We start from the raw sequence: 72,089 nt of genomic DNA, 5'->3' as shown, positions 1-72,089 counted from the left end.
TTCCTCCCCATAAAGTCCAGAGCAGCAAAAACACACATGGGGAAAAAATTGCAATGCAGATACAGACTCAGAAATCATTTTATTTATCTATTGATTGATTGAACATATTTGCATCCCACCTTTCTCCCAAGTTGGGATTCAAGGTGTCTTGCAACATTTTAAAAACTATAATTAAAAGAATTAATGAACTACTAGTTAAAAACAGTAGCTGAATCATAGCTATCAACTTTCAGATTTGAAAATAAGGGATCAGCAGCCTAGAAAATAAGGGATCAGCAGCCTCACCTGTCCCAGGGACAGTCTATGGGATATCTAACAATCTGGGATAGCAGTGGGAAGCAGCTGGAAACGGCGCTGGAATAAAGGAATTTCCCGCAAAAAAGGGGAAGGTTGACAGCTAAGGCTGAAATGCAATAAAAACGCATTTAGAAGATAAAAATACCAATTGCCCTGATAAATGCTCAGTGGGCAGCATTGTCTGCACCTAGTTTTCAAAGGCCTGCCTGAAGAAGCCTGCCAGGGGAGAGATAACAAGGAAGGAGCCAGTCTCAGCTCCCTTGGGAGGGAATTCCAAAATATGGGAGCAGCCACAGAAGAGGTTCTCTCTCCTGTCACTTCCAATTGTCTGTATATATGGAATTGCATTTATTTTCGATGTTTTTTATGGTGAAATCACTTCAGGATATTATCTTGGAAATGATCCATAAATTGCATCCATCAAATAAATAAATAAATAGTCCAATGACATCTGAGAGGCCACAGGGTTCTCATCCCGCTTATACAGGAATTCAGGGTCCACCCTACCATTAGCATTAGGTTGGCAGCTGCATGTTGGAGGTCAGAGTTATTTGTGCCACAAAGCTTTCACTGTGCCCCTTAAACTGGCCTGCTTCCCCTCAGCTGTATCAAAAGCCTCAGTCCTATCACCAGTGTTGAAGGAAGATTCAGCTTTTGTACATAGAATGGGGTGGTAGTGTTAGCAAAGTCCCTTCATAAAACAGATGGGAGTCCAGAGAGAAAAGAAATCCTGATATCCCTTCACAGAGCAAAAATGAACAAAAGCAGTATGTAATCTGAGGGGAAAGGAACCGAGAGGTTTTGTCTGTGTACATAACAGTAAGGCATTCAACCAAACATACAGAGGGAAAACTTCCTCAGAACTACACAGCCAACCAGAGCACATGTTACCTCAGTGAGGCTCATACCACTTTGACTGGTTGCTAGGCAACACCTCCACCACCGCCTCTCTTGGTGACACTGAAAACACAGTTAACCCTTAAGTTATACAGCGAATAATATCTGCAATTGAGGTGCTATTTTGTCCTTTGCCTCAAGCAGAAAAAGGTCTTGGTTTGGCCCTTCATGGGTTAATCTTATTCAGACAATTACATTTCATATTAATTGATATTGCAGAGGTTAACAGGGTTCACCCACCCAGAAAAGCCAAGAAAAATTGTTCTCATCCTTTAGTCTAAATACTTTTAGGTTCAGTAATCTCAGAAGCTTGAGGGTCCTGAAAGATCGCAAAAACAGCTCAACTCAACAACTGCGTGGTTTAGTGAAACTTAAATGGTGCAGTCCAATGTGCACAGATGGCTTCTTGGTGATGCATTCCGTCAAACATATTTTGATGTTCTTGAAATTATGGGTTTGAATTAATTGGGGTCTGATTAATAATGCACTAGCCAGCGACAAGGCCCCATAGCAGAATTTCACAGCAACATCCTCTCCCAACACCCTTTCCTTCTGCAGCAAAAGCAAATCTTCTTTCCCTGTTTCTCCCCATCATCATTACACAAATTACAGGCAGACACTGTTAAAGGAAAGGAAAAGAAAGGAGTTCCTTTCATTTCTCCATCCTCTGGAGGCTACATGGGAATAGGTATGTGCCAACTGTTAGCGTTCCTCCCACCTCCACAAAATACACTTGGAGACACTGGCATATGAGCAGAAATATTTTACACTTAGCTAATGATTCAGTGCTTAGATAATGATCGGCTTTAAGAATACTGCCACTTAATTTGGATGCCTCAAAGGGCTGGGGAAGTTCTGCATTCAAAGGAACCCTAAAACGGAACAACCAGGAAGGGGGAGGAGGGATGGATTCTGTGTTTAGAACGGTGGGCGGAGGGGCATGGCAGTGAGAAGAAAGTAGGCCTTGCACAAGGCTGCTCAGCTCCCCTAGATGAATAACAGCCAACTTCTAATCAGCAATTTATTAAGTTGTTGCAATATTTATAACAAAAACGAGGCAGGCTAATAGAAAGGGAGAAACACAACCCAAACGGGAGCAAATGTTTTTTGAAAACGCATTCAATATCACGCTGTTACAAATGTTCCATTTCTGCTTGCCTGGGGGAAAGATCTCCCCTATTCTCCCTCTTTGTGTGCTTTCCTGGGGTTCTCCTGACCACCAATTTGGGGGGTACAGGGGAGAGGAGAGGAGAGGAGAGGAGAGGAGAGGAGAGACACCCCCCAAATTATGCTACCGGAAATCCTTGCAGAGATTTCCGCAAGTGGGACCAGTTAGTTGAATCCGGCCCAACGGGTTGTCATCAACTAACTGTTACTCAGAGTAGACTGACTGACCGATTAATAACTTAGGCCCCTTGATTTCAGTGGTTCTACCCATGAGTAAGGGATGCAGGTGGCGCTGTGGGTTAAACCACAGAGCCTAGGACTTGCCGATCAGAAGGTCGATGGTTCGAATCCCCGTGACGGGGTGAGCTCCCATTGCTCAGTCCCAGCTCCTGCCCACCTAGCAGTTCGAAAGCACGTCAAAGTGCAAGTAGATAAATAGGTACCGCTCTGGTAGGAAGGTAAACTGCGTTTCTGTGCGCTGCTCTGATTCACCAGAAGTGGCTTAGTCATGCTGGCCACATGACCTGAAAGCTATACGCCGGCTCCCTCGGCCAATAAAGCAAGATGAGCGCTGCAACCCCAGAGTCGGTCACGACTGGACCTAATGGTCAGGGGTCCCTTTACCTTTACCTTACCCATGAGTAAATGCAAGTTACATACAACCCTATCATAGCTTTTTAAGTTGGACGTACATTTTGGGAGCAATTCTGTTGTGTCTCAGGAAGTTGGAATAGAGCAAGCGTCCTTATACTGAGTTAGACCATTGGTCCATCTGCCTCAGCACTGCCTACTTTGACTGGCAGCAACTCTTCAGCTGTCTCTCTTAGTTCTACCTAGCGTGCTGGCGTCTGAGCCTGGAACCTTCTGCATGCAAAGCATATGCTCTACCATTGAACAATGAACTCTTCCCCTAATTTGTGGCTATCTGTCATGGATGCTTTAGCTGAGATTCCTGCATTGCAGGGGGGTTGGACTAGATGACCCTTGGGATCACTTCCAACTCTACAATTCTGTGATTCTATTATTAATAGGAGAAAGTGGGCCAAATCTTCCCCTGTAATCATCATCATCATCTGGCTGGGTTTCCCCATCCACTCTGGGCGGCTCCCAACAGAATATTAAAAACACAATAAAACATCAAACATTAAAAACTTCCCTAAACAGGGCTGCCTTCAGATGTCAGATAGTTGTTTATTTCCTTGACATCTGATGGGAGAGCATAGCTGTCAACTTTTCCCTTTTCTTGCAAGGAATCCTATTCAGAATAAGGGAATTTCCCTTTTAAAAAGGGAAATGTTGACAGCTATGTGGGAGAGCGTTCCACAGGGCAGGGGCCACCACCATGAAGGCCCTCTGTGTGGTTCCCTGTAACCCCACTTCCTGCAATGAGGGAACCACCAGAAGGCCCTCGGAGCTGGACCTCAGTGTCCGGGCTGAGCAATGGGAGTGGAGACGCTCCTTCAGGTATACTGGATCGAGGCCATTTAGGGCTTTAAAGGTCAGCACCAACACTCTGAATTGTGCTCAGAAATGTACTGGGAGCCAATGTAGGTCTGGTGTTATATGGTCTTGGCGGCCACTCCCAGTCATCAGTCTAGCTGCCACATTCTGGATTAATTTTAGTTTCCGGGTCACCTTCAAAGGTAGCCCCACATTGCAGTAGTCCAAGCGGGAGATAACTAGAGCATGCACCACTCTGGCGAGACAGTCTGTGGGCAGGTAGGTCTCTTCCAGCGTACCAGATGCAACCCTCACATGCCCTTTTGACAGGTGAACAGTCATGACATCAGATCAAACCATTTCCCTTGCCTGCACAGTTTGCACAGCATATGCACAGCATATATCATAGAATTGTAGAATTGTAGAGTTGGAAGGGAGCATGAGAGTCATCTAGTCCAACCCCCTCTGCAATGCAGGAATCTTTTACCCAATGTGGGCTCAAACCCAGAACCTTGCGAGTTTCCTGCTCTATACATAACGTGGCTAGAGAACGGCACTGCAAAATTCAGAGAAGTGAAAATTTCGAAGGACAACTTCGGGTTCTTTCAGGAAGTGTGAATGAGGTAGGTTTGCCTTGAAAAGGGAACTGAATTTAGTTCCTGTCTCCTCCCTAGATTCCTCTATCCCTGTTGGAAGCTAGCCACTATCTCTATCTATAATTATATTTACTTCCTAGCCGTTCATTTCAGCCTTCCTAGGAAGTTCAGTAAAATCTGTCCCTGGTTTCTTTTATGTAAAATGCCCGCGATTTAATCTTTGGACATTCATAGGAAACAGAGATGCCTATAAAAGTGCTGCTATCCAGGCTGTACTGTGGCTCCTGCCATATGCTCACAGCTGGCAATGGCATGAAGTATTATTCCTAATGGCCCTTATTCATCAAAATCTCCAAGTACCAGGGACCTAGCCATGAAGGCTCAGCAGGTCTGCACAGCTCGGCTGGCACCAGCCTCATTCACATTCCTTCCAGAACTTGTCCCTCTCGCTGTAGAGTCAAAAGATACACTCCTGTAATACAAGATTGGTATGATAAATAAATAACTGGCATAGCAGCTGAGGAACAGCGCATGAACGGTGAAAATATGTGAGTCATTTTAATTACCTCCAGAATTAAAATTAAATTCAGATACCTCTGGTTTGTGGATGATGTTGTTAGTGACCAGAAGCAGCTGCTGAGCTCATATAACACTGATCTTAAACGCTCTACATTGGCTCCCAGTACGTTTCAGAGCACAATTCAAAGTGTTGGTGCTGACCATTAAAGCCCTAAATGGCCTCAGTCCCGAAGGAGCGTCTCCACCCCCATCGTTCTGCCCGAACACTGAAGTCCAGCTCCAAGGGCCTTCTGGTGATTCCCTCACCTTTAGAAGTGAGGTTGCAGGGAACCAGGCAGAGGGCCTTCTCAGTAGTTGCACCCGCCCTTTGGAATGCCCTCCCATCAGATGTCGAGGAAATAAACAACTATCTGACTTTCAGAAGACATCTGAAGACAACCCTGTTTAGGGAAGTTTTTAATGACTGATGTTTTAATGTGTTTTTTATCTTTTGTTGGAAGCCATCCAGAGTGGCTGGGGGAAACCAGTCAGATGGGAGGCAGATAAATAATGTTGTTGTTCTTGTTTCTTGCCCATCCTTCAAAATAAGAGCCCAGAGTAAAAATGCAGTAGGTGAGTATTCAACCAAGGCTGCATTCTAAGCATACATTCAAAGCACTATGGTGCCACTTTAAAACAGTTCTAGCTTCTCCCCAAGAATCCTGGGTGCTGTAGTTTGTTAAGGGTTGAAACTCTTTGGTCCGACATAAAACTGACATGAGCCTAGGATGCTGACAGATCTTGAAGGAAGATCTTTCACTTGGGACTCAGTGAAGGAGATCACAATTTATAAAGGTTGATCACTAAAATGTAGCGTTTTGGTTTTTTATAATAAAAAAGCATCTCAAAGCAAAACTGTCACAAGAGATAAGTGTTTGCCTCTTATTTAATTGCAAGGCTGAACTTTATCAGGATTGTAAATATTGGGAAGAGCAACAAAAACCATGACACTAAGCAGATGGTGGAGGCATTTAACCAAGATCCCATAGTTGGAGTTGGGTAATGTGGCAGCATTAATCTGGAATGACTGGCAACATTTGACTTTTCCCTAACAGATGTGTTCCATGAGTACTCTTTGAGCTGGTGTAAAGAGCTCCTGACCTTATTGCCGTATTATTCAAGCGCCATTCAGAGCAAGATGACATTTGGGGTGTCTCTCTGACAAACTCATACCCTATTTGTGATGTGATATTCATGCATGCCAAAATGTGGCCAGATTTCCCAAATCAATGCATTAATGATACCAGGACAAATATTGACCTGGTTCATCCAAAGACATGGTGCTTTTGCCTAGATGAATGGCACCCCCTTAGATGAGTCCTTGGATGGGTTCATGGCAAGTTTATTTGTTGTTTCTCCTATAAGACTCATTGCACCTGAATTATCCCCCTGGAGGCACCTTGGCAGATGTTTCTTCTCTATCTTTACAACAGGGATGGGGAACCTGTGGCCCTCCAGATGTTGTTGGACTACAACTCCCATCCATTGGATACACTTCAGTGCTGTAGCTTAATGGTCACTTCTTTATGATGAACAGTAGAATTCCTGGAAGGGATGGTGCTGTGGGTTAAACCACAGAGCCTAGGACTTGCCGATCAGAAGGTCGAATCCCCACGACGGGGTGAGCTCCTGTTGCTTGGTCCCTGCTCCTGCCAACCTAGCAGTTCGAAAGCACGTCAAAGTGCAAGTAGATAAATAGGTACCGCTCCGGCGGGAAGGTACACAGCGTTTCCGTGTGCTGCTCTGGCTCACCAGAAGCGGCTTAGTCATGCTGGCCACTTGACCCGGAAGCTGTACGCCAGCTCCCTCGGCCAGCAAAGCGAGATGAGCGCCGCAACCCCAGAGCCGGTCACGACTGGACCTAATGGTCAGGGGTCCCTTTACCTTTACCTTTAGAATTCCTGGAAAACACATTTCAGCCTAGTTGTGAATGGCTGGATATCAAAAAATGAGGACAATCACATCTGAAAAGGACTGGGCCTTCCCTCAGGTCTCTAGGCCAGCTCCAGGGCTTGTCATTCTGGTGCCCTCCAGATGTCATTGGACTCTGGCATGCCAACTACAAGGGGTTGAGGGGTCTTTGTTCCCCTCAATATCTGGGGGCAAGGGACCAGGCCCCTTGAACGTTGAAGGCGTGGAACTGTCATGGAATTCTACTCAATATTGACCCACAGCAGATTCCAATGTATAGAGTAAAAACTGAAAACACATTGCAGGATTCCCAAAAAATAGACCAGAGGCAATTATATTTCATCCAGCAGAGCTTTACTGCTACTGAAGGCAAATGAGCATAATGGTCACAAATCCAATACATTCAGGATTAGAACTGTCCATAAGAAATCCAGTTACAGCAGACTTAACCTAAACTCGCAATATCTTATAATAAGTCTAAACTTTAACACTAAGCATACTATGAACAGAACACCACACCAGAAGGAAGAGAGATAGAAAGATAAACCTGGCCTTACTTTTATAGTCAGCATGACCTTGACAGAAGAGATGAGAGAACCAGTTTAAGCCAGCTGTACTCAGCTTCTCTGAAGGAATAACCCAAACATCATGAACCTTCTGCTTGTTTCTTTCATGCAGAGAAGCTTCCAGAACCCTCTTGAATTAATTAGAATTGGGAAGATCTCTACACATCAGATCAATGCTTTCTGCTCTAAGAAATGCAAACTGACAGGAACACATCCAAGAATCAATCCAGGGATTTGTCCCGTATCCTGTTCTTCTCACAGTGACCAACTAGAAACCTGTGTGAAGCCCACAATCAGGAGCTGAGTGCAACAGTGTCCTCTCCACTTATGATTCCCAGAAACTAATATTCAGAGGCGGACCATTGTTGGAGTATAAGGCATAGCCATTGTGGCTAGGAGCCACTAACAGCTGTATCCTCCATGACTTACCTAGCAAATATCAGATAATTCATCCCATTTCCTTGGATTAAATACAGAGTAGATCGGTGGAAGGGAAGATAGTGAGTTCACCTAACACCACTGAGTCATCTTCAGTTTGAAAGAATTTCTAATATACTTCTTTCTGAATCGCTGGAAGCCATTTTGACGTTCTCTCTAGTCTGGGATGTTTATTTATTGTGAGGAAGAAAGTGCCACAGAAAGTACAAATATTCCAGCGTGTGATCTTTGACACAACTCCAAATAACACACGGAAGAGTCTTGTCTAATTTGCTGGCGCGGCGTGAAGAAAGAAATGGTGAGAAGCAATTAACAAAAAAAATGTATGATTGCTTGCACTCCTGTGGATCACAAGCTAATACCCCCAAACATTATTTCACTCTCTCCCGTTTTTATTTGTTAACTCTCCTTTAAAATAAATTTGATAAGCTGCAGTCCAGAGCTGGTGAGTTATGAAAATGGAACTTTCACTGCCATTGTCGTCCCAAAGGACTGTTCCTTTATTGCCTTTGTAGTTCAGATTCTGGGCCTACGACGTTGTTTAAAACTGTAGATCATGCACAAAAAAAGTAATAACTTCTAAGTAAAGTGTGCTGCTTTTCAATAATTTAACAGGGCTGAGCAGCCTTTGTTTTTTAATATTGGAGCAAAGGCCCATTAGAAACCTTGGAGTTATGCCCTCTCCAGCCATTATTCCCTTGCTGTGTCTTGTTATGGTCGTGCTAAACTACAAGACGTGAAGTTATATTACTAACATGCTTCCTAAACTACCTGCCACAGAGCAGATATACCAACACAGAGACAGAGTGTTTAGAACTTTATGGTCTTCTTGTGATGGTAAGACGAGCTAATGGGAAGAAAAATGGCCATTAGCTAAGCTATGCAGTTAGAAATAATCAAATAATCAAACAACCCCCGGAGTGGAAATTTTGCTTTAGAATATGAAGACACGTATACTCAATCCAGCTGCGCCTCAACAGAGAACAGCTTTCTAGGAAAAGTTCTTTGTAAAAGGGCGAGAACACTACTCTGGAACCTCAGCAGTTCATGAAATTTCCTGTACCATTGGGATTTTGAACAAGTAACAGTATACAGACTAGTTTGTCCCTTCACTCAAAAAATGTGTAGAAGCTACTGCTATGGATGCAAGCTGTAGAACTTAAACAAAGCTTATGTATGAGTGGTACAGAGAACTGGGAAAGCAGCAGGCGACAGAGCTAGGAAGTTTCTCTAATTTGTTAAAAAGCAGGTGTGTAAAAATATGGAAACTGGAGAAAGAGTTCAGAGTAATCTTGGACGGCATGTAGGAGAGATCAGGTGTTACTTCTTCTTCTTCTTCTTTTTCAAAGGCACTTTTCTAGTTCAAAGTGACTTTGGTTTTGCCAGAGGGGAAATACCAAGGAGTATAATTGGAATATTTTTTTCTTCCTAGGTTTTCCATGCTAGGTTTCAGAAATGCAGGACAGACTTTTAAAACTGCATAGACAAGATAAAGGCGGGCGCGGAAGATAAGAAATTGCTTTGAAAGGAGAAATCCTGTCCCAATGTAGATGACACTGTAGCAGAGACACTTTGCTGATATGACACAGTCTGTTGGATGCTTCTTTGAGGGCAGAAAGCAAGTCAAAGATCACCTTGAGTTTTTCCATAGAGCAGCCCTCCCTAGCCTAGTGCCATCCATATTTTGGACTGCAACTCACATCAGCCCAGAAATGAGAGGATCTCTATAATTTGTCAAAAGGGAAACAAAATTATCCAATAGTTTCATCTATATGCGTAACCATTAGTAGTGACCATAGGACACAGGTTGTTCTTATTTTCTCAGAGTTTTTGTTTTGTTTTTTAATAAATCAAAAATAAAAACTGCCATTACAAATGGCGGCAGCGGCAGTGACTGTGTTGATAGCCTCCACAATGCCCTGACACCCAGAATCATTCTTGGGCATTGCAGGAGAGAAATGGGGGTCACTGCCCAAACAGTAATAATAATAAATGGTAGAGAATATTCAAAGAAATTTCTGCAACATGGATGACTTTTTCTAGGAGTGATAGTGAGAAAAAGAGACATTGTGAGCAGGATTATTTTTCCCAGAAAATGTTTTTGTTGTTGTTATATGTTTGTTTGTTTGTTTGTTTAATTTTTTCCCCATAAACAAAATTACATTTGTTACTCAATAATTATATTCCAATTCAAGAAAACTAGTGACTTTCCTCTCACCCATCATCGAAGTTTATAACCCAAATTGCAAACAATTAGGTCATAAGGTTCCGTCTGATCCAATTTCGTGCTCTCTAACGCATTCCTTAATATGTTCTGCTATTTTCTTACACTTCAAACCCCACTGTGGGAAATATTTTTTATATATATAGGTTAGGAAAGGATTTCTTTAAAAGATTCTAAATATTATCAGTGCCGTCAATTTTGCCAGCTCTGCGTATTCCGAGATTTTCATCAGCCATTCTTCCTTTGAGGGAGTCCTCTCCGCCTTCCATTTTTGTGCATATAGAATCAGAAAATGCATTCAGAGACATTTCAGCTCATCTCTTTAAAAACAAAAAAAACCAGCATGTTGGAAGCACAGCTACAACAGGCAGCGAATCCAAGGAACCTCCATGTCAGGTCTCCAAATGCCAGCAGTTGTAGCTGCTCCTATGGTAACCAGCTTTAACTGAACTCTCCACTTTCTTTTCTCTCTCCGTCTAAATTCTACTTGCCTACAACTGCTTCTCATACTCAGACACCTACACAACACTCACCATAGACCCCAACAGACCCTGACTACTTGTTAACTGTGATCACATTGGCAAGACTCAGAACATTATTTTTCATCAGCTCTGTTACATGGGATATTTGTGCTTACAATTTCTTTTTTTCCTTTTTTAAATTTTATTCATTTTTCTTTTTCATTCATTCCATACATCTCATATCCATAACATTTACTATGCTTTCCTTCCTCCCTCCCCTCCTAGGCTCCCCCCAACTTCCACTTCTGGTTTGTTTCTCCTTTCACCCACCTTGCTACCTCCTAAAAGTAAAAATACTAATAATATATTTATACAATAACATCAAATCTAAAAACATAAAAATAAAAATGAGCACACCATATTACTTCTCTATCTTCAACACATTTTCTAATACTAATGATGCGAATGTTTATTTAAATCCTGCCATGAAGTCTATAGACTTTCTTTGTTTCTGCAAGTATAATATAAATGGTTCCCATTCTTTCTCAAAGTCACTGTTGTCTTTTTCTCTTAGTCTGTCTGTCATTTTTGCCAGTTCTGCATAGTTCATCAACTTCTCTTCTTTAGTTGGTATTTCTCCAGTCTTCCAGTTTTGCGCAATCAACAGTCTCACAGCTGTAGTGGCATACATAAATAAAGTCCTCTTTTCTTTCTTTATGTCTTGACCTAAAATACCTAATAAAAAGGCTTCTGGGGTTTTTTTTTTACAAAAGTTGTTTTCAACATTTTCTTCAACTCATTATATATCATTTCCCAATAAGCTTTTACCTTTTTGCAATCCCACCACATATGACAAAAAGTACCTTCTGCTTCACACCTCCAACACTCTTTCTTTTCATTTTTATACATTTTTGCGAATTTAACGGGTGATATATACCATCTATACATCATTTTCATATAATTCTCTCTCAGTAATATGCAATCTGTAAACTTTGAGTTTACTTTCCACAATTTTATCCAGTCCTCAAATTGTATGTTATGGCCTATGTCTTGTGCCCTTTTAATCATTACCGATTTTACTTCTTCGTCCTTAGTTTCAATTTCTTAACCATCCCAGTGCCTTGAAGATGGAGGAGACTAACCCCACTGCCCACTTGTCGACTTGCTCAAGTGTGAGAATATGCAAAGCCATGGCAGAATATTTGAACCATGCTGAAGAGACAGCAGAACTTCCAACCCCACCAGATTATTCTGCTGTTGTTCCAGCTGAGGTTGTTTCCTTTTTTCTCGGCTGTAACATCGACAGCCGCTGGAGCTGTCAGAAAAGGGTGGGGGGAAGCAATTAATAATTTTTGCCCCCTTTGCTTTATGCACACAATTTTTTCCTTTCATGAAAACAAAGCTTTGGATGCAGGGACACAGATTACAGCTCACCTTGAAAAATAATAAGAGAAAGAAATGGCAGTAATGGGTCCCCCCCGCCCTTTCTCCTTAACATTCTTGCAATTGTTAGGAATGACAACTTACTGGAAGGCTCTCAGCACACAACACTTGGCAATAATACACATCACTGTCAAGATATGCAGAACAGAGAAAAAGAAAAGGTAAAACTAACTTTAGCAGTACTTTCAGATTTTATATTATCACAATGCTTGGTTTTTTAAATTTATACTTATATATCTAATGTAGAAAATGCCTCGTTGAATTCAATGGGACTCACTTCTGAGTAGACATGGCCAGAATTGTGTTGATAATGAGTCAACTTGGGGCATAGCCCCTCATTTTCTCTCTTTCTACTTTCATTAGCATTTGGTAACATTGCCAAACTCCATTTAGTTATTTATTTGGCAGCCCAAATTCTTGTTTGCTTTTCCTTTTTTAAAAATTGCAGACAGTATTATTATTATTATTATTATTATTATTATTATTATTATTATTATTAAATAAATATAATCTGAGTATTCAGTTGAAATAGGTAGGAATGGACTTGTTATCAGCCATGTATAAAATCAGCACAGACCAAACTGCAATTGATTTGTCCACTTTGCTTAGAAAACTGTGGGGGAAAATTTCTTGGAACATATCATTCATCAGCGTTAAAAGTATGATGATGGTGGGGAAAAGTGGGGAAACGGCAGCTTGGAATGTATTGTTATCATCCAGTACAAAAAGTTGTTGCTTCTCCTTGACCTCTTGACACTTATTGATACCACTGACCACTGGTTTCCTCCTGGAGAGTGTAGATTGGGAGTTGGAGGCAGGTTAATATGGTGATTCCATTGCTTCCTGTGGAAGAAGTCATCAGGGGATAGAGCATGGAATCTCCCATACGTGGGTGAAATCCCATTGTATTTCTCCAGGCCATCTTATTCTGTTGAGGGATGAACCATTGCCTGGAGGCAGAAATGGGATGGATGCAGTCCAGCAAACGGAAACTGAATCCAAGCATGTTAGAGGCATTGTGGATTGGAGATGCTTACATCCAGGAATTGGATAGATAGCCTGTTCCACACAGGTTTGCACTCCCCTTGAGTGTGTGATGGCCTGGGACTTGGGCTCGGACTCGGAACCAGAGGAGACTCAGTCTGCACCGGATCCTTTGCCTCTGGCATCACCTGAACCAAGCCTGGGACCTGACCCTGAAGAGTTCCAGTCTGCACAGGTTCCCCTGCAACAAACACCAGCTGGGCCGAGTCAGGGGCCTGAGCCTGCCCTGGCTCCAGATGCGGGGATTACCTTGTTGCCTTCAGTTGGGCAATCACTTACAGCTTCTCTACTACCGGTTTGGTCAGGGGAAGCTGAGGCAGCCCCTGGGTCTAGTAACCCACCGACGTCTCCTGAGCTGCAGAGACGAAGGTCTGAGAGAAGGAGAGACCTGAGTATTCGCTGGAGGAGTGCTTGCCTTCGGGCAAAACAGGGAGGGGAGTCGCCGGGGGATCAGGACCGACCACTAACCCGACAAAGATAAAAGGCTGCCGGACCCCACCTCAGGTTGCGGGAGCCACATTGCTGTATGCTAGATCCTGCCTGAGTTCCTGTACCTGTCCTTGCCTGGTTTCCTGCCTTGGCCCTGATGGACTGACACCCAGTGGAACCTTTGGATTCTGGACCAGTCCTGGACCGCGTTTCAAGGGTTACCCGGGCCCAGCACAGAGTGCACCAGTGTACCCAGCATTGTCACCAAAGCTGAAGTGGTGCCAATGGCAAAGAGCACCTATTACCAGCCACAACAGCTGCACTAGCTACAATATAGCCATTGCTGGATAGAAACTGCCTGGCCACAGTTGCCCATACTGCTGTGATTATTTGCATTCTACATAGCAATGTGTTTGAAGGCAGTTTGGAAGCTTCAACTGGTGATGAATCTGGCTGGGAAGTTGGTAACTGAGCACCAGTCCTGAAGGATCTGCAGTGGTTGCCTGTACAGTTCCAAGCCCAATTCAAGGTTGATGTTGACCTGTAAAGGCCCGAATGACTTGAGCCCAAAATAGCCAAAGGGATACCGACCTGCACATGCATTAAGATCAACAGGGAAGGCCCTGCCCATGGTCCCATCACCCAGTGATGCACACAAGACAATGACATAGGATAGGGCCTTCTTTGTGGTGGTGCCACATCAGAGTAAGGACTTCCCCTCTGAAGTGCATCTGGAACTGTTCACCTTTTACCAGCAAATGAAGATGCACCTCTCTGCAGTGGGCATTTGGCAAGGAGTGAGCAACTACACACTGAACCTCAACATCAAAACAAATGAAGATCATGGCCACTGGTCCCATCACCTCCTGGCAAATAGAAGGGGAAGAAATGGAGGCAGTGAGAGATTTTACTTTCTTGGGCTCCATGATCACTGCAGATGGTGACAGCAGCCACGAAATTAAAAGACGCCTGCTTCTTGGGAGAAAAGCAATGACAAACCTAGACAGCATCTGAAAAAACAGAGACATCACCTTGCCAACAAAGGTCCGTATAGTTAAAGCTATGGTTTTCCAAGTAGTGATGTATGGAAGTGAGAGCTGGACCATAAAGAAGGCTGATTGCCGAAGAATTGATGCTTTTGAATTATGGTGCTGGAGGAGACTCTTGAGAGTCCCATGGACTGCAAGAAGAACAAACCTATCAATTCTTAAGGAAATAAGTGCTGAGAGCTCACTGGAAGGACAGATCCTGAAGCTGAGGCTCCAATACTTTGGCCACCTCATGAGAAGAGAAGACTCCCTGGAAAAGACCCTGATGTTGGGAAAGATGGAGGGTACAAGGAGAAGGGGACGACAGAGGACGAGATGGTTGGACAATGTTCTCAAAGCAACCAGCATGAGTTTGACCAAACTGGGGGAGGCAGTGGAAGACAGGAGTGCCTGGTGTGCTCTGATCCATGGGGTCACGAAGAGTCGGACATGACTAAACGACTAAACAACAACAACAGAGCAACGACACAATTGTTTTGTTACAATCACTCGCTGCTTATTCGCAATTTTTGTGAACCTTTAGTTGATGTTTTATATCTTGCCCGTAATTGTTCCATTGTAATTCTGCTTCTCCTTCCCCTTCATACAGAGCATCTGGCTTCTACTGGTGTCCAAGAAGAGATTTGCCAGGCAGGCTGATGGTACAAACCTCTCTCCTCCTCCTCCTCTGCTCAACTATAGAATGGCTGGCTGTTGATGGAGTCCAAGAATGCCAGGATGATTTATTAGACCAGGTATCTCTTCTCGGTGTTTTCCTCCATCAGTGACAGGCCTGTCTGGCCTTCTCAAGCTAACAGGGAGATGGCAGGCAGCTTGTTCATCATCCTTTGGCAGGGCACATCTAATCTTTAGAGAGTTCTCCTTTGCTCTCACGCATGACTTTACATGCAATAGCCCCTCTTTGCCATCACCTTTGTTCCCCAGGGACCTTGAAGGACCTGGGTGCCTGTTACCTTTGCCACCTTCCATCAAATGGCTTCTTGCAGCATTCTCTTCCCCCCGTCACACAGGCAAAGTCCTTGTATGAGCTACCTGTGCAAACAGGTGAAGATGCACCTCGTTCTGTGCGGGTAATTGTATGCTGACTGACAGAAGGAGCAGATATATGAGCAGTAATGAAGCCCTTTGGGAAGGGAGAATGAAATTGCAGGTACGTCAAGGAGAGGAGAGGAGCCTGCACAGTTTAAAAACTTTTATTTGGGGCGTGATCCAAAAGCATTGTTAAGCTGGAAGGAGCGCCTTCCATTAACATCAGCTGAACTCTGCAATTGTAGTCCTAGATTCATAACCGTTTGCAATATACATATAATTTGTATTTTAATGCCTATGGGCTCACTGCCAATGCGAATGAGCTCAATATGACCTGAAGTTCGAGCAAAGACTTGTCAATAAGAAGAACAGTGCCCTTTGTTGAATTCTGAAAATCGTTCGAAGTAAACAAGCCAGGATTTTTAGAAGTTTAATCCATGCAAAGAGCTCAACCGATATCGAAACTACGCTCAGATAGAGATGAAAGGATCCGGAAGAATGTCTGAATTCAGTTAAAGATTACTAAAGCTTTGGGGAGGGGGTGCATATGGAAATCTGACTCCTACAAAGTCTGCTTGGTGTCTGATTAGTAATTGGTATTCGGATCAGAGTGGTTTGTGTTCTCAGCTACTTTTGAACAAGGCTGAATCCGAGAAGGAAACTTATTTCACTGCCGGCTCTGAAGAAATATGGCAAATTTGTTGTATGTATGGATTTCAACATGTGATGACTTAGGAAGGCAAACTTCTTTTCTGCAGCTTTTGCAGTATAGAAGTTGCAAAGTTCATCATCTTGCCCTCCAAGCTCTCCCTCGATGGGGCTTCCGTCTTTGGCCACCAAAACTTTGCAACGAAGTTCTCCGGTGTCTTTCTCTTGTGGGGCTTGAAGCCTTCAAAGACTGGTTGAGGGAGGCCTTCTCTTTAGATGCGAGGAATCATATTGCTGGAAAGGACCTCAAAGGAACCCACGGCCACAGCAGCTCTGACAGAGCCCACTTCTGCTTCCAGTCAGCCACATTGCAAGGCAGAAAGTTGCTCCCAATGCTTTGCTGAAATGCCCTTAATTTGCAGCTGATGGTTTGAATCATACCTTCTTCAGCAACAGTGAATAAATTTGGTCCAACATCAGTGGGCCAGCCAGTCATATCACCTCTTAAACAACTCTTCAGGCTAAAAGTCTTCAACTTTTCTTCCAGGTCACTAGCCATAAGAGCACAAGAAGATCCTGCTGGTTCCTCTAGTCCAGAATCCTGTTCTCACAGTGGCCAACCAGATGCCTGTGGGAAGACCCAAAGCAGGGCATGAGTGCAAGAGCATTATCCCCCCCTGCAGTTCCCAGCACCTGGTATTCAGAAGGATACTGCCTCCAACAGCGTACCCTCCAATGCAAAGTGGTCCCTAAATGGGAAACCTTATTCTGAGGCCTCATGCCCACATGAGTCATGTGAGATTGCAGGGCCCTCCTCCCAAAAAAGCATTTCTTTCAGGGTGAGAGTGCAGCCCAAAGTCGCAGCAGGCATTTTTGTTGGAGTGTTGTGGGTATCAAGGAGGTAACTGAGAATGCTGAGTCAGCAGCATGTGATGACTAAGCATTGTGAGACATGGGAAATTGCCTAATTGACCCATTGCCAGCTCATGTAAAGAGTCATGGCTGACTTTGCACTTCAGTCGGTAGGGGTTTGAAGAGGTGATGGCTTCTCCCCTGGTAGGAGTGTGAAGAGGTGATGGCTTCTCCCCTGAACGTAATTCCACCTGTATGCTGTGGATCCTGAATGTAACAAGACTGCAACTAAATAAAGCCCCCTTACTGTGAGGCTCTTGTACATCGCAACAATTTTAGCCCCCGCACCCTTGCAAAATAAAAATAAAAATGGAGATGTCCTTTTTTCCCCAGGACAGTTGACAGCTATGTGACACTGGAGGCAGAACACCACCATCAGAGCAAATAGCCCTTTTTGATAGCCTTTTTCTCCATGAACTTGCCTGCCTCTTTCTTCCCTTAACTTTTAAAATCCTTGCGAGATGCTTAAGCTGTCATTGTATGGGGGGGGGGAGATGGCTGCCCCTATGAAGATGGCCATATTTCCCCCCTGTACAATTCTCCAGGAATTGTTAAGCCATACAGTCGCTTCCTGGAAGGATTTCAAACGGGTTTTGGTTTTTGTCATACAGCTCCTCTAAGCCACGTAAAACCTGAGTTAGTGCAATACAAACTCAGGCACAATTTGGTCCATGGATTATGCAGCTTAGGGTTCCAGATCAGGGGTTCCAGATCCATGCATTAGGTACTACACAGGACTTCTGTTTTGCTGTTTTAGCTCACCGAAAAACAAAACCTTCAGGTAGAAAGCTGAAATATGGTTGTTTTAATTTAAAGTGACCTTCCCCAGACAATGAGAGAGAGAGAGAGAGAGAGAGAGAGAGAGAGAGAGAGAGAGAGAGAGAGAGAGAGAGAGATGTTTTACAGGCATTTGACACAGGCTTTTATATCCCACAATTTCAAATGGCACAAATCCTCACTTCAGAAGTAATAAAATCTGTTCACCTGAGGCAAACTTAAGCAGTTCCTCACCGAACAAGTGATTCTTAAGTTCTTAGATTCAAATCAAGGTGGCCTTCACCTTGTCAGAACACTCCCCAAGACTACACCACAGATCAGCTACTATTAAAAGACATCATTCCCCCCACCCCCTGAATAAAATCCAGAAATAAAAAATGAAAGGCAATTGTGCTGTGCTGCTGCCACAGGCAAGCCCCATTGAAATGAATGGGAAGTTCACAAGGGAACATTCAGGCCCAATTCTACTTGGGACCAGCTGAACAGTAGTCCATGTTTTTCATGAACATTGGGGCTTTCTTTTCTCTTTTTTTCTGTGACTGCTATGGGCTTGTTTACCTATTCGGGAAGCAGTGTAATGATTCTGAATTCCCTTCATTACTTCCAGCAACATCATCATGATTTGCTGTGCAACGCTAGGATGTCATCTTGAATGATAGGAGATGACTGATCCAAAAAAGTACCTGTCTTCAATTGCCCGCAGTGACGTTAGCACACAACCAAATATTATTTATTGGCTGCGTAGAGTTGCGAATCGCAGCCCAGCGATCCTGTTGATGCCAGAAGCTGATTTTGGGTGGCAACGCAGCTGCTGACATGACTGAGGGGCAATAGTCCCAAAAAGATCCCAGCAGCCACTGCACAGCCCAGCAAGATCTCAGAGAGGAGAGTGGTGGCAGCCTCATTTAAAAGGACAGTCCGCCCTCTTGTCTGGCCTCCTCCCTCCTTCAGCCAAGTATGGAAAAAGCTTTCCTAAGCCCTGCCTCCCTCAGTTTAGAGGCTCCCACAGAGGCTTGGCATAATCACTGGTTAACCAGGCAACCCAAACAAAACCGGCCTCTGGTTTCTCTCAGAGAGCCAGTGTGGTGTAGTGGTTAAGAGTGATAGACTTGTAATCTGGGGAACCGGGTTCGCGTCTCCGCTCTTCCACATGCAGCTGCTGGGTGACCTTGGGCCAGTCACACTTCTCTGAAGTCTCTCAGCCCCACTCACCTCACAGAGTGTTTGTTGTGGGGGAGGAAGGGAAAGGAGAATGTTAGCCGTTTTTAGACTCCTTCGGGTAGTGATAAAGCGGGATATCAAATCCAAACTCTTCTTCTTCTTCTCAGTGGGTAGCAAGTTTTTGTTAAGCATCTCATATACATGGTCACAACTTGGTGGAAATGGCATTGGGTAAAGACATACTGTTGGGGACGCAGGTGGCGCTGTGGTCTAAACCACAGGGCCTAGAGCTTGCCGATCAGAAGGTCAGTGGTTCGAATACCTGCAACGGGGTGAGCTCTCGTTGCTTGGTCCCTGCTCCTGCCAACCTAGCAGTTCGAAAGCACGTCAGGTGCAAGTAGATGAATAGGTACCACTCCAGCAGGAAGGTAAACGGCATTTCGGTGCACTGCTCTGGTTCGCCAGAAGCGGCTTAATCATGCTGGCCACATGACCCGGAAGCTGTCTGTGAACAAATGCCAGCTCCCTCGGCCTATAGAGCGAGATGAGCACCACAACCCCAGAGTCATCTGTGACTGGACCTAATGGTCAGGGATACCTTTACCTTTTAAGACATATTGTAGGTATAAAGCGGGAGGAGAACCTTAAGAGGTCCTGAAAAGTCCCCACCCTACCTTGAGTGGGCCAAGCTGACCAGCGGCTATCTCAAGTTGCCAGTGGTTCAAGTCACATGGTTTTGCACCATGCTGGGTCCTCATCATGGTGCCCTGGAAGGTGCACAGGCATGAAGTCAGGACTTGAGGTTGGAATGTATTTGGTTATAATGCCACACCAGACTCAACTCTGTATGTTCATAAAAAAACAACCTGCGGCCAGTTTTCACACATATTATTTATTAATCAGAACGTCAAATCACAACCTAAAGAGACATTCCTGTTTCTGGATTCTGACAGCTCCATCTCACCCTATCTGCTTTTCCACATTTAGTTTGACTTTCCTACCATGCTCCCACTTTCTGGTGGGATAGTTTGCTATGAAACATGTATCACATTGACAAACATGTAAACAGAGATATTTTTTCGAAGGTATGAAATTACCAGTGTGTGTAGATGCAGCCTAAATTTTAAGCATCCTATATAGCTCAGAAAATAAATCTAGAGGCCACAATTCATCAGAAATTTGGGTTCACGAACTCTTCGATTACATGTTTTTAGATATGTTATAAGCCACCCAGTGTGGCTAGGGAAACCCAGCCAGATGGGTGGGATATAAATAATAAAATTATTATTATCAGTGCTTTTTTCTGGGGGGATGCAGGGGTACGCATACCCCCAAACATTTTGTGAATCTTTGTACTTTTGTCCATTTACTGCATTTATTTTCTTGATTTGAAGTATAAAATGGTGATTTTCTTGAGTCAAAATGAGAGTGCCCCTAAATGTGGGGGGGGGGGGGTTTTGGGGGGGAGCACTGATTATAATTATTATGCATCCCTTGGTCTTTGACTCCACACCTAGCCATGATGGGTGCCACCAGGGCAACTGCTGCTCAATGTCATCCTAGTCATCATGTGCCCCCTGGTTGGCTGGAATCATCCACATGACTAAATAGGGCTGCCACCCATCCTGTATAATACGGGATCAACCTATATTTCAATGTAAAATGCTACATCCTATATTGATTCAATCCTTGACGCAGTTTGTCCTGTATTTCCACTCTGCTACACACACTCTCTCTGTGTTAGGGTTAAGTTAGGGTTCCTCTCCAAATGCCCTCCCCGGGTCCAGTTCCCTGCAGCTTTGGCTGGGTTTAGGTGGTTGAAGTGTAGGTGGGTTCCCACGAGGCAAGACACAGTGATAACAGCAATAACCTTTATTGAACTAACAGAACTGGACAACAGGGGCAAAGCAACTGCTTATATACATTTCTGGAGGCCCAGACCACTCCCACTCCCAACGTGATTGGCTGTCTAAACTTCCAAGCTGCAAATCATGACTTAGAGTTTAAGGGCCAATGGCAGAGGTCCAAATCCTGAAATGTGCTGTGATTGGATATCATGTATCAAATCAGAACACAGAGGCTCAGAATCCTTAGTCCAGACTCAAGCTCAGGCAAACACAAGACCACTGAATACGTAACAGTGGTCATCCACAGAGCTGCAGCCTGGGAGCACCATGCCCCATCCCTCAGAGAACAACATGTTCTGGGGCTCTAAAAGCAAGTGGTTTGGTGTCAGTGTAGCCCAGAAGACCCAAATCTGAACATAGTTTTCTGCGTGATATTTGAGAGAGGAGGGTAGGATAGAAGTTGCTCCCCACAAGGCTTGTCCCCTCACCCCACTGCCAGAACAAAGCTCATCCCCTCATCAAAATATGCCCTCCCCATTTATTCATTTTCTACCCTGGTCTGCATTTGTCATGTATTGAAGGTCTGAGTAGTATTCCCTGTGATCCACAGACGGATTCACAAATTTATGAGTATCTGTTTGTGCGTGTGACAGATTCCAGAGGGGCCAACCGATTAGGCTGCAATAGATTGTAATGGATTGCTTTGAAGTCATTTCAAACCCAGGTGTGGGGGGGAGGGAATCGTCCCACTCCCTCCCCCCATTCTGTATTTTGCTAGAACAAAGGTGGCAACCCTACGACTAACCTAGGAAGAAAATTAACAATAGGAAGTAGGAGAAAAAAATATGCTAAAACAGCAGGGCACTGGGAAGAATTGAGAGCAAAGAAAATTGGGAAGAGATTAATATTCTCACAACTAAGGGGTGTGTAGAAATGTTTGTCCCTTCTTAAAGCGCTCCTTTCAACCCAAAATGGGAGGGCCGTCAAGACAGCTTGTCTCCTCACGCATTCTCATAAATAATATTTTTTTTAAATTGAATTTTCTGTGTTGTTTACATAAAAGAGAGTTCAGAACGACAAGCCGCGGATTCCTAAAATGAAACGCAGCACAAATAGGAATACTGGCGGCAGTGAATATAAATGACTCCTCGGTCAATAAGTGAAGTTCTTCACTCGAAATTAGGTGGTTCAACGATTCCTCTGTAATTATGACAGAAATTTAAAAGCAAGCTCCGAGAACCTGCAACAAAAGTTGGCCGTGTGCTGGCTTCTTCTTGTCTTTGTGTTATTGGAATGGTTCGTTATGAACAATTCCAACTGCCAGCCATCATTTGGGCTGAGAAGGGATATTGAATGGGGCCGGAGGCTGAAGAGGCATTGCAATGGAGGTGCATTTGTCTTCACAGACTACGAGTAACCCTGCACGGTCTGCTGCCTTTACCTTTATGAGTTCCTCTGATTGGTAATTGATAGAATAAATCTTTCCAAATGCAAAGAAAAAAACATCAAGATCTCCAGCAACAAAGCATGCATTTTATATGGCGCCATTTCAGTCCTCGGCCATTTCAATTCATTTTGCCAGATTATTATTTTTTTAAAAAAATAAATAAACCCGGGTCACGGTATTCGGTTAAGAGCTGCACCCCACATAGTGCATCCTCCCTTATATACTGTCAGGTCTATATTTTCATTTTTAGTGCCTACAGAGTAAGTGAGCAGCTTTCAGAGTCAGTTTGAGATCTAAGATTTAAAGATATTTGGGAGAGTCTTGGAGCAGGGGGAATGTGGGTGGGCAGGAGCTTCATCATCTGTGGCAACATCGAAGTCTCACCGAGGAGGCTCCCTTATTGGTAAATTTCAAGTCTCTGCACACTGAAAAATGGGATTTAGCTCAAAGTGCATTATGAGCTCAGTTGCTAATGACAAATCCAATGAAAGGAGGTCTCCCTGAGTGATAGAAGGCAGCTTTCTATGGGCATTTTGGTGAGGCGTTAAAGACAACTGAGGGAAAACCTGGAGCCATTACTCCCCCAGTTTGAAAGCCTTTATAAAACAAAGGCGTCCTTTTATTGCGTCCTCTTGGAGTTGACAAAAGACCCCTTGAAGGAAAGAAATATATAAAGGGGCAGGGTGGGGAGAGACTGTGGAACTGGGAAATGAGCCCTGTTTTATTTTATTTGTTAAAAAACCCATCTTGGAAGGTGATGAAGTCTCTCCTTCACTGGAGTTTTTTGAGCAGATGTTAGAAAGTAATCTGTCAAGGATTCGTAAGCTGTGAGTCTTGCATTGCAGGGAGTTGGACTAGATGGCCCTAGGGTCCCTTAAAGGTCAAGGGACCCCTGACCATTAGGTCCAGTCGTGGCCGACTCTGGGGTTGCGGAGCTCATCTCACTTTATTGGCCAAGGGAGCCGGTGTACAGCTTCCAGGTCATGTGGCCAGCAGGACTAAGTCGCTTCTGGCAAACCAGAGCAGCGCACAGAAATGCCGTTTACCTTCCCGCCAGAGCAGTACCTATTTATTTACTTGCACTTTGACGTGCTTTCGAACTGCTAGGTTGGCAGGAGCTGGGACCGAACAACGGGAGCTCACCCCATCGTGGGGAATCGAACCGCCAACCTTCCGATCAGCAAGTCCTAGGCTCTGTGGTTTAACCCACAGCGCCACCCGCATCCCTAGGGTCCCTTACAACTCTACAATTCTATGATTCTGTATGACCAGGAGTGGGGAACCTCACACCAGGGGCCAAATGTGGCTCAAGTGGCTCTCCCTCTGCCTACTGGGATGTCTGAGAGCCCCAGGGTGGAGGCCTCATCCAGATCACTACTCAAGCTTTTTTCTTCCCTTCTTGGGGCCTTCCTCCCCCTCCCATTCTTACAGATCCTGCCATTCCTGCAGAATGCCTCCAAAACATTCTAGAATCAGCTAAAAAGGACCAAGAATCCAAGCCACCTAATTTCAGCTACAATTCCCTTCCTGTAATATAATGCTGTCCTCACTGCAACGGCGTCATTCGATTCACCGGCATTTCCTGGTAGGAGACTCAGGCAAGTTAGCCAAGCCACACACTACCTACTGGCAAAGACAGAAGAAAATAATCATTGAAGACAGAAGAAAAGAATTCTTCCCATATTAGAAATGAGGTCATCAGTCATTCCCGAGGAAAAGGAAACAGAAAAAGCCATCCACTGAGACGGAATCCTTTTGGTGACTCCTCCAGCACATTACCAGTTTGACATGTTTAATCGTTCTCCATGCTTTGCTCCAGCTGCGGCAGCATAACTATTTTTCAATCTGGTCAGTTACGGACAGTCTAGCCATTAGACCTGCAATGTTCAATTGATTCCCCCCCCCCCTAAGCCCTTTTAATCAGCTAAAAAGATTATGTCTGCTGTAGCACATGCACCCATCATTTCAAAACAAAGAAGCTTCGTGATTCAGAACTAACGGTTTAACCTTATGCAAATAAGTGCAAATGCAATCAGTTGATTAATCGACTCAATCTCACATGAGCAATCAACTAAATGCCCACCCTTTCACTCATAGCATTGGAGAGTTGGAAGGGACCTTGAAGGTCGTCGATTCCAAACTCCAGCAATGCAGGAATCTCAACTGAATGACTCGTTTTCACAGGATCAGCAGCACAGCGAGGCAAGAAGGAGCCTGATTAGCTTTATTTAAGTGGCATGTGAACAGAGGCTTCTGGAAGTAGAGACTCACTATTCACTATTATGACTTCCATCCTCACCCACCCACCCCCAAAATGGAAAAGGAATGTGCTGAATTGCCCCTTCCAAGGAAGGAATTTCCCCCTTTTCCCTGACTTGAAGTGACACAAGGTTCCACATGAACTTAGCCTTCGCAATATTTTCAAAGTAATTGGGTTTCCAGTTACTCTGGGCTTTGAAACTATCTAAAGTGTTATCATAATGTTATAAATGCATGGTGTGAATGCATGTGTTTGGAGCATATTTGCGGAGAGTCACCTGGCCAAAGGCATGTAGGCTTTCCTCATGAGCTGAAACTAGGGTTGCCATACGTCTGGAATTTCCCAGACATAGCCAGGATTCAGCCGTCTGTAACAGTGCCCGGGTGAAAATCGCTCAAATGTCAGTGAAAATCTGGATATATGGCAACCCATAGACACCAGCCACATTTTCAGAAAATAATAATTTCCTTAATGGATCACAGCAATGGCCCATCTAGGCAACCTTTCCAGGCATTAGTGGGTTGTGGGTCAAGGGTTAAATCAGGTGTGGAGAACCTTTGGCTCTCAAGATGTTGCTGCACTGCAACTCCCATCAGCCCTGGAAAGCATGGCTGATAGTGAGGCATGATGGGAGTTGCAGTTCAGAAACATCTGGAGGGCCCAAGGTTCTCCACACATGGGCAAAATAGTCACACACACACAGGGTATCTTTCACATGTGGACACAACATCCTCCTGTTTCTCCCCCTTTCTCTCCTGCACACACAAACACTTTAACCTCCCCACCTAAAGGTAAAGGTAAAGGGACCCCTGACCATTAGGTCCAGTCGTGGCCGACTCTGGGGTTGCGGCGCTCATCTTGCTTTATTGGCTGAGGGAGCCGACATACAGCTTCTGGGTCATGTGGCCAGCATGACTAAGCCACTTCTGGCGAACCAGAGCAGTGCACGGAAACGCCGTTTACCTTCCTACTGGAGCGGTACCTATTTATCTACTTGCACTTTGACATGCTTTCGAACTGCTAGGTTGGCAGGAGCAGGGACCGAGCAATGGGAGCTCACCCCGTCACAGGGATTCGAACCGCCGACCTTCTGATCAGCAAGTCCTAGGCTCTGTGGTTTAACCCACAACGCCACCTGTGTCCCACCCCACGCCTAGCAGTGGTTAAAAGCACACATGCTCTTGCTTTTCGATGCCTTACTACTCCTTGACCCCTGGCTTAGGGAGTCCATGAGACACCTTGTTAATGGCACAATGCAGCTCAGGAACTTAAAAACCAGGGGTGGCCTCTCCCGTTTTGCCACCTGAGGTAAAACAAGAAGGCGCCACCACCCCTACAGTCGCCCTGCTGCCGAAGCCTCACTTACCAGGGTTGCATGGTGGTTTCTCTTGAGAGAACTCACACAGAGATTTCAACAGAAGCCACCAACACCTCCGCTTCTCCTCCAACATGGGCAGGGGCAGGCAGGTTGCCTTCAGGACTGCTGGCACACAGGATTCCACCGCCTAAGGCAGCTGCCTCAGTCTGTCTCATGGGCCCTGCCGGCCCTGATGACAACCTTCCCCCAAATTATCCTGATCTGCCTGGTACACACAGAGCCGATGTATACCCCTAATATTTAGTAGTCTTCTGCTCCAGGTTTGACCAAGGTCCAATTCCCTAACGAAATCGGGAGAATTCAGAGGGATTCAGGCCTCAATCGAGTCAGGCTGAGACATCCCTGAATCACTAAGGTTTGGGCTGAGTGACCCACAGCCATCTGGGGCTGTCAGCGTAGGGGGCACCAGGCAGGCAGGAGAGACAAGCATGAGCGAGAAGAGGGAGGGACCAGGAAGACAAGTAGGGGCCTACCAGCTGATAGCATCTTTGTAGGAGAAGATCAGGGGTTCCTTTGATGGCAGGCCTCTCCTTCTTCCTGTCCCCTGAAGCTAAAGGATTGAGGATCCTATGTCTACTGTATTTTTAAAACAGGGCTTCTTTAAAAACCCTTAGCCCTCCCCACTTGCTTCAGGGACAGATCCAGGGTTCCTTGCTCCAACCCAGGGGCCACAGGGCAGGTTGGGAGTCCATGCTTAGCCCCAATACTGAGGGTCATGTTGCAAAATATGATCACTCAGCACTCTTGGCTGTATCTTCATCTATCACCCAATGATAATTTTCTTAAAGTAACATTTTTACTGAAATGCAAGCATTAACAAAGATGAAAGTAGAAGCCAAGGATGCTTTGCCACAGGAACTGGCATCAAACATACCAATTAAACATAATCTGAATTAAAATTTTATGTCTTTATAATTACCTGCAACAAGTAAGGACTACAGCTTGTCAGTTCAATATGCAATGAATTATTTAACGATTGGATCTAGTTTTTGCATTTGGCAGTGTTTAATTACCTGCAAAAACAAAAAAGGAGAGAGAGGGGGGAAAGGGAGATTGGGAGCAAATCATTTTATGAAAAATAAATACACATAATGTCAGAGCTGGGATATTTATTATGCATTTTTTGCCTCTTAAATTAGAACAAAAAAAAGTCCAGCCAGCCAATCTTGAAATTATAGGTTATGCACCTAATTAAATTTATGATCTATACCTAAGGAATTTTGCAGTAGAAAATACCTCCCGATGAATAATTTAAGAAAATACTGCGTTCCATGTAGTTTCATAAGAAGTGTTGTAAATCTCCGAGGAGTAGAGGTTATAAACCACTTACACACCAGCTGGAAATATTTCATTTTGGACATCCCTAATGTGGTTATAATCAGGAAAGTAAAGACCTTTGAAATGGGATTTCTAAGCACTAGATCTAGGGGTACGGCAGTGGTTAAATGACTGAGTTATGATTCATAAAGTCCCCCAGCTGAAGCTTGCTTTGTGTGTGAACTCGCAAGATGGTGTAGGCTAAGCCACCATACCAGGACTGGATCTACACTGACCCGTTTAACGTTATTTCCCCTTATTAGAACGATATTTGATATGTCATTCTTAAATGTCACAGCGCGTACTTGTTAATTAAAATGTTTTGTTTTTTTTTACTTTGGTTTTTTTTCACCAAATGTGAGCAATTACTGGCAACATTTTCCAAACTCTGTTTAATTCCTTGCTGCCAGTCACTCATTGCTCTGTTCCGCCCTTTGGTATCACATTTCAAATTGTCTTTCCTCCCTCCCTCTTTCCAGCTGTGACCTTTGTTATCTGCCCCTCAAATACCATTGGAGGGGAGGGCAGAGTTTGAATGCAGTTTCTAAAAAGGTAAAGCGCTACATAGGGACATATAAGTCGCGTTTCAGTATTTAGCCCTTCCTTAACGTTAAAAACCATCAGTGTAGATCCACCCCAAGTCTCAGACTTTTCCCACCCTGGTGGGCATCAAGGGAGAGCAACCAGGAAGAATATAGAGCTGGCAGCAAGTTCTCAAACTTATAAATGTTTTCCTATGGGTTGGGGGGACATGTCCAAAGTGTTGAATGGTTTCTTTAAATGTAAAGGTTCATCATTGTTCCACTCCATGTGTATGTCTTTAAGGGGCCAGAGCAAGGGCCAGAGCAAGATAACGAGACCCAGCTTTACAGCTGTGTAACATAGCAGGTGCTGCTGAGTTGTATTTGATTAAGGCGTGTCAGCATTTGGGTAGAGTATATAAGGAGCAGCACCTAGCTCTCCCATTACCCTGGGGGATGGGTTGGTGGCTGGGTCATGTTTGTTTGTTAATATATTTAGTGTAAATGGAGTTTTTGTTTTTCTTATTAAAACCTTCTTTAAGTTATTTTTGAGTCCTTTCTTTTTAATGCATGATCTCCCCAGCAAGCTCTCTGCAGCGTCACTATACTGCAAAAAGCCAACATCTTTGGTTATGGGCCCAGCTGCTGAGTGGATGACTGCATATTTTTGGACTCTGAGAAAGGTTTGAAAACTCCTTCTCCTGTTAGCGTAGTTTTTGTGGGTCTGGAAGAGTTCCAGAATGGTTGACCGGGTTCCTGAAGCTGAGAAGGCTCTGGTCTTCCCACAGCTAACAGATGAGAACTATAGTTTATGGTCTTTTCGGGTGGAGGCGCTTTTGACCTCTAGAGAAGTATGGACCTATGTAACTGATGACCCTCCTAACCCTGTAACTAATGCTTGGTCGAAAGGAGATGCAAAAGCCAGGGCGATAATTAATTTGGCAGTCAGCGACCAGCAAGTAGTCTATATAAGAAATAAGAAAACTGCCAAAGAAATGTGGGACAGTCTTGCAGCAGTGCATGTTAGAAAAGAGTCAGCGTCTGCATTGACCTTTTTCAAGCAGTTGTACCAGACGAAGTTGCAGCCTGGTGGTGATTTTGCAGCACACTTGAGACGTCTGGAGGCAATACGCGGCGAGTTAATTCGAAGGGACATGGAGATACCTGATATTCAGTATGTTTTTATCATCCTTTGTTCCCTTAATGAGGACTTTGATGATATAGCTAGCCAGATATCTGCCGTTCCACCAGCACAATTAACTGTGGAAGGGGTAACGGCAAGATTAATGGGCGAGTTGGATAGAAGGGAGGCTTGTGCCATAAGCACTCCTGTTTCCAGAAAGAATGAGGAACGCCATATGCAAACCTGTGGTGATACAACTGGATTTAAAGCTGCAAAGCGTTGTTGGTTCTGCAATAAGCAAGGACATTTTGCAAGGGAATGCAGATCAAAAAGAAAGCAAAGTACTCCCAAGCCTGTTTCTGTTCGTCAATCACGGTCGTCAGCCCAGCAGCCGGCATCGTATAGTAGAGACAGAAACGAGCCGCGAGCTTTTCACGCTCGGACTAAAGATCGTAAAAGAATTAAAGATGCCAAGTGGAAGTCTTTTGTTATCGACTCAGGAGCATCTCAGAATGTTTGCAACGATCGAAGCTTGTTTATTTCTTTCGAAGAGGAAATTGGTAATGTACATTTAGCCAATTCACACGTCCTGCAGTCGCTTGGCAGGGGTACCGTTAAACTTGACTCTTTAAACATTACAATAGCGAACTGCATTTACTGCCCGTCAATGGACAATTTATTATCAGTAAGGTGTTTTGCTCGTCAAGGCATAACTGTGCGTTTTTTAAAGTCTATGTGTGAGTTTTTCGAGGGGAACAAACGTCTATTGTATGCCCGGGAATCTGATGGTTTATATAGACTGTATTTTCGCACCTACTCACAATCGTCTATAAATTGCAGAGCAGCACAGTCAAGCCAGGGGTTGAGGAATGTAAGGCCACATTCTGGGTGTATCCACGTGGCGCATAGAATTCTGGGACACCTGAATTTTGCTGATGTAATTAAGACAAAGAATATTGTCGATGGCCTCAACTTAAAACCATGCAAATTCTTTATGCAGTGTCTATCCTGTTGCAAGAATAAGATTAAGGTTGCACGCAAGGGTAGGTGCTCAGATAGGAAAGTAACTGAGCCATTTGAGCGTGTACATTGTGATTTAGTTGGGCCACTCCCACCATCATTAGGAGGTTCTAAGTACTGGCTTACCCTGATAGACCAGTATAGTAGATATTGTTGGACTTATGCAATAGCTGAGAAGTCCCAAGCATTTGAGAAGTACAAGGTTTTTTGCAACTGGGTAAAAACGCACTTTAACAAACCTATTAAGGACCTGTTTTCTGACCAGGGCGGGGAATTTGTTTCTGAGGATTTTGAGAAATTCCTGGAAGCGCAGGGGACTACTCATGAGTTATCTTGCCCCCGAAGTCCCTGGCAAAATGGGCTTGTTGAAGTTGTGCAGCGTGACCTGCAGGCAGGGGTTAAAACTTATCTGCACGATGCTAATCTGCCCAAAGACTTTTGGGCTGAAGCGCTCCATGCCTTTTGTTATGTTAGAAATCGCAGTTATCATTCTGGTTTAGATGTCACCCCCTATGAGAAGCTGTTTAAAAAACGCCCTAATCTGAAATACCTACGCATTTGGGGTTCAGATGTAATTATGCATTATCCTGCTAAGCAGAAATTGGGTGAACGTAGTGTTCAGGGAAAATTAATGGGCTACCAGCAGGGGGCATACAGAATTTACATACCAGCAACTGGCAAATTTCATATTACCAGAAGCATGATACAAACTGTAAATTGGAATGGGGTTGCTGTTTTCCAAGATACTGATGGTATAAATGATACTGAGGAAGAAGAGGAAGCAGCAGCAGCAGCAGGAGAAAATGGTGCTTCTGAATTAATGGGGAAAGACAAAAAGCCTGTTGAATCTGATAAATTGTTTGACGATTTAAAGTCACAGGCATCTGAGGGGAGGTTAGATTCTCTTGAGTTTTCTGACCGTGAGCTTAGCCTACAGGCACCTCTTCAGTCTGACAATGATAATTTACAACCTGAAACTAGTAGTTCACTGAGTCCCATTAAGTCTGAGGAGTCTGACTCTCCTTCCGGACTGAGACGTTCAGATAGAAAGAGGCAGAAGCCACAACGATTTGCAGATGAACATTTTAATACTGTGTATGCCAATAAGGTGGTTTTTGAGCCAAAAAGCTACAATGATGTTCAGAATTTACCTAAGCACCAAGCTGTAAATTGGTATAAAGCTATGAACTCTGAGATAGCTTCTTTAAAAGAGCATAACACTTGGTCTCTTGTACCACAAACCCCAGATATGAGACTTATTGATTCAAAATGGGTTTATAGAGTTAAAATGAATGACAAAAATGAAGTTGTAAGGTACAAGGCAAGACTAGTTGCCAGGGGTTTTCAACAAATTCCAGGAGAAGATTATGATTTGTGCTATTCACCAAGTGTAAAATATGAAACAGTTAAGCTTTTGTTAAAAGATGCATCACAACGTGGACATTCTGTTTATCACCTAGATATAAAAACTGCATATTTGTTTGCAGATTTAAAAGAACAAATTTTTATGCGTGTTCCTGAAGGCATAGACGCTGCTGAAGGTTTGGTATGCAAATTAAATAAATCCCTTTATGGTCTGCACCAAAGTGGAAGGAATTGGCACCAAACTTTAGCAAAAGAATTGCTAGATATTGGTTTTTCACAAGGAAAGGCAGACAATTGTGTGTTTATAAAGGAAAGGGCAAACTCTGGAATAAAAATATGTGTGTATGTAGATGACGTGTTAATTTCTACAAAAACCAAACAGGAATATGAACAGGTAGTTTCACAGTTACAGAAGAAATTTGATGTGGTGGAATTAGGCATAGCTAAAAATTACTTGTCCATGCAAATTGAGAAAGGCAATAATGGATCTTTTCTAGTTCATCAAACTGCAAAAATTGATGATCTTGTGGAAATGCTATGTTTAGAAAATGCAAATGGGAAGGAAACGCCTATGGTGTGTGGTTTCACCTTTACAGGTGAAGATAAGCCATTTCCTAACAAAACTTTGTATCGTTCTGCTATAGGCAAGCTAAATTTCATTCAAAGAATCTCAAGACCAGATATAACTTATGCTTTTCACGTTCTGGCAAAATTTGTGGAAAAGCCCACTACACAATGTTTCTCTGCTCTTAAGAGAGTGGTAATGTACCTTAAACATACCAAACATTATAGGTTGCAGTTTACATCCAGTATTGATAAAGGTTTTGAAATTTTCTGTGATGCATCTCATGCAGTGGAACAAAATAATTGCAGGGGTGTGTCTGGTATGGTGTTCTGTTATAACGGTTGTCCATTTGAATGGAAGTCCCAGACACAAACCATTATTTGTCTCTCTACAACAGAGAGTGAATTATGTGCATGCGTTCAGGCCACTCGTGATGTAGAATGGTATCTGCAAGTATTTGCAGACCTACAGATGCAAGTAACACTACCAGTAAGAGTTTACCTTGATTCCCAGAGTGGGCTTGCTATCCTGTGTTCAGAGACCAATACGCAGCGCACTAGAGTCTTAAGATTACGTTTAGAATTTGTAAAGAAACTAATTACTGATGAAATGGTTGTATTTAAATATGTTCCAGGTGACAATCAAATTGCGGACATTTTTACTAAAGCACTTCCAAAGGTTACACATGAAAAACATGTACAAAGTATGCTTTATGTTTTTGTTCGACAATGATGAACCGCAGGGGAAATGTTGAATGGTTTCTTTAAATGTAAAGGTTCATCATTGTTCCACTCCATGTGTATGTCTTTAAGGGGCCAGAGCAAGGGCCAGAGCAAGATAACGAGACCCAGCTTTACAGCTGTGTAACATAGCAGGTGCTGCTGAGTTGTATTTGATTAAGGCGTGTCAGCATTTGGGTAGAGTATATAAGGAGCAGCACCTAGCTCTCCCATTACCCTGGGGGATGGGTTGGTGGCTGGGTCATGTTTGTTTGTTAATATATTTAGTGTAAATGGAGTTTTTGTTTTTCTTATTAAAACCTTCTTTAAGTTATTTTTGAGTCCTTTCTTTTTAATGCATGATCTCCCCAGCAAGCTCTCTGCAGCGTCACTATACTGCAAAAAGCCAATGGGGGCAGTAATGCTTCTGAATACCAGATTGTGTCCTCCCTCAAAGAGGGCACGTGTTGCAGTGCGACATGGCAACCAAGCCCTGTTTGGATAGATTGGATAGCCACAACACCCTATTGGTAGGTCCCTCAATGCTGGGTTTAATCAGGCCAATGGGACACTAGCCAAACGGATTGAGGGACCTATATTTGCCCAGGCATGTGACCCTGAGCTTCCTCTTTGGGCCAGTGTATCGGAACACCCACCCACCTCTCCCTATAATTAGACCTTGCTATGCCGTCGTGTGTCGTCTGTTGTTGGGACAGGGGCACAACAGGAATTTCCCCCACTTGGCTGATTAGCTGTTGCCATTTGGGTTTCGCCTGCTGCATAGCAAATTGTCACAACTTGTAAGGTTGTGGATAGGCTCTGGTTCAGGTGATAGGGATGGGGGAACACTCTCGCCATCCCTATGTGAAGGGTATTCCGTTAAAGGAATCCAGGGACTCAATGGTTTGGTCAACCCCTGAGAGTGGGTTGTGCCCATGCCTGAGTCCAGGGGGACATCTGGGTGGTGGACTAGCCTGACCCCAGCTTTCCATTGTTCCAGGTGTTCACCCTAGGCTGACCTATGCTGGTGCCCTGGGTCAGCGCTACCTGCCACAGTGCAGGAAGCTAGTCGAACCAGAGCCTATGCAACCACTCACTTGATGTAATCAATATTCTGCCAAAAACCAAACGAAATTTGAGTCTTGTATGAATTTATTTAAGGGGGAGGTTAAAAGGTCTAAACACGCAATTGCTGGAAACTGCAGGACAGGAAAGTGTTCCTGCACTCGGGCCCTGCTTGTGAGTTTTTCCACGGGCTTCTGATTGGATTCAATGTCTCTTTGGCTATTTCGGAATTTGGAAACACTCTTTTTTTCCGCCATATGGTTTCTTCTCTGGGCTCCTGGGCATCCATTCTGTCTCTCTCCGATTTCCAACCATCTGAGAATTCCAGGAGCCAGCTGTTAAATAACACCGTGGCACTTTGCCCTCGTTGCACTGACTTGGTGCTCAATGCCAGAGGGACCCTCTGACGTCTCTCTTCCAGGTGTCTCTTCCCTTTCCCCGGAGATGAGCTTCCCCCAACCGCTGCTCACAAAGAGTAAAGAGAGAGAGAGAGAGAGAGAGAGAGAGAGAGGTGGGTTTCTTGAGAGCCAGAGGGCAGGATGAAAGCAGGAATGGGTAGCGATAGCGATGGTGGCGTGGCTCACAACATCCCCCCACAAACTCCATGTTATTCTTCCCACGAGCAGCATCTGGAAGAAAAACACGATCAGATGCTGCCGGAAAACACACTTTGACCCAGTTCTTTCAAAATGCAGAACCATGTCAAGAAATATCCTTTGTTTCTGGCACCTCCCTACATGGAGTCTCTCAGCGCCACAGGGCAGAAGAGCGAGAGTCACACACGCAATGACAAATCCTGCTTTGCTGCCTAATAAGGATGGAAGGAGAGCAAAACAAGAAGCCAGGGATGTGCTGCTTGTCCAGGGAAAGAGGAAGCGTTTGCTGAGAAGAGGCTTTCATCCATTTGCCTGCATTTCGCTACGTTCCTCCACACAGCATGATCAAGAAACAGAACCCAAAAGGAGCCTCTGAAGGGAGAGAGATGGTGCTCAGCTGGAAGGAGACATCAGTCGGCATGCCTGAAGTCCCAGGAACAATGTCTTGTGTTGCTGGCTTAGGGATCAAGTCATATAAAGATATTATTAATATTAGGGGCTGCCTCCCTGGCTGGTGGTTGCCTGCCAACCCCCACCTTTTGCACCTCACCCAGCCAGCCAACCCCACACAGCTCCTTAATTCCTCACATCCTCTCAAAGCTCCTTCATACCCACCCCAATCCACAGATCCTTCAAGCCCCCATATCCTCATAGCTCTTTCAACCCTTCAACCCTATTATAGTAGTAGTAGTAGTAGTAGTAGTAGTAGTAGTAGTACAGTGGTACCTCAGGTTACATATGCTTCAGGTTACATACGCTTCAGGTTGCAGACTCCGCTAACCCAGAAATAGTGCTTCAGGTTAAGAACTTTGCTTCAGGATGAGAACAGAAATCGTGCTCCAGCAGCGCGGCTGCAGCGGGAGGCCCCATTAGCTAAAGTGGTGTTTCAGGTTAAGAACAGTTTCAGGTTAAGAAAGGACCTCCGGAACGAATTAAGTACTTAACCTGAGGTACCACTGTAGTAGTAATTTTATTATTTATACCCTGCCCATCTGGCTGGGTTCCCTCAGGGGCTGCTGTGAGAACAGGATGTTGGATTCGATGGGCCTTTGGCCTGATCCTTCAGGGCTCTTCTTATAGGCTCATGGGATCAGGACTTGTGTTGTGGCTGAGTCATTTAAACGTAATCTCTGCTGTACGGGAGCTCCTCATTTGAAAAACAGCCCCCGTTGCTTGGATAATGTGAAGGTAGTAGTAGTAAATGCAGCAGCTAGACTGGTGTTTGGGAGCGGCCGCCGAGACCATATAACACCTGTCCTGAAAGACCTACATTGGTTTCCGAGTACAATTCAAAGTGATGGTGCCAACCTTTAAAGCCCTAAATGGCCTCGGCCCAGTATACTTGAAGGAGAGTCTCCACCCCCATTGTTCACCCCATACACTGAGGTCCAGCACTGAGGGCCTTCTGGCGGTTCCCTTACTGCAAGATGTGAAGCTACAGGGAACCAGGCAGAGGGCCTTCTCAGTAGTGACACCTTCCCTGTGGAACAACCTCCCTTCAGATGTCAAGGAAATAAACCACTATCTGAGGTTTAGAAGACATCTGAAGGCAACCCTGTTTAGGGAAGTTTTTAATGTTTAATCTTTTATCCTGTTTTTAATATTCTGTTGGGAGCTGCCCAGAGCGGCTGGGGAAACCCAGCCAGATGGGTGGGGTATAAATAAGTTGTTGTTGTTGTTGCTGCTGTTGTTGCTGCTGTTATTGTTGTTATATAAAGAGCTAAGCCAAAACTTCTCCCAGAGTTCCATGAGCATTTTTGGAAAACACTTACTCATCTCATATATTTTCTTTTCTTTTGGGGGGTACTCATAGAAAAAAATATTCACTTATCTGTTTAAATTGCACTGAGGTTTCTGTCACTTGTTGTTGTTGTTTAGTCATTTAGTCATGTCCGACTCTTCATGACCCCATGGACCAGAGCACGCCAGGCACTCCTGTCTTCCACGGCCTCCCGCAGTTTGGTCAAACTCATGCTGCTAGCTTCAAGAACACTGTCCAACCATCTTGTCCTCTGTCGTCCCCTTCTCTTTGTGCCCTCCATCTTTCCCAACATCAGGGTCTTTTCCAGGGAGTCTTCTCTTCTCATGAGGTGGCCAAAGTATTGGAGCCTCAGCTTCAGGATCTGTCCTTCCAGTGAGCACTCAGGGCTGATTTCCTTACCCTCAATTATTTTCATTTCATAACCAAATCTTATTGCCACATTGTTGGCCTCTGTCTGCATGGGAGACAATGGAAGAGTGTGCCTTTGGGGGTGAAGTCAAACTGTTGGAAGGTTACAGCGCATGTTGTGGCTGTAGAGGAAAGACATGTTTTATTGCAGCAGATGAAGACATCTCGTTGTGCTGATGATGATGGACCATGGCATTTCTTCTCTCTGCAATCCTCCAAGTGGTCATTTCTCCTCTGGCCATTGCTGTGAATAGACAACCTGATTGTCTGTTATATTCGGGGGGGGGGGGTTCAACCAGAACTCAGTTCCGGCACATCACAAGTGGGTGCCATTGCCATTATAAGAGAATATGGTGAGTTCCAGCACCGTTTTTTTTCTAGAAAAATCGCACTGGATATATCATCCCACTTCCCTGATTGGATGGAATTTCCTATTAGAGGACTAATCTAGGGAGGAGCAAGAAGCAGGACCCCACACCAATAATAGCCGAGGAAAAGAGTGGTATTGATCAATGTGCGGTGGTGGAGGAATGACCGCTCCCCGCATAAAATGGGGGGCGCCCTTTGCGTGGACGCGCGCAGCCCTGGATCTGGAGCGGCTCCATCAGCATAGGCTTGGCTTTGCCTTCCCTCAGGTGGGATACCTGGAGGTCTCCGCCTACCCCAGTCAGCTGTCCAATCCCACCTGGGGGAAGCGTTGCTAAGGAGATCAGGCCAGGTAGGGGAGGGATTACCTGCCCACACAATAGAGGGAGGATCTTACCTGGGAATCCTCACTTGGCTCCAGAGCTTCTCCCACCCTACCCACCCTCAGTTAATGCATTATTTTGCAGGTTAACTTTTCTTCATAGGTTTTGCAGGTTAACTTTTCTTCACAGGTATGCGGGCACTGCTACATTAAGGTCGCTGTCTAAGGGCCGGAAAGGAATTTCCCTGCATTGGCAGGTTTCGCCTTTCCCATAGCAAAACGTCACAACTTTGGCAGTATCAGGCCTTGGGCGGAATCCTTTTGTCCATCTTCCTCTTTGCAGCGGCGATACCAGGGTTCCCCGTTAAAGGGGTTTCTGAAGCGAGGCTTTGACCGTACGCCGAGAGGTCGTCATTGCTCTCCCCGGCGGCGGCGGCGTAACAGGGGTGGCTATCTCTGCTTGAACATATGTTCTCCAGAGCCGGCCCATCCCCCCCACACACACTGGATAACCCTGATGCTCCCTAGGTCCCCAGCTGGGGACTGGGGAGGGAGAACGCCCAATGCCTGAGCCAAGGTCTACCCACATTTGAAATTTAATAAAGTTGTGGCCAATTTAATCCCATAGCACGTTGTCTTAAGTCGTTATTCCACATAACGGGGGGACTGCTTGGGATCTGGGGACTCCGCCTGTCCACGCAAAGGTGAATATTTGTGCAAGGAATCTGCTGGTTTCAATCCAAACACTGAAACCGGTGAATGTTTGGTATAGTCCTTATGAGTTAATTGTGACTCATTCATAGAACGTCCCAAGTAACAGAGCACCTGCCAAAATGGATTTGGAGGAAGCCGCAGCACGGAGAATTCCATTTCGGCTGGCACTTGATGGCTAATCAATCCAAGGCGGAGGAAAACATCTCCTTACAATTACTGGCTCTGGATTATCAGAAACCTGTCATTGTGCATCTTGTTGTTGCCTGCTCAAGTCACAACAGAACAGGGGACTGCGCTCAAATCACTGTCTGCCATCAGTCAAAGAGCTTTGGAAATGATACCGTGGCCGATCTCCAAAGACGGAAGGAGCAAAAAATGCACAGAGCATTTTAGCAAGCCTCAACATACGAAGCTGGATATTAAAACTGTTTTCTCCCTGGGCTGCAGAATTGCTGCATCTATCTAACTCAGTCCCCGGGAAACAACAGATCGTTGGTGCGCGTGACCCACTGGATGCCTTTATTGTTTTGGCCAAGAGCGCTGTAGCAAGAGAGGCACGGCAGCAGACTCCGATATTATCATGCGAGATGGAAGGGTAGAAAGCTGAAAGGACAGGGAACAGCACTCAGTTTTGCCTGCTGAGAAGAAGCTCAAGTGGCTCCTTTTTGTTTGTGCATTTATAATCCCAAGGGGATTCACCCACTATCTTTAAATGAATGCATACCCTCCAACAATTTTCCAATGAAAGCAGGAACATTCTGTATAATGACCATAACAATAACAATAATTTAAGCTATGGAACTTGCTTGCACAGAAGGCAGTGATGGCCACTAACTTGAATGCCTTTAAAAGAGGTTTACATACCTTCCAACATTTCCCCAATGAAAATAGAGATGTCCTATTCAATAATAATAATAATAATAATAATAATAATAATAATAATAATAATACCACACTACCACACCCATGTGACTGGGTTGCCCCAGCCACTCTGAGTGGCTTCCAACATATATAAAAACATAAGAAAATATTCAACATTTTAAAAAAGCTTTCCCTATACAGACATCTTCTAAAGCTTGTATAGTTATTGATCTCCTTGGCTTGGGGGCCACATAACTCCATATCCCCCAGTGAAAATAGGGACGTCCTAAGGAAAAGCAGGACATTCCGGGGTCAAATAAGAAACTGGGACAGCTACTGTAAATCTGGGACTGTCCCTGGAAAATAGGGACACTTGGAGGATCTGTAATGCACTGCTGATTTGGGCAGCGAATTAGTGGTGGCTCATCCTGTCCCCACCTGCTCAATGTCCTTTCATCCACCTTTCCCTCTCCTGCCGTAATGAGCAGGATTTCGGGAGTGCCACATTGCACAGTATGCTTAGTAATCTTCACAACAGCTCTCTAAGGTAAGCCGGTCTCTGCTTGTTTATTCATTTGCCATAGTTAAAGTCTACCCTTCACCCGAAGGCCCAAGGATGGAAACAGCACAAAATGAAAACCAGAAGTCAAAAGCGATGATATTAAAACATATATCGCCAAGATGGATTCCATGCAAATTAAAGCAAACAGCAGCTGTTTAAAAACCCCAGTCCGATGTACCTCACCTTTCCTTGATGAAGATATAATCTCCACCTATAGCAGCAGTGAGTAACCTTGGGCCAGATGTGGCCCTTGACACTTCTCCACCTGGCCCTCAGAATGGTCTGGCCACACCCACTCCCCCAGACCACACCCCTCACTTGCGCTTGTTTGCACGTGTTTTCTCCTGCCTCCAATGTGCCCTTGAACTCTGACAATGCCTCTCACTGGTCTGTGTCGGTGTCTGTAGAAACCAGTTTGTTGCACCAAGGTAAAATCTACATGTCTTGCTCTGCCCACTTTTGCCCCTGGCCTTGCCCCCTCCACTGCTGCATGGACTGAAAAAAAGGGTTCTCCACCCCTGGCCGATAGTGTTATCAATGCTAGATTAAAAATGAGGGGCTGCAATTGTGGGGCACCTAGCTAATTTATGACCAAGGTAAGATTTGAACTAGGAGCCTTTGGGCTCTTAGCTCATGCCGTGCCTTGTACTGCCTTCTCAAGTTGTACAGAGCTTAAGGCCAGACGAGATCTCCTAAAATGCTGCGGTCTGCTCCTTCAAGTGAAGGGCACGTGATCCTTCACTGTCAGATCTCGCGCCATCCTCTAGATTCACCTTTGTCAAGTACGAACAAAGAGAAGCACCCTCGTCTCTGCATGCCGCCGTACACTTTTCCGCATACCTTCGTGCTGAAGCAGGAATTTCCTTTCAGACTTGGGTCCTGTGATTGAAAACAATCAATAGGCAGCATATGAAAAATGGCATGTAACCCTTGGTGTGGCTCCCAGCCATTTGCACTCCTCTTCTCTGTCACACATACACACACATATATATCACTTATTGCACAGATTGATAGCAGCTGACAGTCCGCACTGAAACAATTGATTATAAGAGGCCGATGACGCTTTGACAGCTGACACAGTGTTGACGGGGATGCATGGCTGTGTTTAAACTGCCTTGCTGGAATAAATCAGCCTTGATGCTCGATTTTGCCCTTGGCCCCTTAAAAGTGCTTCGCCCGTGATGTTTCTTCCTGAATAGCCAGTGACTTTCCTTAAGCACTGGCTGTTCATCCTCTAAAGGGTCTTTTCCCAGACTGGCTTACTTAAGCTGTAAGTCTCAGGGAATTAAAGATTTAATGGACTGGTTGTTCTCAAGTTCGCCAGCCGCTGAATACAAAAGAGGATCTCTCTCATTTAAAAACATCCCGTTAACCGCTTTAAGAGCAATAAAACCTATCTAGAGGAAATCGTTTAAAAACGAGAGGGAGGGAGGGAAGGAAGGAAGGAAGGAAGGAAGGAAGGAAGGAAGGAAGGAAGGAAGGAAGGAAGGAAGGAAGATGAATTCAATTTAGTGATGCTGCCCTAAACACATTTACCTGGGAGTAAATCCTATTCAACCCAATGGGTTTTGCTTTTGAGGAGATGTGGAAAGAACTCTGTGTACACAGAGTTGTAACGACAATTTCTGTTGTATTTCCACCACAAACTTTCTCCATCAATTAACAAGAAATGGCGCTTGAAAACTATCAAGCAGTAGAGAAAATTCTTGTGAAATTCGAGCGGCTGGATTGCATGGTTTTGAATAGGCTCTCTTTACATTTCAGGTAGCCAAGGGGTGCTTAGAATCATAGAATGGTAGAGTTGGATGGGACCACAGGGGCCATCTAGTCTGACCCCTGCAATGCAGGAATCTTTTGCCTAACGTAGGGCTGAAACCCATGACCCTGAGATTAAGAGGAGAGAAACTCAACTCAAGGCTCCAAACCACCTGGGCTGAAAATATCTACCCAGCTCTGAATAATTACAGGGCTATACAGATTACTCCTCAGAAAGCAGGGCAGAGAAGGTCTTCATATTCCTATTACAAGCCACAGCAGGGGTGTGGCAAGTGTGGCCCTTCAGCTGTTCTTAGGCTCTCAGTTCCCAGCAGTCCCAACCACACAAGGTCTGGGTTAGTTCATATGGGGAGAGGCAGTCTTTGAGGCATTAGAGTCCTGGGCCTCATAAGGCAGAACAACGAACATCATTGAACAACATTCCTTCTCTCCCACCTTTTCCCCATGTGCACGCTTTGGTTCTCCCATGAGTCTCCTATGTAAACAGCAGGGAAGATCTATATGCCAGGGTAAAGGGAAAGGGAAAGGGAAAGGGACCTCTGACCATTAGGTCCAGTTGTGACCAACTCTGGGGTTGCAGTGCTCATCTTGCTTTATTGGCCAAGGGAGCCGGTGTACAGCTTCCGGTTCATGTGCCCAGCATGACTAAGCAACTTCTGGCAAACCAGAGCAGTGCACGGAAATGCCGTTTACCTTCCCGCCGAAGCGGTACCTATTTATCTACTTGCACTTTTGTGCTTTCGAACTGCTAGGTTGGCAGGAGCAGGGACTGAGCAACGGGAGCTCACCCCCTCGCGGGGATTCGAACCACCGACCTTCTGATCGGCAAGTCCTAGGCTCTGTGGTTTAACCCACAGTGCCACCCGCATTCCTCATATGCCAGGGTATGGCACCAAATTTATGTGCCAGAGTACTGCACCACTTAACAAGGGAATGAGTGCTAAACTCCCACTATGTCGAGCTAGGTTTCCAGAAGTGGCTCATGTGAAAGCTCAGATTTAATCCAGAAGTTAGCAGTCAGGGAAATGTTGGGGAATCGAAGCAACTGCCATGTGACTGCAATCAGAGTGTGAATCTATCATTAGCTATCATTTGTCTTGCGTTACCAATATGATGATTTCAGTTTGATCTGGAATGTCCTGGTGAAAACATGGCAACTCTCAGATCTAGGGATGCGTGAAGCAGGCAGTGTTCAATGACTTGTTTCCAGGGAGGAAAGCATTCCTGGGCAGCGCTAAGGAAGGAAAAGTCACCTGGAGCAGCAGCCATTTCCGATGAATGTAAGGATTTCACAGTGATCAAGTGAAGTTCCTTTATTTCAAATGCCACTGTCCTGTCTGCCTCACTTACAAGGTTTGCAACTGCAAATAGCGCAGCAATCTTATGCACCAGATTTTCATGGAAACACACGGGAGCTGGAGGCGTCACTTAAAATACAAAATAGGCGCCACCGGTGTGTCCTCTTAGCATACATCTAATGGAGAAGCCACATTCCTACAATGTCAAGCCTTTTCTTCAGGCAAATGCCAGTGACCGCACTGTGAGGGGGTTCCTCCCTCCCTCTGGACCAGAGATATCTGCTAGACAAAAGGCTCCTTGGTTGCCTGGCATTTTTGCAGAGCTTCAGGATAAATCCCCATCTGGTTCTTTCTGATTTAGAGCAGGACCTAGTTATCAGAAACGGCTTGGCATTTAGACTTTTGTTGGCACTAATATGCGCCGCGTCGGGCTGCATCAGATGATCGTACATCACATGATCAGATGCAACTTGACATGACCTGATATAGTACGATGCATTTGTCTCTTTCCATCAGAAAAGTACAGAAATGAAGCATAAGAAAGGGTAATTAGGCACAAACCAAGAGCACAGCACTCCTGTCTCTTGTTAGAAGCAGGTAGCATGAGCCGAGATCCTCTCCTGGCACATGGTTAATTGGTTTTGACTTTATTCTTAGAGAACTTCTGCCACTTAGATCTACACAACTTACATAACTCGGTAACTTTGCTCAGTCAAATCACATTCTGTTTCCACAGTCATTCCATCTTGCATTTAACCGCCGCTTCCACTAAAAGTCATTATCTTTGAAAACAGAATCGAAACATGAGTCTTCGGCGTCATGTCAAAGTCTCCCAACGTCTGCGTGATTTCTTTAACCACAAACCTGGATTTAGCATTAATTGTCAATCACGATCAATCTCAGCTTTGACATTTTTGAAGCGGCATATTTCAGGACTCTTTAACTGGCAGGTGGGAGTGGGGAAGAGAGAAAGTCAGTTAATCATGGTGAATTATTTTTTCCAGGCACTCCAACCGCAGTGACTTTGGGGAGGGAAGCAAAGTTACTGGGTGTGACATTCCGCACTCATGTCCTAGTCTTTCCTGGGGATCTATGCTATTTTTCTTGCAAGTCAATGGAGATTCATCCTCTGAGAAAGAGTGACTAAGTCCATGAATTGCATCCACTTTTGGCAAAAAATTGAAAAAGTTATAGACTTTTCTTTTGCTCTTTTTTTTAAGAGAACCCCTGTATGTATATATCTACAATCTGCCAGGCTGAGTGTAATCAGGCAGCCTATTGTTGTTTTTTCTATGCCTGCAAATTCCATCCCCTTCTGTAAAAGGAGGAGGGAAGTTATAGCTATTTTCATATTCCCTGTTATAGTGAATGGGGAGAAAGATATTCATTTTTAACAGTTCTGATTTTGGTCCCAAGCACCAATTCAAACTGGAAAGATAAACAGCATCTCTGAAATGGATCAGAGTGTTTCCCAGAACTAAAGGTTGAATCTTGTGACTGGTGCTGGTGCACATGCCTAATATATATCTTCTTCTTTTTTACTTTCTACCAGATTACATGAAATTTGCAGGTTGCCCCTTCCAAGGGGAAGAAGCCTTTTGGATAAAGAATGATTGGCAGTGGTGCTCTCCTCTAAAGGAAACTTTACTGATTTGAGGTAGGTCAAATAAAAACCACATAACCTTCCCTATTTTGTTTTGTTGTGTATTTTTAGCCATCTAAACATGTCTGAAATGTGGTGACATGAAGGAGATGTGTAAATGGGGGAAAGTGTTGGGAAACTGCCAGGGAGATAGTGTCTATCTGAGCCCCCAAGCCGGCTGCCGGTCGATCCATCGGCCTCCCGTAGTCACGCAGATCCAACAGTTAGCGGCACGAAGCCTTAGAAATAGATAGGCTGCATTCCAGGCTTGTGCGCAATGTTTATCAGCAGAAACACAGGCAGAAAGCTGCACCGCAGAAGAGCATAATTTACAGACTTTATTTAGCGTAGAACAGAACAAAAGAAAACGTGACCGTTCTGTGTCAGCATCTCTGGTCAACTGGCAAAACCGAAAGGAATATCAGAACATAAACATCCTGTGAATAGAACATGCGCAGACTCTGTGACTTACAAAGCCTGCTCCCTTTTAAGGTGGAACGGAAATATCCTAACAGAAAGTGCCTACTTCCCCCTCTATACCTGGGGGTAAAGTTCCTCAGCTGGATGGAGGAAGGGGAATGAAGCCATAACAAAAGTATTAATCATGCTGATTTCAATGTTATGAAAGCATAGGTACCCAAAAACGGAATAGAGGAGGAGGGAACATTCAACAAGGGAAAAAAGAGGAAACAAAATTGGAAATGAATAAAAAGCAGCAAACACACAGCAGCAGCAGCAGTGAGGGGCAGACTCTTAGAGCTGCTTGCACAAACCTAAGGGAAGATATGTTTTTTTTAAAAAAAGTTGGCAGGAAAAACAAATGATTAAAGTAAGTGCTGTTTGTTGGGAAACAAAAAGGGATTGGAATCATTTTATAAAATGACCGAATAAATCACACAAAGGTCCTACAATGGAACCAACAGGCAATGGCCCTACGGAGCTCTCCTAAAAAACCCTCTCTTTCCTACATTGGCCAGACTCCCACAAACCCCATCTTTCGCTCTCTGCAACCCACCCTCTGCCCACACAAAAACTCTCTCTCAAACTACTCCCCCCAGTACCACCCTACCCTCTGCCCATGCCCCATGATAATTCTCTCTATATATATATACATATATACAGTGGTGCCCCGCAAGATGAATGCCTCGCAAGACAGAAAACTCGCTAGACGAAAGAGTTTTCCGTTTTGGAGGTGCTTCGCAAAACGAATCTCCTATGGGCTTGCTTCGCAAGACGAAAATGTCTTGCGAGTTCCTGCGGGGTTTTTTTCCTTTTCCCCCTCCTTTTTCTAAGCCGCTAAGCCGCTTATCAGCTGATCCGATAAGCCAATAGGCCGCTAAAAGCCGCTAATAGCGCTAATCCACTAATCCGTCAATGGGCTTGCTTCGCAAGACGAAAAAACCGCTAGACGAAGAGAATCACAGAACGGATTCTTTTCGTCTTGCGAGGCACCACTGGATATGTTTTTTAATATATCATTTTCAACAATTATAAAACATACTTTTATATCTTATACAATTTTTTTGACTTCCATCAATCACATCTGAAAATTTTCCAATCTTTTCCACTTAATTTACATTTCTTAATTTCACTATTACATTTAAGTATCATAACTAATGTCTCTCTTCTTTATCTTCTTTGCAATATTTCATATATTCCTCCTTACAAAACTTCTTGCAGTCCTACTAGCGTAATTTGTTGATTGCAGTTGCTCTTCATATAGTTCGTATATTTCTTCCAATCTTCTGTGAATCTCTGGCCCTGCAGGTGTTGAATCCTTCCTGTCATCTTATCCAATTCTGCGTAGTCCATTAATTTCATCTGCCATTCTTCTTTCATCGGTATTTCTTCTTGCTTCCATTTCCATTTCTGGGCCCATAATAATTCTCACTCTCACTTTCAGCTGTTCTCCTCATGGAACCACCCTCTGACTGTAAAAAACTCCCGCTCGGGCTCTCGGGCTCCTCCTCCCACCAGACCCACTCTCTCTGCCTGTTTTGAGGATTAGCAGGAGCTGGTTGTTTTTTTTTTATTTTATTTATTATTATTATTATTATTATTATTATTATTATTATTATTATTATTATTATTATTATTATTATTATATTTGTACCCCACCCATCTGACTGGGTTGCCCCAGCCACTAAAAGGCTTCTGTATACAGGGACTACTTTCAGGTGTGAAAAAAGGCATCCTGAATTCCAAACAGCACAATCATTTTTTTCTAGGGATGGGTGGCAACCCTACGTGCATCTGGTCTTCATCACATAGACATCAGTATGCCACTGTGGGCAGTGGCGTAGCGTGGGGGGTGCAAGGGGGGCCAGCCGCACCGGGCGCAACATCTGGGGGGCGCGCTCGCCGCCTCCGGAGTCGCCGAAGAGCCTCGGGCGCAGGCTGTAGCAGAGCCCCATGTCTCGGGGAACCGACGAGCTGGCAGCGGCTCTCAGCGCTCGCCGTGGTCCCCGCGCGTCAGGGCCGCGGAGGGCGCGCCAGGCAGCCCCTCCTCACAGCCCCGCCGCCGCTGCTGCTGCTGCTGGGCCATGTTGCATTTTCCTCGCCTCTCTGCCCTCCTCCTCCTCCGGGCAAGCGGTGTCGTTTGGGCGGCAGCGCCAGTGGCAACTCGCCTCAGATCACCTGACGCGGCAGGTTAGGGGGCGCAAATTACTTGCCTTGCCCTGGGTGCTGACAACCCACGCTACGCCGCTGACTGTGGGTATAGGATGCTGGGACAGGTGAACCTTTAGTCTGACCCAGCAGGGCACATCTTATGTTCTTTGCCAATAAAGGACAAGGATTGCCTGTGATGGATAAAAAGGAAGTTGGGGGGTGGGCGGGACCCAACATTTATCAGATTTCCCGTAGTGGGTTAATGATAAGCTGGTTGTCTGCCAGGGGACAAGAATGCCCCTGGTTGCAGTTCTGCTGAATTTGGTGTCTGATGCGACCATGGAGTGCCCAAGGGATGGTTGTGGAACTCAAAGGAAGAGATTGTGGGTCCCTTAGTTTGTAATCCCAGCCAGTCTTCCAACTCTTCACTGATGTCTTGTTTTGTAGCACTTGAGGATAGCGGGTTGGAGGGGGGGGCTGTCTAATTATACTTAGGGTGCCTTTCAACATTTATTTTCAAAGTCTCACTTTGCATTTCTAATGCACTCCTTTCATCTGTTCTGCCATTTTTGTGTAATCTGCCGAGTGCTCGGTACTTAATTAGAAAAAGTTACTTTGGCATGGTTGAATGGCTGCTTTTTGAAACTTAATCAGATGATTTTAAAAAAAAGAAAGATTTTCTACATCTCTGAATGCTTAGTTACTAGGCAAAAAAAATTGTGAAGAAGAGGATGAAGAAGAAGAAGAAGAGGAAGAGGAAGAGGAAGAGGAAGAGGAAGAGGAAGAGGAAGAGGAAGAGGAAGAAGAAGAAGAAGAAGAAGAAGAAGAAGAAGAAGAAGAAGAAGAAGAGCTACAGATTAACCAACCCCTAACAGAAAACTCATAAGAAATATTTTTATGGGAAGAATTCCCACTGAGACACCTCCTCTTGAGACTCCCTTTTTTGTACTTGCTTGCAATGGGTTAGGTTTGTGAGCAGAAGAGATTTTTGACATAAAAAGGGAGCAAAATGAAACCAAAACTTAGAAACTTCACTGGATGTCATAATGACCAATGGGGGTTGGAGGCTCATTTCTCACACACAAAAATGAGGGAAAGTAGTGCCTATAAATTTTGCATTGTATCTCAAGTTTGTATCTCTCCCTACTTTTAGGGCTTTGCGCTTGACCTTGCTATGCCGTTGTATGTCGTCTGTCGTTGGGACAGGGGCACAGCAGGAATTTCCCCCACTTGGCTGATTGGCTGTTGCCATTTGGGTTTTGCCTGCTGTGTAACAAATCGTCACAACTTGTAAGGTTGCGGATAGGCTCTGGTTCAGGTGATAGGGATGGGAGGATGCTCCCACCATCCCTATGTGAAGGTATTCCGTTAAAGGAATCCAGGGGCTCGATGGTTTGGTCAACCCCTGTGAGGGGGTTGTGCCCATGCCTGAGTCCAGGGGGATATTTTGGTGGCAGACATAGTCTGTTCCTGGCTTTCCGCTTATCCAGGTGTTCACCCTTGGCTGACCTATGCTGCTGCCCTGGGTCAGCGCTACCTGCAAGGGTGCAGGGAGCTAGTCGAACCGGAGCCTATGCAACCATTCACTTGCTGTAATCAATAAAGTTGTGGCCTAAATTCTGCCAAAAACCAAACCAAAATTTGAGTCTTGTCTGCATTTATTTAAGCGGGAGGTTTAAAGGTCTGAACACACAACTCAACTCATTTGTAAGCTCCTTATGCAGCCACACAGCTTTCTTCAGGTGTCTCTCCCACTGTCACTTTTTTTGTTGGAGTCGTCTGCCTTTGTGCCTTCAGTATTTCACCTTTTAAAAAACTCCCATTCATCTTGAACTCCCTTCTCTTTGAGTATTTCTGAGCATGGGACTTAATCCAGTAGTTCCTTAAGCTTTTTTTAAAAATCAGTCTTCTTCAAGTCCAGAGTGCATGTCCGAATACACTCAGCTTCCCCTTGCCTCTGTATCATGAAAGCCAGGGAGACATCATCACTTCCTTCCAAGGTTCCCTGTACTTCATCAATCAGTTCCTCCTTGTTGGTGAGGACCAGGTCCAAGAGAGATGACATGCCCCATGGTCCTCCAGGCTTTGTGACCTACATATTGCAACCCAGAAGTGGTGGAAGGAAAGGGGTAAGTCTTCATTCTCTGCTTTTCTGCCATGCACTTGTTGCTCTCCCAACTGCTTCCAAGAGGGAATGGAAAGGAGACCGTATTTGGGTGAGATTGGAAGGAAGAACTTTGGAGACATCAAGTGACTGGCAGGGATAGTTGAAGGCCTTAATTTGAGCTCTCAGATTGGCTCAAGGGATTTACCCTTTTGCTTCCCGGGGAAATTTGGATCCTTTCTGAGTTAATCCAAGGAAAGCTTCTGAGAGCTCTGTCTCTGCAGGGGAAAATATCATCTGAAATGTCAGATGTACGTCAGGTTTCCTCACACGCTTATTTCCTTTCCAAGCTAAGCAATTGGAATTGATTGCCAATTACCTGTGTTTGCTCAATTGACTTCATTATGCATATTAAAATAAAGTGGAGTGCCAAATGATAAATACACTGTCCCCTGAGAGATATCCCCCTAATGCGCTTTTTAAGCTTGATATATCGATCGTTCCCCTTTTGACACCCGCCCTGTTCCCTTGAGCAAGTTACAGTGCTGAAGTCGGCAAAAAGGGGCTGCCGTGCCATTGATAAGTAGTATACATATTTATCTGTACAGGTATCTGATAGAAAATGTGCATCAGAAGCATTTACGGCATGCGCCATAAGGACTAATTAAGTTTTACGATAAGTGCACGCACCGTTGGCTTGAGTACATCATGTGCGCCACGCTAATGTTGTAAATACTTGCACACATCCCTGGTTGTTCCCCTGGTGCCATTTTGTCTGGTTCCACTCTCTTAGCTTTTGTGGAACTAAGTGGATGGTACAGCTGACTTTCTTCAGGAGTGGCCGCGTGGGGGTATAGGTGGGTTTGCGTACATCCTTCTAAGAGCGACAGGCAGACATACACTCCAAAGTGCAGTGGAAGTGGTTTCCAATGCACAGGCCACATTCACAGCATATATTTTAAGCATTGTGACGCCACTTTGTCAGCCTCAATAGCTCAGTTGGTTAGAGCATAGTACTGATAATGCCAAGGTTGCAGGTTCAGGCCCCACGTGGGATAACAACAACAACAACAACAACAACAACAACAACAACAACAACAACAACAACAACAACAACAACACAGTGGTACTTCGGGTTACATACGCTTCAGGTTACAGACTCCGATAACCCAGAAATAATACCTTGGGTTAAGAACTTTGCTTCAGGATGAGAACAGAAATCGCGCTGAGGCGGCACAGCAGCAGGAAGCCCCATTTGCTATAGTGGTGCTTCAGGTTAATAACAGTTTCAAGTTAAGAATGGACCTCCGTAACAAATTAAGGACGTAACCAGAGATACCACTGTAATAATAATAATAATAATAATAATTTATTATCTATACACCGCCCATCTGGCTGGGCTTCCCCAGCCACTCTGGGTGGCTTCCAACAAAATATTAAAATACAGCAATGCATCAAACATTAAAAGCTTCCCTGAAAATGGCTGCCTTCAGATGTCTTCTAAAAGTCTGGTAGTTGTTGTTCTCTTTGACATCTGGGACAACTATGTATTAGAATCATAGAATTATAGAGTTGGAATAGACCACAAGGGCCATCGAGTCCAACCCCCTGCCAAGCAGGAAACACCATCAGAGCACTCCTGACATATGGTTGTCAAGCCTCTGCTTAAAGACCTCCAAAGTAGGAGACTCCACCACACTCCTTGGCAGCAAATTCCACTGTCGAACAGCTCTTACTGTCAGGAAGTTCTTCCTAATGTTTAGGTGGAATCTTCTTTCTTGTAGTTTGAATCCATTGCTCCGTGTCCGCTTCTCTGGAGCAGCAGAAAACAACCTTTCTCCCTCCTCTATGTGACATCCTTTTATATATTTGAACATGGCTATCATATCACCCCTTAACCTCCTCTTCTCCAGGCTAAACATGCCCAGCTCCCTTAGCCGTTCATCATAAGGCATCGTTTCCAGGCCTTTGACCATTTTGGTTGCCCTCCTCTGGACACGTTCCAGTTTGTCAGTGTCCTTCTTGAACTGTGGTGCCCAGAACTTGACACAGTACTCCAGGTGAGGTCTGACCAGAGCAGAATACAGTGGCACTATTACTTCCCTTGATCTAGATGCTATACTCCTATTGATGCAGCCCAGAATTGCATTGGCTTTTTTAGCTGCCGCGTCACACTGTTGGCTCATGTCAAGTCTGTGGTCAACCAAGACTGCTAGATCCTTTTCACATGTACTGCTCTCAAGCCAGGTGTCCCCCATCTTGTATTTGTGCCTCTCATTTTTTTTGCCCAAGTGCAATACTTTACATTTCTCCCTGTTAAAATTAATCTTGTTTGTTTTTGCCCAGTTCTCTAATCTGTCAAGGTCGTTTTGAAGTATGATCCTGTCCTCTGCGGTGTTAGCCACCCCTCCCAGTTTGGTGTCATGTGCAATGAGCTTCAAACGTCAGTCCTGACACCCCGCTCCAGGATCAGGACGGTGGAAAGTTACTTTACTTTAAACTCACTTCTGCAGGTTTAAACAGTCCAAAAAAGATCCCCCTTCTTCTCCTGCTGCCAAAGGGCGGTTCAACAACTTTAAATGCTGAAAGCCAATCCTTTAGAAGCGATTTTCTGAGCTCTAGTTTACGTTGTCTTTGCTTTATGCTGTCTACAAAGAAACAGAAGGCTGACTTCCTGTTTAGACCTTCCCGTTTCAGTACTAAATTGAAGTAAAATTTTAAGTCCAATTCTTTCTGCTCGTAAGTCCTTATTTAAAGTCCGATTGTTCAAAGTTTAAGTACTCACTGGTGCTTATTTTAGAAGCCAAATTGTCCCAGGAAAAAGGCAGCGCTCTCTGGCAATGGCTATGCAGCTTCGCTCCATGGAAATAGCAGTTGACTCACAGCACCGCGCCACTTCCCCCTCTTCACTTCGGAGCCCGTTAGTGGGTTCCTTTGCGGGTTGGGGGGCGCTAAGGGTGCCCGCCGAGTCCCATGGTCACAGGCTTCATCCGCCTGTGATTTTTAGCAGGGTCCCCGCTTCGCTGTAGCGGAAAAGACCCGTTTCACGCAGAACTAGTCCCTCCAGTTCAGAGGGAGTCCGCCATTGCCGATGGCGCCACCCCGGAAGTCCTTCGTCAAGTTGCTTTTGAATGGATGGGGCTCTCTCACACTCCAATTGTGTTGTTTTACATTCAGCAGCAAAGGTTTTCTCCCTGACTTCATCCGCAGTTTGCCGTATTAAAGTCGATTCCTGTGTCAATTTCTAGGTGGTTTCTGTGTTGGTGTTCACCTTTTGTCCCAGATTATTTAAACTTTCTACAATTAAATCAGTTTTATTATTTGCAGCGTCCGCTTTCACATTCATCACTTCTGTTTTCCTGTGAAGCTGTTCCAGCGAGTCATTTATTTTCAATAATGCGACCACTAAGGCCTCTTCTGTTGACATTTCATCTGTTCTTTCCTTTCCATCTGCCATAACACTTAAGAGATTCAAGGTCAATCCCAGAGTCACACAGTTTTTATCTTGCAGCTGGAAACTCCGCTAGCCCAGCTCTTATAAAGTAACCAATTTCAGAAACTTCCACTAGGGGGAAACAGTTTCTATTTATAATACTCAAGAATGTCACCTTTAAGCGCAACTCGTACAATCCAAAGTTAGTTTCAGTTTTCAGTTACTTTATTACTCCTTTTTAGAAGCAGTCGGAGACAGTAGAAACAATATATCTCTCTTATTCTGCTAGCTGTCAAGGAACGTTCTAAGTGCTGTAAATGGACATTCCAAAACGTCAGTCCACTAGCAGCCCATTTCCAGGGTCAGAGCGGCAGTATTTTAACTCGCTTTACTCTCTCCTGCAGACATACTCAGTCCACAGCTCCCCCCCCCTTCTCCTGCCTCCAAGGGGGATTTTATACTCTTTACCGATGGAACTTTAATCTTTTACAAAAGGCTTTCCAAGACTTCAGCTTACAGACTCCTTGCCTCAGTCTATTTACAAATAGGGAAGGCGGACTTCCTGTTTTGAACCTCCCCGTTTCGATGCCAAATTAAACGTTTAAAATCTGATTCTCCCGTATCAGCTCTACTCATGGGTAGTTACTTTGGAGTCAAATTGTCCACAGGAAAAAGTCAGTGCTCTCCGGCAACAGCTATGCGGCTTCGCTCCGTGGAAGAAGCAGACGATTCGAAGCACCGCGCCACTCACCCCCCGTCGCTCCGGGTCCCCAAAATCGGGTTCCCCCGCGAGTAGGGGAGGCGCAGAAGGTGCCCGCCGAATCCCACGTTCAAAGGCTTCTCCCGCCTGTGATTTTTACGGGTCTCCGCCTTCGCCGTGGTGGTACAGACCCAAATTCCCACGGGGCAAGTTCCTCCCGATCAGAGGAACTCTGCCATTGCCAGAGGCACCAACCCAGAAGTCCGATCAAATCACAAAATAGAAGCACAAAAACTGCCTGGCTGCCCTAGGTATGATGCATGGCAGTAATCTAACCTAGAGGTCACAGGTTCATTCTTTGGCATATCTGCCTAAAACTCTGGAGAGGCGCTGCCAGCCAGTGTAAACAACGCTGAGATAGATGAACCTACGATCTGATACAGTATAAGGCAGCTTCCGATTTTACTAGGTTATCCGTGGCTGGAATAAGTCACTTCAGACTACAGGCGGGGAATGCGTAAATGCTTTCCCAAAGGAGAGATCTGTATTAATAAATACATATTCTCAGCACAAGGCTGATGGTATAAGCACATAAAGAAAGAGGGAAAGGGGTGATATTTTGACAGATCATACAGTAAGAATTAAATGTATCATAGCGGGAAATCTAGCAAGCTTGCAGTTAGGCTGAATGAAAATACGGGTGATGGGAAGTTGGCAGTATAAAGCACAAACATAGAAATACCCAAATAACTGGGGACTTTTGCAGACATTAGGATAGCATGCTGGTGGGGGTTATAATTAGGGAGAAGGGAGGCATTTTGGAGAACCAGTTGGCTTCCATTGTCACCATATAGGCATAGCTGTCAAGCATCCCTTATTTGGCGGGATAGTCCCTTATCCCAGCGCCATGTCCCGCTGCTGTCCCTTATTGATGATGTCCCTTAAATAAGCTACTGAAGGTAATGGGGCCCTTTCTATGTCCAGCTGTGCTTTGTCAACAACAAATTGTTGCTTTTTTGTGTTGAATATATGCTATATGGTAATTTATGGACCTAATAGGTATCTAAAGCCATTTGCACGCAACAAAATATGTATTTTATCAAAGTAATTGTTGATCCTTTATTTTGGCTGCTGATCCCTTATTTTCAAGGCTGCTGGTCCCTTATTTTCAAATCTGTAAGTTGACAGCTATGCATATAGGAAACCTAAAAATTGTTTCTGGGGGGGAAAGAGTTGGATAATTATGGGGTGCTCTCTCCCCCCTTGCCCATTGGTGGATTGCTGCTGTGTTAGATTATCCACTGGGATGGGCTGACCAGTCACCTCAACTAGTAGAACGTTGTGTCTTTGAAAGTGTAATAAACTTTTGTTACATATTCTCGTGCGAAGCTGTGTGTGTGCTTTTAAGAAATCTTTCTTGAATTGAAACTCAGTTGTCTCGACTCAAACCAACTTGGGCTACAGGTGCAGGAGACCCCAGGGACGAGGGAAGATAATGGTAGCCACGAGGCCGTAGCATACCTATGAAGCCCCATGCCAAAGCCACTTCCACCCTATGGAGGAGGTGGGGTTGCAGGCTTCACAGCCCCACCACGCGCGTGGCGGCTCGAGCCCAGTCCCTGCGCAATTGGGGGGATTCCCGGCTGTGTCGCCCCCCTGGCTGGCCAATCGACTGGCTCGGGGGGCATGGCCTGCCCTATTTAAGGCAGGACGTGGCCGGGGATCTCCCTCTTTGCCGCCTGCCAGCTGTTCCTGCTTTCCCCACCCTCCCGCCCTTTAAAGTTTTCGTTCCTTGACCTTGCTATGGACCTTGGTTGGTCACCGTTGAGGGGCCTGGTAGGAATTTTTCCACTTGGCAAATTGGCACCAGCCACTTGGTTTTCGCCTACATCGTAGCAAATCGTCACAACTCTCTTGGTATTGGAGGTTAGGCATTGGTATAGTTCTGTAGACGGAAGAGGGGAGGTAGCACCATCACCTGCCCTGCATATTGAAGGGTAGTCCGATAAAGGATTCTGGGGCGTGTGGTCCTGTCTGAAGCCTGGGGAGGTGAGGGCCTAAGGCATGCCCCCTATCAGTGACCCCAGGGGAGTTCCTAGTTGATGTGCATCAGCAGGACTCCCCCTACAGGTGGTTAACCCTTCCCAGACTTCAAGCAGATGGGCTGGAGTCAGACATAGTCGTTTAGGACCAATGCCTAAGCCAATACCGCTCATCACCTGTAACCAATAAAGTTGTGGCTTTATTTAGCCCATTAACCTTAATAATTGTGTCATGTGTCATTATTATCACTGGGGGGGGGCAGGAACTCGACACGCAAATTACTAATCCCATACAACAAAATCATCCACCCCACAGACAAACTGAACAATGTTTGTAGTTACTTGTCTGAACTGAGGGGGGTGATAGATGAACTTTTAGCATCCGTGCCTCAGGAGCCTGTGACAAACAGAAGTAGTCTCACTACATATCTACTGCAAGGCCTCTCTTGCCACAACTGCACCAACACCCTGCTAAAGCTGCTGCAAATCTGTGTGTGTGTGTGTGTTTCCCCTGGACCAGGCACCATCTGGATATTATTTTGAGCAAACTTTCTGTAACATTAACACATCCTGAAAATGCTGGACAATGAGACCAGCTGCTTTTCCAATCCCAGGGGACGGATTTCTGCCTAAGCCGCCTGTGTTCTGAGGGGCTGTATAATCTGGCTCTTTGTAGCTCCTGTCTTTTCATAATAGCCGACTCAGCTGGGAAATCAAGGCCTTGGAGTTTCAGCCTAACCCCTGAGTGCCGAATTAATTCAGATTCTGTCAAAACTCCAGAGATCTGTATTGTAGCGGATCTCAGGCTGTGATAATGATTAAGTTGTAAATAAATAAACCAAGTGAAATGTGGTTCAGGGGCCATTTCCTCCAGATGAGACAGTTGCAGGGGAATTTTCTTGACATGGAAGCAAGACTTCTGCAAATAGCCTTCTTCTATGCACTCCAGCAAGTCATGAAGGCTAGCCATTAAGGGCTTCTGAGGACTATGACCCACCAGCCTCAGTCTGCCCTCAACCAGCCTCTGACCGGCCTGCCTTCGTACTTACAACCAGTCAGAATCATAGAGTTGAAAGGCTGGGCATATTTTTTTTGGTTTCTAATCAGTGCATGTCCCTGGGGCAGTATAGAATCATAGAATTGTAGAGCTGGAATGAACCACAAGGGTCATTGTTATGTACTGAGTTGAATAGGATCCAAAATGCAGCAGTCTGATTGGTCCTAGAACAATAATAATAATAATAATAATAATAATAATAATAATAATAATAATAATAATAATAATAATAATAATAATAATAATTTATTATTTATACCCTGCCCATCTGGCTGGGTTTCCCCAGCCACTCTGGGCGGCTTCCAAAAGAATATTAAAATACTATGATACATCAAACATGTATGTGTTCAGAATGCAGCAGTCTGATTGGTCCTAGAACAATAGGACCCAGAATGCAGCAGTCTGATTGGTCCACAAGAGCCACCCAATCCAGCTCCAGGTGGAAGTGAATCCGCAACCTGATTGGCCTACAGGAGAATCCTGGAATTAGCCAATCACGTGGGGTCCATTGTGTAAATAATGTATATAAAGCAGACATTCTGGGGGAACTTCCATTCCTCCTCACCACTATGAGCTGAATAAAGAACATGAAATCCACTCTCGACTCCGAGTATATTTCAGTCATCTAGTCCAACCCCTTGCCAAGCAGGAATCTTTTGCCCCATGTGGGGCTGGCACCCACAACCCTGAGATTAAGAGACTCAAGCTTTACCGACTGAGCTATCCAGTAGCTTCATGCTGAAATCCTGTAACTTTTTATACCACAAATGTTCCAGTTTAAAGACTGAGGAGGAGTCCTGAGCCGGCCTCAATATATTCCTCTAGGGGCGGACGCAGGTGATGCCCATTGGCCAGTTGGGCCCGCCCCCTAGTGAATCCCCAGACCCAGGCCTGCCTGCCATTGACCAATCCGCAGGCAGGCCTGCAGTCCTCCCCAGCAGGCCACCAAATCATCATCATGGGCCACGGCCAGGCCAAATCACTGCCTGACTATTAAGTGGATTCTCACCCTGGATGAAATTTACACTACTTTTGTACATGGGAGTTCCATGTAAGAGTGAATAAGGATGGGACAGCCACTCATTGCCTTTTCCCCAAGAGCGCTGCTTGCAAATGCTACAGCCATAGCTGCTACCTTAAAAAAAAAACAAAAACTTCTGGCTTGGCAACTGCAGGGTTCTCTGGTACACTTTAGGCAGCTGGATTTGACCTTGCTCACCCACACGCTATGTAACCCATTCTTCTCCCCAGTGTTAATTCATTTGCTTACTACCTACTGTCAGAGATGGGCTTCTTTTAATTTTTGTTTTAAGTGTTCAGTGGGCAGCAAGACAAGGCAATTCAGAATTAAAGGCCCGTTCTGGCTTAAGTAACCCGATAAAGAATACTAAACGAGATTTATTGGCTCGGTGCTCATATAAAGCCAACGAAGACCTCCTAGTGTTGAAAGACTCCAGGACTTGCAGAAAATCACCCATCATTTCCCAAATAATGAACACGATCTGTAAGGAAGTTCTCTTCTGCAAGGTCCCATTGAAATGAAGAGGAGAACCTGGTACGAATCATTTCACTGAGGCCTTCGTAGTGCTGCCTACGAAGCAGATACTTCTGCCATTTTAAATATGCCCTTAACACCTTGACTCAAAGATCTCCATGTTGTCTGTGAAAGCATCCCAGGTGGAGGCATGGATCACAGTAGCAGCTCCCTGACCCCATGCAAGAGGCATAAAACCACTCTTTCTCTGGCCAATCCAGCTCTTTCTATGTTGTTCAGCTTGTTTTGCCCTCTCATCTCCTAATGAGGCATTAAGTTCCTCTCTCCTCAGCCTTTCCACATCACACCTGCTGTTCCCTCTCTTCTGGTCTTTCTCCCCTCCTTCCCCAGCAAAACAACAGTCCCAAGTGACTCTTGTCTCAGTAATTAATCTATCCATTAGTGCACTAAATTACATGTTCGATTGCTCTGACCTCTGGCTTCCTTGCTTCCCTCTAATTCCTCATAATAGAAGACTCGCTTTTGCTGGGGCTTTTTCTGGCTATTGGTTAAAAACACAAAGGTATGCCATCCATACTTTACATGTATGGATGGCAGCATGCAGTCAAGCCAGGGAGATTTCCCAAAAGATAGGGAACCTAAGAGCCTGCTGGGATTTTTGTGTGTGAGGTACGTTATTAAATGCTTTCAGAAAGTCTAAGTATAAAATGACTAGCCCTAGCCATACGTTCACTGTCAGAGAGCTCTAAGAAGTCATATAAGCCATACCCTTGCAAAAGCCATGCTGGTTCTTCCTCAGCAAGACTTGTTCTTCTATAATTTCAGTAATTCTCTCTTTAATCACACTTTCCATGAGCTTTTCTATAAGTGGCAGTAAACTAACCAGTTTGCAATGTCCCACACACTCCTCAATCTCTTTTTAGAATTTTATCTTACACTGGTGATTTATTTGTTTTCAGATTGCTGAAAAGGCCTAGAACATTGTCTCTGGTCAGCACTATTTGGCTGTGTACACATTACTCCAGCTCCAGTTCGCTTCCACTGCTGTTGTTTGAAGCTGAGTACACCTGACATTATCCACAATCCGTGGGTATCCTGCAGCTTCTTAAGGAATACTCCTGTTTGATGTGTTCTCCTTCAAATCAGCTTCCATCCATTTTGAAAAGGAATCTATGGTTAAGCTGAGGCATGTACCAACATGAGCAGATGACAGCTTCAGTGAATTGGAGTTTGGTGCAGGGAAACAAATCAGGTAATGGGCACTGGGTAAAGACTTCCCTGCCCCCTCTCAGGTCTGTATAGCAACATAAGATTGTGACTTGAAACCTTGCTGCATTTCAAGCCCCTAACATGTTTGTCGCCTTTGTCTCAGTTCCTCAGGCTCTTTTCCTGGAGAAAAAAAAATTAGTTCAAAAAAAAAAAAAGCAAGCATGATCTGCTTTTTGCCCTTGGGCAATTAGGCTCCAGGGGCCATGCATTCGCTCCATAAGATGCACAGACATTTCCCCTTACTTTTTAGGAAGAAAAAAGTGTGTCTTATGGAGTGAAAAATACGGTATCTCAAACTTGGGTCCCCAGCTGTTGTTGAGCTACAACTCCCATCATCCCTAGCTAGCAAGACTAGTGGTCAAGAATTATGGGAGTTGTAGTCCAACAACCAGTCCAAGACCCAGGTTTGAGAAACACTGCAAGATGTTCTTGGGCAGAGGTTCCTCTCAGTGCCTCCTACCTAAGATCTTGCAGAACTGTATCTTCTAGAGGAAAGGACACAATGTACCACAAAGCTATGGCCTTTATTTGCCCAAGAGTTCAGACTTTTCTGAGAACTGAACTTAGGACCTCTCTCACCCATGAGAATCGTGCTCCTAGATCCACAAACCTGACCTTGCTGGCTGCTTCAGTGAACACTTCCCTTCCCTAACTAAACTCATTTAAGATGTTTGCTGTGCTGTACATCTCAGCATATCCCTGCCTTGAAATTTGCCTGCAATGGATATTGCTCTGGCTGTACGGATCATTGAGCAGAGAAGAACATTTATGACCTTCCTTGCCCTTCTCCAATGATCAGGAGGAAGTTGCAACTTATGCGCCCTGGTAATGAGGTGCTCAAAGAGAAATCTCCATAGCTCATGGGAGAAGATATCAATCGAGCAGTCTTGCTGACCCAGCCTCTTTGCAGTTGCTTAGCATATGAATTCCTCTGTGCTTGACCGGCTACTGGGGCTCAGCATTCAAACATGTACATATCATATGGATTGCCTGTATGTGGGTTCAAATGATACAATTATCAGCAAGTGGGGAGTCATTTGGAGGTGCCCCCCCCCGAGTTACCGTTCAACCAGATTTATTTTCCATCCACTTATACAGCAAGTTTGGGGTGTGTTTTTTATATCTCTAGACAAAGTGTGACAGACCAGTCTCAAACAGCTATTCCTCTGCTACATGTGCCAATCTCCTGTCTGTACTAAAACAGAACACTAGGTGTTCCCAGCCACTGTTGGAGACTGTATAGTTCTTGTGATGCACTGACCTTACGTCAGCCTCCTGGTGACCCAGGAACCAGTTCAGGGCTGCGTGGAGTGTAATCCAATCTAGAGAAAGAGCAAAGAGTTTAACATTGGAACCTGTCAACAGAGATGGTTTTAGGGTGGTACAAGTGGTACGGCCGCAGTTAGCGCCACACTGCAGGGGGCACAAAAACAATGCTATAGAACAGAGCGCATGAGGCAGGGGGCGCCAAATTTTAGCGCCACACAGGGCGTCACTGAAATCTGAGAGCCTAAAGTCTGTCACTGCAGTTAGGTAGGGCTTGACTGTCTTTGGAACCTCAGATAGGGGCTTATCTGTCAGTTTGTGCTAGTTAGCGCTTTGAAAGTGCCTAGATAGGGTTTCGTTCAGAGCCTTGGTTAGAGATGAATTGAGGATTAGCAAATCAGGGCAACCCAGATGGTTTGGTAAGGCTCCTAGAAGGAGCTAGGAGTGTCTTACTCGTCGTGTAAGACCAATAGCCATTCTAGGAGGAGTTAGTCTGTTCAGAGGGATGTTTAATGTGTGAATTTAGAGGAAGTTCTTAGCTATTTCCGTAAAGTGTGTTCTCCTTCATGGAGAGCACGTGTTGCGGTGGGGGCAAGCAAGACATCCCTCTGTTGCTGGGTGGGTTAGTTTGGATGGCCTTGAATCTTATTGGGCACTTCTTGGTCGTTGGGGAGAATTTGATGTTGCAATTTATGATTGACGGCCAAGGGGCTATTTATTCCCTGCGCGCAGTGTTGAGCTGCCTCTTTTTGCTACACACATCGGATCAGCTGTCCACCCTCCCTATATTTAGGGCTGTTTGTGTTGACCTTGCTATGCCTGTCATGGGGTCGTCTGCTTTGGGGCAGGGACGTGGTAGGAATTTTTCCATTTGGCTGATTGGCCGGTGCCATTTGGTTTTTTGCCACTACTGCGGCCCATGTTTGTTAGCCCCAAAATGGAAAACGAGCGAGGTCCCAACTAAAGAAGAATGGCAACTGAAACTTATGGAATATGCACAGCTTGCGGACCGAACATATAGAATAAGAGAACAAGAAGAACATGAGTTTAAAGAAGATTGGAAAAATGTTTATGGAATATATGGGAAATAATTGTGTACAGCTGAAGATGCTGGCAGCATGAAGATAAATTCAACAACGAAAACAAGTTTTTATGGATGTAATAATGGAATACTGAATGGTTTAGTTTATGTAAAATACAGTGGTGCCTCGCAAGACGAAAAGAATCCGTTCTGTGATTCTCTTCGTCTAGCCCATTGACGGATTAGCGGATTAGCGCTTTTAGCGCTATTAGCGGCTTTTGGTGGCTTTTAGTGGCTTTTAGCGGCTTATCGGCTTATCGGATCAGCTGATAAGCGGCTTAGCGGCTTAGAAAAAGGGGGGGAGGAACTCGCAAGACATTTTCGTCTTGCGAAGCAAGCCCATAGGAGATTTGTTTTGCGAAGCACCTCCAAAACGGAAAACTCTTTCGTCTAGCGAGTTTTCCGTCTTGCAAGGCATTCGTCTTGCGGGGCACCACTGTATGCAGGGATTTATTGTAAAATGAACCATGGAAAGAGAAGAAGGAAGTCGTTGATATTTTTTTTATAAGATTTTTTATTGGTTTTACAAATTTTTTAAGACAATACAAACATATAAAAAGACATACAAACACGTATAATTTCATAACCTTTTTTCATAAACCATGTTTCTCAGACTTCCCCATATCTCCCCTTTCTGCATCCCAATGTCCAAAAGTTTTTAGCAACTCTAAATACATCTGTCAATCCTCTGTCCTCTCAATCTTTCCTTCAATCTAATCTTGTATCGCTGTAACCCTTTCTTACTCAAAACCTTGACATTCTAACATTCAACAAGTTTATAGTAGTCCTTAAGGTAAATTTTAAATTTCTTCCAATCTTCTTCCGCCGTCTCCTTTCCCTGGTCGCGAATTCTGCCAGTCATCTCGGCTAATGTCATATAGTCCATCACTTTCATCTGCCATTCTTCCAGGGTGGGTAGATCTTGTGTCTTCCAATACTTTGCGATGAGTATTCTTGCTGCTGTTGTGGCGTACATAAAGAAAGTTCTGTCCCTCTTTGACACCAATTGGCCGACAATGCCCAAGAGAAAGGCCTCTGGTTTTTTAGGGAAAGTACATTTAAGTATCTTTTTCATTTCATTGTATATCATTTCCCAGAAAGCCTTAATCTTCGGGCATGTCCACCAAAGGTGATAGAAAGTGCCTGGAAGTCGTTGATATTTTAAGGTTGTTTAAATGAATACTCTAAATGGTAAAACAGAAAATTTCATTAAAAAATAAATAAAAGTAAATAAATAAAACAACTGTTGTTGAGACATTTCATTTCAAAATTGCTGGACAGATCCAGACAGAGGATGATGACAGGTGGGTGTCCTGCCCCACTCCCCACATAAATCCTGGTCACGCCCATGTTATCCCTCCAAAAGGAAGAAGTTGTAAAGCTCTATAGATGCAGAGTTGGGTTACTACGCAGAACTTGCCACTGATTGGGCAGAGCTCTAAAAACTGCAACGTGCTCCTTCCTAAATCTGCAAGCATTTATTTAGTAGCCATTGATGTTTGTTATTTTAAGTGCAAGTAGTTGGTTCAGCTGGCAGATGGTACCCACCCCCCACTCCAATGTCCCTTCCAGCATAGTCATGGCATATTAGAACTGGAAAATGAGGCATATTTAGCTTGATTCCTCGTTTGCCACAGGGTACGGCAAAATCTGCCAGAGGAGAACCGTAATGTATGTAAACAAATACACTTAGTTATTCTCACCCCAAAGCAACCTTTGATTCGTATCATCGTGACACCACGCTGTCCCTACAAGCAAAATTAATCCTTGGCATGCAAGTTGCAAATGAGTAGGTCTTTTATTCCAGTTCATACTAATCTGTTGTCGCTTCAGAACAGTGCGATGGACCAGCATTCTCGGCTGTGAGCAAGCTGCCATTGTGGAGAACTGAAAATGTTGTGCTCCAGGATTCAGGTGTCCTTAAAGGAAAGTGAGAATGAATTAAGCCACCTCTTGCTCCTTGGCGGTGATGGGATAGTCTCAGCTGCTTGGCGGTGATGGCTCCGTTGAGACAAATTAAGGCTGCAGAGAATATTGCAAAGGCCTGTTACCAGCAGGTCCTAGCACAATAGGACCCCTGGATGGTTAAGTCCAGTCAAAGGCAACTATGGGGTGTGGTGTTCATCTCACTTTTCAGGCCAAAGGAGCCGGCATTTATCCACAGAAGATTTCTGGGTCGTATGGCCAACATGACTAAACCTCTTCTGGCACAATGGAACACCGTGACAGAAGCCAAAGCTCATGGAAACACCATTTACCTTCCCACTGCGGTGGTACCTATTTATCTACTTGCACTGGCGTGCTTTCAAACTGCTAGGTTGGCAGGAGCTGGGACAAAGAAACGGGAGATCACCTCGTCGCGGGGATTCGAACTGCCAACCTTCCAATCAGCAAGCCCAAGAGGCTTGGTGGTTTAGACCACAGCGCCACTCGCATCCCAGAACAATAGAAATGGTACTATACGGCTATATACAAAAATCAAGCAAACAAACAAATAAATTGTGCCAAGTTGTTGTTTTTTAATGTCACACAACTTCTATGGCCCCATTCACAGGTCACAAAAGTGGGACAACAGTTCCTCTTATTCAATGATGGAAGGAGAAATTGTTGAAATTTGGAGGGGACAATGACTTCTTCCCATACCCCCCACTTCCCCACAGCTTCTGTGACTGGGAACTCACATAGTGGATCAGGCTAAAGCAGCAGCAGAGCGTGTCTCTGTACTGCCCAGGAGTGGGTGGGTGGGTGCCTGCAAGCCCACACCGGGGTGGGGTGAGGCATGGAGAGCCCTCCGGGCGCACCCAGCCCCCTCTGCAGCTGGAGTGACATGGCTGTTCCACCCTCCTTGTGCCCTCCTTCCCTGATCCGAGCCTTGCAAAGCCACTCAGGGAGAGTGATGTCTGAACATGTGCCCTTTGATCCCAGCCTCTCTAGCAAAGGCGAGGCTGGCATTGAAGGGCACACGGTTGCCTTGTCCACACCCCGCCCTCCCTGAGAGTCTTTGCAGGGCTGGGACCCAGGAAGGATGGTGCAAGAAGGAAGCAACTGACACATTCCCCTTGATCCCAACCTCCCCTTTGCTAGCATGGCTGTGATTGAAGGGTTCGTGGCCCCCACGTCCTTCTCTTGCCACCCTCCCAGAGCAGTCTTGCGGTGCAGGACTGCCTCGGGGAGAGCAGTGGGGGCAATGCCCCCTTCCCATAAAAATGCACCCAGGGCAATCGCCCCGGCCATGTTATGCCCCTGGGCTATTGGTCCACGCATCAGCATTCTTCTCCATGTTGGCTCACAGCTGCCTACTGAAAGCAGGTCGTGGTGGAAATGGCCACCCGTTGTCACTTGACTCCAGCACCAAGTAATCAAACCTTATTACAGATGCTCCATTTTTAGCAGCCATGGCTACTGAATGACCCAGTTTCCAGTAATTTGTCTGTTCCATCCAAGTCATGAGCACCTTTGTGTCGTGGGTGATGAGCCGACGACATGATAATTTCACAGTGTGGGGAACCAAGAGGAGGAGATAGGGGGCTTGTCACTGGCTCCTTGGCATATTACCTTTCAGTCCAGGTGGATGTAAATAGGTCTGGGCTGGGAGTGGGTCGCCACCAGCAACACATTAGCTGATTCTTTTGCACACAACAGCTGTCAGGGATGGGAGAGTGTGGTAGCAGCAGCAGCACAATGCACAGTAAGGGGGAAGAAGGTTCTGAAAAATGCTCAAACTCACCTGCCACCTGTAGAACAAAGATACCCAAGAGATCTCTCGCTTGGACGACTGCAATGTGCTCTATGTGGGGCTACCTTTGAAGGTGACCTGGAAACTACAACTAATCCAGAATGCGGCAGCTAGACTGGTAACTGGGAGCGGCTGCCGAGACCATATAACACATAACACTTGTCTTGAAAGACCTACACTAGCTCCCAGTATGTTTCCGAGCACAATTCAAAGTGTTGGTGCTGACCTTTAAAGCCCTAAATGGCCTCGGTCCAGTATACCTGAAGGAGCATCTCCACCCCCATCATTCTACCCGGACACTGAGGTCTAGCGCCGAGGGCCTTCTGACGGTTCCCTCGCTGCGAGAAGCCAAGTTACTTTTTTTTTTATAAATTTTTTTATTGGTTTTACAATTTTTTTAAGACAATACAAACATATAAAAAGACATACAAACACGTATAATTTCATAACCTTTTTTCATAAACCGTGTTTCTCAGACTTCCCCATACCTCCCCTTTCTGCATCCCAATGTCCAAAAGTTTTTAGCAACTCTAAATACATCTGTCAATCCTCTGTCCTCTCAATCTTTCCTTCAATCTAATCTTGTATCGCTGTAACCCTTTCTTACTCAAAACCTTGACATTCTAACATTCAACAAGTTTATAGTAGTCCTTAAGGTAAATTTTAAATTTCTTCCAATCTTCTTCCGCCGTCTCCTTTCCCTGGTCGCGAATTCTGCCAGTCATCTCGGCTAATGTCATATAGTCCATCACTTTCATCTGCCATTCTTCCAGGGTGGGTAGATCTTGTGTCTTCCAATACTTTGCGATGAGTATTCTTGCTGCTGTTGTGGCATACATAAAGAAAGTTCTGTCCCTCTTTGACACCAATTGGCCGACAATGCCCAAGAGAAAGGCCTCTGGTTTTTTAGGGAAAGTACATTTAAGCAGAAGGGTTTTTTCTTTATTAAATAGATCATGCAGTTCTTAATATCCTTTCCCCCCCCTCTGCCCTGCTTGCTAGAGGGGAGGTCTAGGTTCAATGTCAGGTTTAAATAGTCAAAGAAAAAAAAAGGTCTCTTGCGGATGCAGCTTTAAAGTTCCGTTGCTTTAGCTGTCATGCAGTCAGGGGAAGGCAGACTTCCTTAATTTTTTACCTTCCCCGTTTTCAGCCAAATTTTCTTTTAAAGGGTTCCAAATAGCGTTCAATCTTACTCACAGGTTTTTTCCAGTCCAAATTTACAGGAAGGAATCGGCGCTCTCCGTCAATGGCGACGCGGCTTCACCCTGCGGGCTGGGTAGCGACTCTCAGCACCGCGCTCTCCCGATGCCGTTCCGTAGCCTTTAAAAAGGCTCTTTCTGCGGTAAAGGGGGGCGCTTCTGGTGCCCACCGAGTCTCCGTGTTCACAGGCTTCAGCGCCTGTGATTTTAAGGGTCCCCCGCTTGCCGTAGCGGGTCAGACCCGAACTCGCAGGGCAGTCCTCCTCCGGAGCTTCGGAAAGAGGACCGCCATTAACGCTGGCGCCGACCGGAAGTCGCGAGAAGCCAAGTTACTGGGAACCAGGCAGAGGGCCTTCTCGGTAGTGGCACCCGCCCTGTGGTATGCCCTCCCACCAGATGTCAAAGAGAAAAACAACTACCAGACTTTTAATAATAATAATATTCCAAATAATATTCTTCCAAAAGAATATTAAAATACTATGATACATCAAACATTAAAAGCTTCCCTAAACAGGGCTGCCTTCAGATGTCTTCTAAAAGTCTGGTAGTTGTTGTTCTCTTTGACATCTGGTGGGAGGGCGTTCCACTTTTAGAAGCTTTTAGTGTTTAATAGGTTATTGTATTTTAGTGTTCTGTTGGAAGCCGCGCAGAGTGGCTGGGGAAACCCAGCCAGATGAGCGGGCTTTAAATAATAAATTATTATTATTATATTATTATAATATAATTCCTTGAAATGCAGGAATCTCAGCTGAAGCATCCATGACAGATGGCCATCCAACCTCTGCTTGAAAACCTCCAAGCCAGGAGAGTCCATCACCTCCCAAAGAAGACCGTTCCACTGTCTAACAGCTCTTCCTATGGAGCTCTCTCCTCGTAAATTCTATGGAGAAGAGGACTGAATGAGAGACAAAGTGGAGACATTGGGAGAAAGCTGGCTGGCACATGGTAAAAGAGGGAGACGGCGGTAAGAAGAGGAGCTGAGTGAGCGAAAGAGAAAGTTGGAGAAGGAAGTCTGGGATTACGGTCTCAGCAGCAGGCCGGAGGTATCAAAGGGAATTATAATAAGCACTGCACATCCTTGATGTGACAGTCCTTTCCTCCCTGGGAAGTGGAGAACCAGCAAGATGGAATGTGGAGTAAGATACCATTCTGGGGTCCTAGAGGGTGTAATTTGGAAAAAGAGGACCAAATCCAAGCTCCCATGTTAATTTTCCATATCAGCCCAGGAAAGGGGTGGCTGTGGTATGGTAGTCTGTGCTGGTCCCGGGGGGGGGGGGTTACCGTGCGGCGTGGTCTAAGTCCGGTCCTAGGTCGAGGGTATGGAGGCTGTCCATCAGGGGCAAAGCGAGGTCCAAAGCGAGGAGTCCCCGGGGTGGTCAGGAACTCTGACAGGAGAGCAGGTCAGGGTTCCGGCAGGAACAGGTTACCAACGATGTTGCTCCCGCAACCTGGGACTGGGCTGGCTGGCTTTTATCTGCCCCGAGGCATAGGGCGGCCCCGATCCTCTGGTGACTCACCTCTCCTGGCCTGGAGGCGAGCACTCCTCCTGTGAGAACTTAGTTCCCTCCGCCTCTCTGCCCTGAGCCTCTGCAGCTCAGGAGAGGCTGGAGGGTTACTGGACCCAGAGGCAACCTCACCTTCCCCTGACAGGGCTGGGAGAGGAGTACCTGCCGGCAATGGGTCCTCGATCACCTCCAGAGCCAGAGCACATTCAGCTGGTGTCTGCTCCTGAGGATCCGGCACAGGTGAGGGCCCTTCAGGTTCAAGCCCCTGCCCCGGCTCAGCCAGCCCTGGAGGCGGGGACTCCTGTGCAGGCTGGGATTCCTCAGGTTCAGCCTCTGAATCCGATTCCCAGGCCATGCATGGGAGACGGCTCCCATGCAACTTCATGCATGCAAATATTTCTGCATGGAGCCAGGGGAGAGCAGCCGTTCCACCAGCCCAGGAACATAAACACACCACCAGCGCTGCTCACATCTTACTGAATAACCTTGCAATAAACCTTGGCTTGGCGCATGTTCATGGTCGAGAGGAAGGACCGCTGTCGAGTTTCACTCCCAAGCGCTATGCAAAACTATGCAAAATACTTCAAGCCACCATATTATGGCGCGTTTGCCTTGTTTAGCAGCCTTGATAGAGCAGGGAGAAGATGAGATGCTGCACAGTGAGAAATACATGTTAATAAACATGATTTCACACCTGCTAGTAAATGAGGATAAGCAGGTGTGACAGTTTCTTATTGTACCAAAGAGTTGTCCAAAATTGAATCAAAGTTGTTCCTGGGAGATTTTTTTTCAAATATATTGGTGGCCTGCATAGTGGAGTGAGGGGGGTTTCCTTTCATCATTTTGATTATATAAATTTTAAAGGAAATTGTGTGTGTGTGTGTGTGTGTGTGTGTGTGTGTGTGTGTGTGTGGATAGATGATAGATAGATAGATAGATAGATAGATAGATAGATAGATAGATAGATAGATGATAGATAGATAGATGATAGATAGATAGATAGATGATAGATAGACAGATAGATAGATGATAGACAATAGATAAAACCACTGCATTCAGTAGAAATATTATATATAGATGATCTTCTATTATTATTATTATTATTATTATTATTATTATTATTATTATTATTATTATTATTATTATTATTATTAGAATTAGAATTAGAATTTATATACAGCCCTATACCCTATACCCGGGGTTTCTCGGCAGTTCACAGAATAAAATCAAGACATAAAACCACAAAATACATAATAAAAATAAAAAACAACAACCCAACCCCCCCCAAAAAAAACATTTTAAAAGGGCATAGGATGTAAATCAGATCAACCAAAGGCCTGGTTAAAAAGGAACGTTTTTGCCTGGTGCCTAAAGGTATACAATGAAGGCGCCAGGCGAAGTTCCCCGGGGAGAGCATTCCATAGATGGGGAGCCACTGCAGAGAAGGCCTGTTCTTATGTTGCCACCCTCCGGACCTCTCGAGGAGGAGGCACACGAAGGAGGGCCTCAGAAGATGATCTTGGGGTCCGGGGAGGTTCATATGGAAAGAACATGGAAAGAGGTGGTCCTTGAGGTATTACAGTCCTGAGCCATTGAAGGTTTTATAGGTCAAAACCAGCACTTTGAATTGGGCCTGGAAACTAATTGGTAGCCTGTGCAGTCAGACCAGGATTTGTGTGTGTGTGTGTGTGTGTGTGTGTGTGTGTGTGTGTGTGTGTTTCTGCATTCCGTAGAATTATATATATTCTACGGCATGCAGTGATATTGTCAATCCTAGATTTGCTGCAGTGCACTAGAAATCTTAAAATGCAATGCTAGAATGACAGAGGAGACATTGAAGGTGCAGGTGTTCCTGCATACAGATGTTTGCTCTTGGTGCTCTTGCAGATGCAATGGCTGACCTTAGTGAGGTCACCTGGGCTGGAACCTCCTGAATGATGCCTGCTCCGCCAAGCTACACCAACACTCAAACAAAGGGTGCTTCCAGCATTGCCCTCATCCAGATTTCTCTCCTGAGATCCAAGGGCAGTACACAAAGTTAACAAACAGATAAATAAAATTTGGTGTGGCGCAAGCAAATTTTTATTTCGAACGTGCGGCCTAGAGGAAAAAAGTTTGAGAACCACTGCTCCAGTGTGTATGATAGCTCAGATAATCCACAAAAGCATGACACGTGCAGGACTTGGTGGTCTGGCATAGGAAGTACACAACACTAGCAGTTTTGAAGACCAAATGCTTTTTAAAGAGTAGGAATGGCCAGGGCAGCAGGAGTTAGTGCCTGGTGGTGCTCAGGAGAAGGAAGGTAAGAAGGCAGTGATATCTGTTCCAAACTGCATTCATCACTGTTAAGTTGTGGGTGAACATATCAGACGACACAGCGATTCTTCAAACAGCTCTTGTTTATTCACAGGTCAGGACAGAACTGAACTGAAGGGTTCAGTCAGCCTGCTTATATAGAACTCCAGTACAATGTAACTGTAACAATTTTCTAAAACTATCCAATCACTGAATGTCACTTTCGATCCCTTATTTGCATAACTATCTACAGTATCCCCCTGCTGGCCCAGGGTGAGAACTTCAGTGCATAACAATCACAATCAGTGCTGTTTCCATTCTGCTGCAAGTCAGTTCCCACCAAATACCACCTTATTCATCTCACTGTCTGCTTTTTAATATAAATTGCGTAACTTATTCATTTAAATACAAATGTGTTTCAGCGCAACGAAAACTTTTAAAAAGTTTTCCCCCACCAAGAAAACTCAGTATGCTGTGTGCCATCAGCTGCATTGCCGACAACATACTCCAAAATTCCAGATGAACAGCATATGGGATAAACTTGAACCCTGAAGAGACCCACATTGAAGGCTGAAAAGGACTCTCCAGGCATCTGGCTCAAAGGGCAAAACAAGTCAATTCAACGGGACCCAGGTGAGCAGAATGATGGGGCATGGGCTCCCGGTGCAGTTCTCCTTTGCTGGATTGGGATAACTCAGTCTCGTTTCTGTTTCTACCCTGAGATGCACAGGATATAGCATTCAGAATGCCTGTCAGAAAGGCTTAAAAAAACCCACTTTGACTTTTCGCATTTACACCTCTCCTTTGATTTTTGCACACCTGTGCCTCTGAGCGGTTTGCTGAGGTCTGTTCAGTATTCTTACTGCATGTCTCCCTCCCTCCTTCTCTTTTTATGAATCCCCAGGTAACTGGTGTTTCAGCATCCTTGAATTCTCAGCAAGAAGAATCTGGGCGGTTAGGAACCCGAGGAGGAAAAAGAAACCTGTGTTTTGGGACCTGGGAAGAATGTTAATCCGTCTCAGAGAAAATGCTGCGCTCTCTCTCTCTCTCAGTGCACAGCACCTCCTCCTCTTCCCATTTTCCTTCCCAGCATAATTTATTCCCCTTTCTTTATTGTTGAGAGGAAGCTGGCAGGAAAACCAACTTTGCTGGCAGAATAGCGATGCAGAAATCAAGTCCTGTGCATTGCATTTTCTACTTGCGGATGCTGGAGGGATTAATACAGTCACCTCCAGTCCTCGAATTAGTATTCTCCGCTGTCTTGAAACAGAGCACCATACAAAGTCTTTTTTTGTTCTTCCTTTAGGAAATGTATCTACTACTTGGGAGTGTCAGTGGGAGGAGGAAATGGGGGAAGAACTCTATTAATCTTTTCTAATAACTCCCTCCCCTCCCTATTCTCCCTGCTGTTTTCCTGCGTCACCAAAGAGATGAAACACCGTTAAAAGAGTCTTGTTATGCTCCACTGTTCTTATTCCTGAAACGGAACTCTCAGAAGCTTTCGTGAGCTGGCCAACATACGGTCACCCCAGCTTGGGTCCAGGTGACCTCTTTAGGCACTCAAATATAGCTCCATCTCCGCACCCTCTGTCCATCCACGTGGGCAGGATGGAGATCAAATGAAGGTGGAGAGGTGGGAGAGTAGGCAGGCTTGCTCCGTAAGAGTTACCCGGTTCAAAGAAGGCACTCTCTCTTCAGAGGAAAAAATCCCCCCCCCCTTTCTCCTTCGTTTTAACAGTCTCAACAGACAGGAAAAAGCTGAAAGTGGGTCAATGTCTCCGGAAACTTCATAACAAACTAATACCAGTGTTCAATGGCAAAAGAAAGAAATAAAGGAAAAGCAGAAACAGTTAGAATACAGATGCTGCTGACAGCTTTGTGCAGTTTCCCATTAGCCAGGATATGATAAACCTCTTTCTAGTGTCCTTCAAGTTCCTATCAACTCATCAAGAGGTTGAGGGGCACAATGGAGTTTGTAACGGTGACACAACTCTTTCTTCTGATTCATCTAGAGCAGGAACAGGAGGCCTTTTTCAGCCAGAGGTCCATATATCCAAGCGGGCACTTTCCATGCACACTGCGCCCAGCAGTAAAATTGGAGGGATCAATCCACGCATAAGTTGGTCACGTATAAGTCAGTGGTTTGCAAACGTACACGCACATATTTCCATCCAGGCATGAAAGAGGTCTTATCGTGGTTCAATGACACATTCCAGCCAAGCAAAAGCAGTCAAGGAAGGCACACAGAAGGGCTGTGTAGAAAGGACTTGAGGAGGAGGCCTGGGACCCAGATACATTCGTAAAGATAAAGCGCTT

This window comes from Podarcis bocagei, assembly GCF_964188305.1.
Source record: "Podarcis bocagei genome assembly, chromosome: 3".
NCBI lineage: Eukaryota > Metazoa > Chordata > Lepidosauria > Squamata > Lacertidae > Podarcis > Podarcis bocagei.
Note: the sequence above shows the minus strand (reverse complement) of the source record.